Below are 72,089 nucleotides of genomic sequence, written 5' to 3'. Positions count from 1 at the left end.
AAGCAATTTCTGTGTTTCATCAAGACTATGAAGATCCACAGATTACAAAATGCCTCCAGATGTGCTTCGGAAATTACTACTGGTCTTGCAGGGAACGATCAAAGCGTAGACTCTTGAGACATTATTCCCATGGAGAAAAGTTCGTATGGTGCCTGTTGTATTCATTCCCGATATAATTTCTGTGTTTCATCAACACTCTGAATCTCCACAGATTACAGAATGCCTCCAGATGTGCTTCGCGAAATACTACTGGTCTTCCAGGGAACGGTCAAAGCGTAGACAGTTTAAGACATTACCCCCATGGAGAAAAGTTCGTATTGTACTTGTTGTATCAATCCCGATGCAACTCCTGTGTTTCATCAACAATCGGAAGTTTCAGAGAATACAGAATGCCTTCAGACGTGCTTCGGAAACTACTACTGGTCATCCAGGAATCGATCAATGCGTAGACAGTTCAAGAAATTACTCCAATGAAGAAAAGTCCGCATGATGCCTGTTGTATTCAATACCGATGCAATGTCTGTTTTTTATCAACACTCTGAAGGTCCACAGATTTCAGAATGCCTCCAGATGTGCTCGGAAATAACTACTGGTCTTCCAGAGAGCGATGAAATCGTAGACCGTTTGAGACATTACTCCCATGGAGAAAAGTCCGCATGGTGCCTGTTGTATTCAATCGCGATGCAATTTCTGTGTTTCATCACTACTCTGAAGGTCCATAGATTTAAGAGTGCCTCCAGATGTGCTTCGGCAACTTCTACTGGTTGCCCAGGAATCGATCAAAGCGTAGACGGTTTCAGACATTATTCCCTTTAAAAAAAGTCCGCACGATGCCTGTTGTATTCAATCCCGATGCAATATCTGTGTTTCATCAACACTCTGAAGGTCCACATATTACAGAATGCCTCCAGATGTGCATTGTAAATTACTACTTTTCTTCCAGGGAACGATCAAAGCGTAGACAGTTCGAGACATTACTCCCATGAAGAAAATTCCGCATGATGCCTGTTGCATTCAGTCCCGATGCAATGTCAGTCTTTCATCAACACTCTGAAGGTTCACAGATTGCAGAATGCCTCCAGATGTTCTTCGGAAACTACTACTGGTCATCCAGGAATCGGTCAAAGCGTAGACAGTTCGAGATTTTACTCCAATGAAGAAAAGTCCGCATGATGCCTGTTGTATTCAATCCCGATGCAATGTCTGTCTTTCATCAACACTCTAAAGGTCCACAGATTACAGAATGCCTATAGATGTGCTTCAGATACTACCACTGGTCGTCGAGGAATCGATCAAAGTGTAGACAGTTTGAGATATAACTCACATGGAGAAAAGTCCTCATAGTGCCTATTGTATTGTATCCCGATGCAATTTCTGCGTTTCATAAATACTCTGGAGGTCCACAGGTTACAGAATGACTCCAGATGTGATTCGGAAACTGCTACTGGTCTTCCAGGGAACGATCAAAGCGTAGACAGATTGAGACATTACTCCCACAGAGAAAAGTCCGCATGGTGAATTTTTGAATTCAATCCCGATGCAATTTCTGTGTTACATCAACACTCTGAAGGTCCACAGATTACTGAATCCCTCCATATGCGATTCAGAAACTACTACTGGTCTTCCAGGGAACGATCAAAGCGTGGACAGTTTGAGACATTACTCCCATGGAGAAAAGTCCGCTTGGTGCCTGTTGTATTCAATCCCGATGCAATATCTGTGTTTCATCAACACTCTGAATGTCCACAGATTACAGAATGCCTCCAGGTGTGCTTCAGAAACTACTACTTTTCTTCCAGGGAACGATCAAAGCGTATACAGTTTGAGACATTACACCCATGGAGAAAAGTCCGCTTGGTGCCTGTTGTATTCAATCCCGATGCAAGTTCTGTGTTTAATTAACAATCTGAAGGTCTACAGATGACAAATTGCTTCCAGATATGCATCGGAAACTATTACTGGTCGTCAAGGAATCGATCAAAACGTAGACAGTTTGACACATTTCTTCCATAGAGAAAAGTCCGCATGGTGCCTGTTGTACTCAATCCCGACGCAAATTTCTGTGTTTCATCAACACTCTAAAGGTCCACAGATTACAGAATGAATCCACATGTGCTTGGGAAACTACTTCTCGTCTTCCAGGGAACGATCAAAGCGTAGACAGTTTGAGACATTACCCCCATGGAGAAAAGTCCTCATAGTGCAGTTTTTATTCAATCCCGATGCAATTTCTGTGTTTAATCAACACTCTGAATGTCCACTAATTACAGAATGGCTTCAGATGTGCTTCGGAAACTACTACTGGATTTACAAAGATAGATTGAAGCGTAGAAAGTTTGTGACATTACTTCCATGGAGAAAAGTCCACATGGTGCCTGTTGTATTCAATCCCGATGCAATTTCTGTGTTTCATCATCACTCTGAATGTCCACAGATTACAGAATGCCTCCAGTTGTGCTTCAGAAACTACTACTTTTCTTCCAGGGAACGATCAAATCATAGAGAGAGTGAGACACTACTCCAGTGGAGAAAAGTCCGCCTGGTGACTGTTCTATTCAATCCCGATGTAATTTCTGTGTTTCATCAACACTCTGAAGGTCCACAGATTACAGAATGCCTCCAGATGTCTTTCGGAATCTACTACTGGTCTTCCAGGGAACGATCAAACCGTAGACCGTTTGAGTCATTACTCCCATGGAGAAAAATCCGCATGGTGCCTGTTGTATTCAATCCCGATTCACTTACTGTGTTTCATCAAAACTCCGAAGGTCCACGGTTTACAGAATGCCTCCAGGTGTGCTTCGGGAACTACTACTAATCTTCCAGGGAACAATCAAAGCCTAGACAGTTTGGGACATTACACACATGGAGAAAAATCTGCATAGTGCCTGTTGTATTCAATCCCGAAGCAATTTCTGTGTTTAATAAACAATCTAAAGGCCCACAGATTAGAAATTGCCTCCAGATGTGCTTCGGAAACTACTACTGATCTCCCAGGGAACGATCAAAGCGTAGACAGTTTGAGATATTACTTCTATGGAGAAAATTCCGCATGGTGCCTGTTGTATTGAATCGCGATGTAATTTCTGTGTTTCATCAACACTCTGATGTTCCACAGATTACAGTATGCCTCCAGATGTGCTTCGGAAACTACTACTGGTCTTCCAGGAATCGACCAAAGCGTAGACAGTTTGAGACACTACTCGCATGGAGAACTGTCCGCATGGTGCCATTTGTATTCAATCCCGATGCCATTCCTGTGCTTCATCAACACTCTAAAGGTCTACAGATTACAGAATGCCTCCAGATGTGCTTCGGAAACTACTACTGGTCTTCCAGTGAACGATCAAAGCGTAGACAGTTTGAGACATTACTCCCATGTAGAAAAGTCCGATTGGTTCGTGTTGTATTCAATTCCGATTCTATTTCTGTGTTTCATCAACAGTCTGAAGGTCCACAGATTACAGAATGCCTCTTGATGTGCTTCGGAAACTACTACTGTTCTTCCAGTTATCGATGAAACCGTTGACAGTTTGAGACATTACTCCCATGATGAAAATTCCGTATGGTGGCTATTGTATTCAATCCCCATGCAATATCTGTGTTTCATCAACACTCTGAAGGTCCATAGATTAGAGAGTGCCTCCAGATGTGCTTCGGAAACTACTACTGATCTTCCAGAGTACGATAAAACGGTAGCCAGTTTGAGAGATTACTACCATGGAGAAAAGTGCGCATGGTGCCTGTTGTATTTAATCCCGATGCAATTCCTGTGTCTCATTAACACTATGAAGGTCCACACATCACAGAATGCCTCCAGATGTGCTTCGGAAACTACTACTGGCTTCCAGGGAACGATCAAATCGTAGACAGTTGAGACATTACTCGTATGGAGAAAAGACTGCATGGTGCCTGTTGTATTCGATCCCGACGCAATTTCATTGTTTCATCAATTTTCTGAAGGTCAACAGATTACAGAATGAAGACAGATGGGCTTCGGAGACTACTACTGGTCTTCCAGGGAACGAACAAAGCGTAGATAATTTGAGACATTACTCCCATCTAGAAAAGTCCACATGGTGCCTGTTATATTCAATACCGATGCAATTTCTGTGTTTTATCAAAACTCAGAAGGTAAACAGATTACAGAATGCCTCCAGTTGTGCTTCGGAAACTACTACTGGTCTTCCAGGGAACGATCAAAGCATAGACAGTTTGAGTCATTACTCTCATGTAGAAAAATCCGCATGGTTCCAGTTGTATTCAATCCTGATGCAATTTCTGTGTTTCATCAACAGTCTAAATGTCCACAGATTACAGAACGCCTCCAGATGTGCTTCGGAAACTACTACTGTTTTTCCATTTAACGATCAATCCGTAGACAGTTTGAGACATTACTCCCATGGAGAAAATACCGCATGGTGGCTGTTGAATTCAATCCATATGTAATATCTGTGTTTCATCAGCACTCTGAAGGTCCATAGGTTACAGAATGCCTCCAAATGTGCTTCGGAAACTACTTCTGACCTTCCAGGGTCCGATCAAACCGTAAACAATTTGAGACATTACTCCCATAGAGAAAAGTGCGCATGGTGCCTGTTGTATTCAATCCCGATGCAATTCCTGTGTCTCATGAACACTCTGAAGGTCCACAGATTACAGAATGCCTCCAGATGTGCTTCGGAAGCTACTAGTGGTCTTCCAGGGAACATCAAAGCGTAGACAGTTTGAGACATTACTCCCATGAAGATAAGTCGTCGTGGTGTCTGTTCTATTCAATCGCGATGCAATTTCTGTGTTTTATCAACACTCTGAAGATCCACTGATTACGGAATGAATTCAGATGTGCTTCGAAAACTACTATAGGTGTTCCAGTAATCGATCAAAGCGTAGACAGTTTGAGACATTACTCCCAAGGAGAAAATTCCACATGGTGCCCGGTGTATTGAATCCCGACGGAATGTCTGTGTTTCATCAACACTCTGTTGGTCCACAGATTACAGAATGCCTCCAGATGTGCTTCGGGAACTAATACTGGTCTTCCAGGGAAAGATCAATTCGTAGACACTTTGAGACATTACTACCATGTAGAAAAGTCTGCATGGTGCCTGCTGTATTCAATCGCGATGCAATTTCTGTGTTTCATCACCACTCTGAAGGTCCACAGATTACAGGATGCCTCTAGATGTGCTTCCACAACTACTACTGGCCTTCCAGGGCACGAACAAAGCGTAGACCGTTTGAGTTATTACTCCCATGGAGAGAAATCCGCATGGTGCCTGTTGTATTCAATCCCGATGCAATTTCTGTGTCTCATCAACACTCTGAAGGTCCACAGATTACAGAATGCCTCCATACGTGCTTCGGAAACTACTACTGATGTTCTAGGGTACGATCAAACCGTAGACAGTTTGAGACATTACTCCCACGGAGAAAAGTGTGCATGGTGCCTGTTGTACTCAATCCCGATGCAATTTCATTGTTTCATCTATTTTCTGAAGGTCAACAGATTACAGAGTGCCTCCAGATTTGCTTCGGAGACTACTGTAAGTAGGCTGTTTAAGTTTTTTTATTGGTAACGCCGCCGCCACGTAGCGCTCTGTATAAAAATCACTGGCTGTGCCGTGTACAGTCTGTGGCTGGTTTGCATTGTTGTCTGTTATTGTAGTGTTGGGCAGCGGCAGCTGGATGCTAACAGCCCGTAGCGTTGCGCAGTTGGAGGTGAGCCGCCAGCAGTGGTGGACGTGGGGAGAGAGATGGAGGAGTTTTGAAATTTGTAAGAATTGGTGTCATGAACTGATATATATATTTTGACTATTAAGGTAAATACATTGTTTGTTCTCTATTAAAACCTTTCATTTACTAAATGTGCCACAGTAGTTAGTGACTTCCGTATTTTGAATCTTTTATTTAGTTGGCAGTAGTGGCGCTCGCTGTATTGCAGTAGCTTGAGTAACGAAGATTTTTGTGAGGTAAGTGATTTGTGAAACGTATAGGTTAATGTTAGTCAGGGGCATTCTATTTGTAGGGATTTTTGGAAGTCAGATTGCGTTGCGTTAAAAATACTGTGTGTCAGTTTATGCATAGTCTTGTATAATTGTTCAAAGGGGACGTTTCATATGTCGACCCTTAGCCAAGGATACCTCACTGGAATCTTCTGATTTTTTCTTGTAGTTTGTGTTGTTAGTGTAGCCTTTGTTTATTGCTAGCGCTTAATCATAGAGAGAATTTCCTTTGTAGTTTCAGTCTTTCATTGTTGTACAGTAAAACAGTTGTGGCACGCATATGCCAAGTATTTCGCAGCTGTGCTTGCAATTAACTAGATATTATTTTCAGTGCTATGTTAATGTGTTCTCTAATTTTTGCTCTTCAAATTGTGCTTTTCTGTGTTATCGTGTGAAATATTGTGACAATAATGGCGTGTGAAAAACGTAATACTAGGCTACAAAGTAAACTGAGAAATTACAGTGAAGACGAAAGCAATGTGTTAGCGCCACAATGTAATAAATTCACAAAGGTTCAAAGTAGTAATTTGGTAATAGTGCATAGGGAAATGGAGCGGGCTGCAAATAATGGTGTAGGAAGTGAAACCGTTTGTGAACAGGGAAGCATTATTGATCGATTGGTCGGCAACAGCTCGCGTCAGGAATCCGATATGACAGGACACAATCTTGCAAATACTGTACATTCATGTTTTGCGTCCTCACCGTTTTCTCAAATAAGTCGAGACACATTTTGTGCTTGTCAAACTGTGAATGTTGCCGGGGCAAATGCACTGCCGAAAAGCATAGATAATCAGATTCCAGACACTAATACATTATTATTGCAATTAATGCAACAAATGAAACAAAACCAGAGACAAACACAGCAACAGTTAGACACAATGGAACAAAATCTTCAAAAGTTAGACCCAATGGGACAAAATCAGAGACAAACACTGCAACAGTAGGACACAATGGAACATAATCTTAGGAAGTTAGACACAATGGAACAAAATCAGAGACAAACACAGCAAAAGTTAGACGCAATGGAGCAAAAGCTTCAAAAGTTAGACTCAGTGGAACATACGCTTGAACAAACACGTGAAGATTTAACTACTGAATTACATAAAATCGAATCGAAATGTCAAAAATTGTGAGCATTTCCAACCAATTTTTTCGCGGCATGAAAATGCATTACAGAATCACGAAGCAGCCATAAAGTAACTGCAAACAATTGTTCATGAAAAGCATGAGACCTTGCAAGCTAAAACTGAGTCAGTTGCATCTACTGATTCGGTTACGCAACTTGCAAAAACTCAAGAAAACATAAAGGACACAGTAGATACTCTGAAAATTGGTTCAGAAAGACACATGGAGGACATTAGTTCATTATCAGAGAAAGTAGTTGAACTTTTGGATCAGCTAAATAATTTATCTACGAAGGTAGATGATAATCTGAATGACACAAAACCGGTAGTCTTTAATGACACAGAAGAGTTCGAACCAATTAGGAAATTCAAACAAAATCAGAATAAAATTAATACGCAACACCAAAGAGAAATCCGGGAAGTACAAGATCAGTTGACACAGGTAATACAAGAATTACGTATTTCAGAGGACACTCGCACTCCAATACGGGAAGAGGGACATAAAAATACGGAACTGCCACAAAAAAACAACACAGGGCACTTTGGGGATTATGAAAGAAATTGGCAAAGTACACCGAATTTAGAGATGGAACGGCCGAAACGACGTAACAATGACCGATATGCGACCCGCCGACACGATGATTTTGACTATAAGCTGTTCATTACTACACGTAAATTCAAAACATTTAAGAATTCTGGCAACGACATTCATCCACAAGCGTGGCTCCATCAATTCTCTCATTGTTTTCCTCCCAACTGGTCACTCAGCGAGCGCCGCTACTGCCAGCTAACTAAAAGATTCAAACTATGGAAGTCACTAACTACTGATAGGCACAGTTACCAAATGAAAAATTGTAATTGGGAACAAACAATGTATTTACCTTTATTGTCATAATACATATAGTAGTTCATGACACCAATTATTGTTTAACATACCTGTTGACAGAAAGTTTTCACATTAGCAAATGCATTTAATTTTGTTTTAGAAAACCAATGCTGTAACACAGCTGGAAAACAGATATCAAATGAAACAAGCTACTATGAAAGGCAAAGCATAAAAATATCATTCAATAGTCATGTGACATTTCATAAGTTAGTAGAATTCTCTCAACTCTCGTAGAAGGACGTTCGTTATAATCAGATTTCAGATGTAAGAATCTTTCTCAGTAATGAGCGTGTCGTATTTGCGGTGCTTTCTACAAAGGAATGTCAATAGCGAGAATAACGGCCTCTTTTTTTTTCTCCACCTGTGCCTCTGACAGGCACACACTAATGGCTTTCTTTTGTCAGGTGGTTGTCGCGCAGCTGGGTGCCCACGACGCATTATGTGCAGGTGGTCACTTAACTGTCTTATCGAAATATTTACGACACCAGTTTCTGCTACAGTGGCACTCTCATATTAAAAAAATTCACAGGTCAAGAATTTGCGTTACAAATCTGTAGAAATAAAATCATTTAAATATAATTGTGTCCAAAAAATTTTCGCCAGCATAGTGATAGATTCACGCATATACACTCATTTCATAACTCTTAAAGTACGATTCTCTGTTTCCACCATCCTTTTTCACAAATCAGAGTCCCTAACCACTACTCATTATTCCTTACCTTATTACACATATATATATTCGTCGACACTTCTTCAATATTTCATCATAACAGATACGTAGCATAACCAAATAACTCATATAGCATCAGCTTAAACATACCTCAGCAGCATAATTCACATCGTCGTCGTAATAATAACATCATAACACCACAGTCAAATTCTAAAAATCACCGTAGCTTCCTCCAATAATTTCAAAACCTAGAAAAAAATTCTCTGCTCATGTCAAAAGTGTCATCTGCCTCAAACGTACTTTAAAAATCGTGATCCCATACCAAATATGTCATTCAAAGCTCTCATAGTATCACAATGGTTCCGAAAAAATATGAACTGTTCACAAAGTACAGACAAAATACAACTTCGTAAGTGTGAAGTTATCCAATGGTGTAATTACGTAAACATCTGTCACTGATGTAGTAAAGTAAATGTTTGTCTCTCTCAGTTAAATGATCAGATAGCTGTGTAATTTATGTGTTAGAGAAATATGGTACCGATGTGTAAAGTTGTATAAACAAATACCATATTAGCTAGGGCTCCTTGTGCTTGCCAAACACATGGTACACAAAGTAAGCGTGTACCCCCTGAGGAATAATGTAATTATATCCTCAGGTGTTACAGATTACAGCAATGGAATGAAATGTATCACGGAAAACTTTCTTTGTAATTCAAATATGTTGAAAAATAAATAGTTTAATGCGTGTCCTGTAGCGCTAAATGTGCGTCTTGCTGTAAGACAATCTCTGTTGAAGTGTCGTAGTTATTGTCCTCCGAAAGCTAAGTTCTTCAGAAGGCAATGTACTTACCTCATGATAAACGAAATTGAAATGCTTTGCGTATAGATATCTTAGTTATTAGGCTTATTGCCATGATGAGGTAAGTACTGTACTGTACGTATTGTTGTGCTACAGAAAAGGCTGTCTCATTGTAGCTATACCACAAAAGTTACCACTGAAACATGTTTTACTTTCCAGAATAATTCAGAAAAACTGTGCAGATATAAAACAGATACACTGCAAAAGCAGAATGTAAATTGTGTCACACATTAGTAGCGTCGTGATATAATCGCGTAGCTATCAAAGAAACCAAATGCTAACTCATCTTTAATCTCACAGAAAGTACTTCAAATAATGTCTTTTCAACTGAACCAAAATGTTGCATTAAAACCTCATTAACAGTATATGTTCTAAGTATGTAAGCCTTATAGTCGTTACGTAATCGTGCAACTAACAAGCAAGAATGTACAAATAACAACACTGTGTTGTCTGTTCACTATACAATGCATTCGTAATTTCACATAAACTAACCACTGTATCATCGGGTATCTCACAGAAAGTACTTTAAATCCAGAATTGTATTTTCAAGTAAACCAAAATGTTGCATTAAAATCCCATTAGCAGTACTGGTAAATGTTCTAAGTATGTGAGCCTTATGGTCGTTACGTAATCGTGCAACTAACAAGCAAGAATGTACACACGCAATAACACAGTGATGTCTGTTCACTATAACAATGCACTCGTAAATACTGTCTAAATATGTTCCCTAGGTTCTAGACTGGATAGTTAACTTCAAAACATTTTTGCATGTTAACAGTTTCTCAGTGTGACAAAGCATAATAGAAATGTGAAGTGAAATGTTTTATGGCAAAGACAAAGTTAAAAAGCAGATTATATTTCAATAAACGGTTTTACATGTGAAATGTGGTGTAAACATTTACTCTTCCTCAGTATGCAGCAAATCAACTTGAAGTCAATCATCATGTGGTGTACGGCAAAAAAGAACACTGGAATTTTGCTCAAGGTTAGCTTATGTTATTTTTCTCTGAGCCAGCCGCCGCACGCGGCTGCCTGCGGTGCGAGTCTGTTTCTTTGTTGGCTCGCGTCGTTAATGGGATTAGGAGACCTACAAATTCACCTTGCTGAGAGGGCCCTGTTCTGTTTGAATCCCGCCAGTTCTGATGCGATCCAGGCCTGTTGTTACGATCATATCGTCTGTTGTCATGTCGGTAATTTCTGTAATTAATTCGTTGTCGGTCACGTGGTGGAGAATTTCTCTCTGAATCGTAACTGCGCGCTGGACCGTTGCGTCTGAAGTTATTCCGTCTCCCTTGATAATAATTATTGTGGTTCCCGTATTGTCTGTTTCTCTGATTGTCTCTGTGATATTCATTACTACGGAAATGCGATCTTCCTCTGTAACTATTACTCTGCCAGCGGTTGTCATATGGGTGGTGTCTATTTTGGTCACGATTTGCGTTGTGAGAATGGCCTTGTCGTATCTGTCGTATCCAGTTATTGTTTCTTTCAACGCGGAATTGCGACGGATGTGACCTGTAATTGTTGTGTTCCTGTTTTCGCGTTCCGCGATTGTCAGTGTCAATTTCTAATTCTTGTAAGAGTCCCTGAAAAGCTTCAATGTCGTCTTTGCAACGGCGTGCCAAAATAACATTCCTTAAATGTTCAGGCAATTTCATTATGCAAATGCGGATGAGTTCTGAAGGGCTATATGGGTTTGAAAGATACTGATTCTTATGTAACATGTCTTCAAAATATTTGACGAGACTGGAAAAAACAGATTGTTCAAAGTGTTTCATCATTATGATGCTATGTTTTACTCGGTCTTGTGTAGCTTGAGACCAATATGCTGAGAGGAAGGCATGGTAAAATTCTCCTTCACCGTGGCAATCGTGATTGACCGATCGCATTCTTACAGCTGGTTCATTCTCTAAGTAGCCACACATAAATTCTAATCTGTGCTCTAGTGACCAGTTGGGAGGAAAACAATGAGAGAATTGATGGAGCCACGCTTGTGGATGAATGTCGTTGCCAGAATTCTTAAATGTTTTGAATTTACGTGTAGTAAAGAACGGCTTATAGTCAAAATAATCGTGTCGGCGGGTCGCATATCGGTCATTGTTACGTCGTTTCGGCGGTTCCATCTCAAAATTCGGTGCACTTTGCCAACTTCTTTCATAATCTCCAAAGTGCCCTGTGTTGTTATTTTGTGGCTGTTCCGTATTTTTATGTCCCTCTTCCCGTATTGGAGTGCGAATGTCCTCTGAAATACGTAATTCTTGTATTACCTGTGTCAACTGATCTTGTACTTCCCGGATTTCTCTTTGGTGTTGCGTATTAATTTGATTCTGATTTTGTTTGAATTTCCTAATTTGTTCGATCTCTTCTGTGTCATTAAAGACTACCGGTTTTGTGTCATTCAGATTATCATCTACCTTCGTAGATAAATTAGTGAACTGATCCGAAAGTTCGGCTACTTTCTCCGATAGTGAACACATTTCCTCAGTGTGTTTTTCTGAACCAAGTTTCAGAGTGTCCATTTGTGTTGAAATCGAATCTACTGTGTCCTTTAAGTTTTCCTGAGTTCTTGCAAGTTGCGTACCCGAATCGGTGGATGCAACTGAGTCCATTTTAGCTTGCAAGGTGTCGTGATTTTCACGAACAACAGTTTGTAAATCTTTTATGGCTGCTTCGTGATTCTGTAATGAGTTTTCATGCCGCGAAAAAATAGGTTGAAAATGCTCACAAATTTGTGTTTTTACGTCATTACAGATTTTTTGACATTTCGATTCAATGTTATGTAACTCAGTAGTTAAATCTTGACGTGTTTGTTCAAGTGTGGTGTCTAACTTCCGAAGATTATGTTCCATTGTGTCCAACTGTTGCAGTGTTTGTCTCTGATTTTGTTCCATTGTGTCTAACTTTTGAAGATTATGTTCCATTGTGTCCAACTGTTGCTGTGTTTGTCTCTGATTTTGTTCCATTGTGTCTAACTTTTGAAGGTTTTGTCCCATTTGTTTCTGATTTTGTTCCATTTGTTGCATTAATTGCAATAATAATGTATTAGTGTCTGGAATCTGTTTTCCTATGCTTTTCGGCAGTGCATTTTCACCGGCAACATCTACATTTTGACAGGCAGAAAATGTGTCTTGACTCATTTGAGGACCCATAACCTAAGTCTACAGTATTTGCAATATTGTGTTCTGTCATTTCGGATTCCTGAGGCGAGCTGTTGCCGACTGATCGATCGATAATTGTTCCATGTTCACTACTTGTTTCATTGTCTACACCATTATTTGCCGCCCGCTCTATTTCCCTATCCACAATTACCAAATTACTACTTCGAATGTCTGTTAATTCACCACACAGTGGTGCTGATAAGAGACGCTCGTCGTCACTATTATTTCTCAGTTTACGTTGGAGCCTAGTGTTACGTTTTTCATACGCCATTATTGTCACAATATTTCACATGATAACACATAAAAGCACAATTTGAAGAGCAATAATAAGAGAACACATTAACATAGCACTGAAAATAATATCTAGTTAATTGCAAGCACAGCTGCGAAATACTTGGTGCAAATCTACATGCATGCCACAACTGTTTTACTGTACAATAATGAAAGACTGCAACTAAAAAGGAAATTCTCTCTATGATTACGCGCTAGCAATAAACAAAGGCTACACTAACTACACAAACTACAAGAAAAAAATCAAAAGATTCCAGTGAGGTATCCTCGGCTAAAGGCCGCCATATGAAACGTCCCCAACAATTTTACACGACTGGTCTATGTGAAACGTCCCTGGAAGACCAGTAGTAGTGAAACGTCCCCTTTGAACAATTATACAAGACTGTGCTTAAACTGACACACAATATTTTTAGCGCAAGGCAATCTGACTTTCAAAAATCCCTACGACGAATGGCCCTGACTAACATTAACCTATACCTTTCACAAATCACTTACCTCACCAAAAATCTTCGTTACTCGAACTACTGCAATACAGAGAGCGCCGCTACTGCCAGCTAACTAAAAGATTCAAACAAACGGAAGTCACTAACTACTGATAGGCACAGTTAGCAAATGAAAGAATATATATAGCAGTTCATGACACCAATTCTTACAAATTTCAAAACTCCGCCATCTCTCTCCCCACGTCCACCACTGCTGGCGGCTCACCTCCAACTGCCCAACGCTATGCGCTGTTAGCATCCAGCTGCAGCTGCCCAACACTACAATGGCAGACAACAATGGAAACCAGCCACAGACTGCACAAGGCACAGCCAGTGATTTTCATACAGAGCGCTATGTGGCGGCGGCGTTACCAATAAAAAAACCTAAACAGCCTATTTACAATTACTACACGTAAATTCAAAACATTTAAGAATTCTGGCAACAACATTCATCCACAAGCGTGGCTCCATCAATTCTCTCATTGTTTTCCTCCCAACTGGTAACTAGAGCACAGATTAGAATTTATGTGTGGCTACTTAGAGAATGAACCAGCTGTAAGAATGCGATCGATCATTCACGATTGCCACAGTGAAGGAGAATTTTACCATGCCTTCCTCTCAGCATATTAGTCCCAAGCCACACAAGACCGAGTAAAACATGGCATAATGATGATGAAACATTTCGAACAATCTGAATTTTCCAGTCTTGTGAAATATTTTGAAGACATGTTGCACAATAATCAGTACCTGTCAAACCCATACAGCCCGTCAGAACTCATCCGCATTTGCTTAATCAAATTGCCTGAACATTTACTGCATATTATTTAGGCAGGCCTTTGCAAAGACGACATTGAAGCTTTTCAGGGACTCTTACAAGAATTAGAAATTGACACTGACAATCGCGGAATGCGAAAACAGGAACTCAACAATTACAGGTCACATCCGTCGCAATTCCGCGATGAAAGAAATAATAACTGGACACGACAAGGCTATTCTCACAATACAAATCGTGACCAAAACAGACACCACCCGTATGACAACCGTTGGCAGAGTAGTAATAATTACAGGGAAAGGTCACCTCTCCGCGGTACTGACTATCACAGAGACAATCAGAGAAACAGACAATATGGGAACCAAAATAATTACTATCAAGGGAGACAGAATAACTTTAGACGCAATGGTCCAGCGCAGTTACGATTCAGGGAGAAATTCTCCACCACGTGACCGACAAGAAATTAATTACAGAAATTACCGACATGACGACAGACGATATGATCGTAACGACAGACCTGAATTGCAGCAGAACTGGCGGGAATCAAACAGAGCAGGGCCCTCTCGACAAGGTGAATTTGTATAAGTTAGGTCTCCAAATCCCAATAACGACGCGCGCCAACAAAGACACAATAGGCAATGACTCATACCGCTGGCAGCCTCAAAACGTGCTTATGAAACTGACGACGCAGCTGCCGTAGCTAGTAATTACGTTAAAATGGAAGACATTAGGGACATATTACTCCAGGAACACAGCGTAAAACATAACAACATTACATATCCTGTGATTCACATTACTGTAAATGACGTAAAATTTACGGCAGTACTTGACTCAGGCAGTCCCATTTCAGTAATAAGTGAAACAGCTTTTAGCAAATGCAACAAATCGAACGATTGACCCACACTTCCGTTACGCAAGATTAAATTACAAGGTGCAGTCTTTGGAAAAAGTGTAGATGTACGCCAACAAACGAACTTAGAATTCTTTTGTCAGAGCCACAGCTTCTCTATGAACTTTCTTATTGTTCCATTGTTGTCGACGGAAATTATACTGGGAGTAGACTTTTTGAATGAATACAAAGCAATCTTAAACTTTCACGATGCTGAAATAAGTTTAGAGAAATAAGGTAAGTCAATAGCTTTGAAATTTGAAGATTGGCTCTCAAACCATGACGAGGAAATTTATTGACTTTACCTTGTGTTAGACAACAGTTCGGAATTTTCTACGGAACTAGACACTAACAGTCGCTCTGCAAGTACTGACAGGGATGATATCGAAGGCACATTTGAAACTAATGAGTTAATTCAGAATAAAATTCAAACAATTGAAAATTGTAATGACACTGATAGGCAGGACCTTTTTCAGATTTTACAAGCACATTCCACAGTTTTGAACCACAAAACAGGAACAATCAAGGGATTTCAATACCAATTCCGTGTTCGTGAGCATACTAACTTTTGTGTTAGAACATACGTAATTCCAGCACATTATAGGGACCGTGTTAGAACAGAAATACAATCTATGCTTGACGAGGGCATTATTGAGCCTGCAGTATGCAAATACAACAATCCATTACATGTTGTTGAGAAGAAAAATGGATCGATCAGGCTTGTCTTAGATTCGAGACAAATCAATACTACCATTATTCCTGAAACAGACAGGCCGCAAACGTAGGACGAACTTCTTCAAAATTTTAATGGTGTAGAAGTGTTGTCTTCCATTGATCTCAGATCCAGCTTTTATCAGATCGAACTTCATCCAGAATGTAGGAAATACACAGCTTTCCTTTGTTTCGGCGTTTGTTATCAGTTTCGGAAACTTCCTTTTGGTTTGAACATTTCCTCGGCAGCATTCATTCGCGGGCTAAATTCCATATTACCTGAGCTCTTAAAACGTCACATCACCTTCAGTGTGGACGATATTCTGATAGCAGAAGCCTCATGGGAACAACATAATCGCATCCTCAACAGCGTGTTACTTATTTTTGCAGAATCTGGAATTACAGTTAACTTGGAAAAGTCTGAATTCGGTAGGACAAAAGTGAAGTTTTTGGGACATATTATTTCTTCTGAAGGCATCCAGCCGGATCCTGAAAAGTTAGAAGCAATCAGAGCCATTCCAGTTCCATCCACAAAAAAACAAGTCCGCAGTTTTCTAGGTCTCGTAAATTTGTACCGCCGTTTTCTGAATATGCAAATTCTAGTTACACCAAAACTTTGTTCTCTCACTGGAAAAAATACTATTTGGAACTGGGACGAACAAGCACAGTTGGAATTCAATTCTTTGAAAGAATCGTTACTTAACGCGCCAATACTAGCTTATCCAGATCTCTCACAAGATTTTTGCCTTAGCACGGATTCTTCTAAAGTCGGTCTTGGTGCCCATTTATTTCAAGAAGCCACAGAAAATGACATTACTGTTCAGAAAACCATTGCTTTTGCTAGCCTAGTGCTAACAAAATCTGAAAAAATTATTCCGTTACTGAATTAGAAGCTTTAGCTATCGTTTGGGCATTTAACAAATTCCGTTTCTTTCTTTATGGTAAGCACGTAAAAGTATACAGTGACCATCGTGCATTACAATTTCTTATGTCTTCAAAATTAAATCATGACAGGTTAAAACGTTGGGCATTGTTTCTGCAAGAATTCCACTTCACAATAGTCTACATTCCCGGCAAGCAGAATATTGTTGCTGACACACTGTCACGCGCACCGGCTGGGCTTGAGAAAAGTAACACAGAAAGCAACCTCGAGAGAAATTTCAGTATTCTTTACATTCAGGAAGTCGCCTTTGAAAACTTCATCACCGCATCTTTAAAGGACATTGGTCATGAACAAGATAAAGACCCCATTTGGAAAGACATCAAAAGTAAATGGCATGAAAAGACACACACACAGATTCGGCATTATTATCTGGTCAGAAACAACATACTGTTCAAACGATGCACTGTTGATGACAAGCTATGGGTACTTTGCATTCCAGACGATTTTGTTAATAAGCTCATTTGGTACATTCATTTCAGCTATGCACATTTTGGTCCACGAAAATGTTATCATATTCTTCGACCGACTTGTTATTTTAACAATATGGAAAAGAGAATTCGAATAGTCTTGTATATTTGTAAACTTTGTCAAAAGGCGAAACCATCTACTGTCTCTCATCGTGCTCCATTGTTTCCTATCATTCCTTCTAAACGAAAAGAGTTTGCTGCTGTTGATCTCTTGGGACCGCTTGTCAGAACATCTAATGGATTTTCGTACGTTCTAGTCGCTGTTGAACTTAGTTCAGAATTTGTTTCTTTCCCTCCGTTACGTAAAGCCACTGGACGGTCTGTATCCAACGCCTTTGTTAGAAATTTCTTACGTGAAGTTGGACACGTTAGTAAAGTAATTTCAGATAACGGACCGCAATTCAGATCTGCTGTTTGGTCACGCATGCTTCGTAATCATAAAATCACATCTGTTTTTATTTCAGTGTACTCACCACATTGTAACCCGTCTGAACGGATTATGAAAGAAATCGATAAGCTTTGCAGACTTTATTGTCACAGAAAGCATCAGCATTGGGACAGATATTTACACTTATTTCAAAACGTGCTGAATGAAATGACTCATGACTCCACTGCTTTACCACCTGTCTTGTACTAAAGAATAAAGAACCATCAAACAGAATCAGAGAGCTTGTACCTTTTCGGAATACACAAAGACATAATTGATTTGGCTATTAAAAATATAAATTCTGCTGCAGACAAAAGGAGAAAATTACACGGTAAAGCAAATGCAAAGAAATTATACATTGGTCAGAAAGTTCTCATTAAAGCTCATCCATTGTCACATAAGAAGAAACACTTGAGTCACAAATTCTTTCTAGTTTACAATGGACCTTACAGAATCCGACGTATACCACATGATAATTGCGTTGAAGTTGAAACTCTGCGTACTAGGAAGAGAAAAGGTTTACACCACATTTCACATGTAAAACCGTTTATTGAAAGATAATCTGCTTTTAAACTTTGTCTTTGCCATAAAACATTTCACTTCACATTTCTAGTATGCTTTCTCACACTGAGAAACTGTTAACATGCAACAATGTTTGAAGTTTACTATCCAGTCTAGAACCTACGGAACATATTTAGACAGTATTTAGGAGTGCATTGTTATAGTGAACAGACATCACTGTGTTATTGCGTGTGTACATTCTTGCTTGTTAGTTGCACGATTACGTAACGACCATAAGGCTCACATACTTAGAACATTTACCAGTATTGCTAATGGGATTTTAATGCAACATTTTGGTTTACTTGAAAATACATTCTGGATTTAAAGTACTTTCTGTGAGATACCAGATGATACAGTGGTTAGTTTATGTGACAGCTACACGATTTTATCACGACGCTACTAATGAGTGACAATTTACAATGTTGCTTTTGCAGTTTATCTGTTTTATATCTGCACAGTTTTTCTGAATTTTTCTGGAAAGTAAAACATGTTTTAGTAGTAACGTTTCTGGTATAGCTACAATGAGACAGCCTTTTCTGTAGCGCAACAATACGTACAGTACAGTACTTACTTCATCATGGCAATAAGCGTAATAACTAAGATATCTATACGCAAAGCATTTCAATTTCGTTAATCATGAGGTAAGTACATTGACTTCTGCAGAACTTAGTTTTCGGAGGACAATAACTACGACACTTCAACAGAGATTGTCTTGCAGCAAGACGCACATTTAGCGCTACAGGACACGCATTAAACTATTTATTTTTGAGCATATTTGAATTACAAAGAAAGTTTTCCGTGATACATTTCATTCCATTGCTGTAATCTGTAACATCTGAGGATATAATTACATTATCCTCAGGGGGGTACATGTCTACTTTGTGTACCATGTGTTTGGCAAGCACAAGGAGCCCTAGCTAATATGGTATTTGCTTATACAACTTTACACATCGGTACCATATTTCTCTAATACATAAATTACACAGCTATCTGGTTATTTAACTGAGAGAGACAAACATTTATTTTTCTACGTCAGTGGCAGATGTTTACGTAATTGCACCATTGGATAACTTCACACTTATGAAATTGTATTTTGTATGTACTTTGTGAACAGTTCATATTTTTTCGGAACCATTGTGATATTACGAGAGCTTTGAATGATGTAGTTGGTATGGGATCATGAGTTTTAAAGTACGTTTGAGGTAGATGACACTTTTGACATGCGCAGAGAATTTTTTAGGTGTTCAAATTAGTGGAGGAAGCTACGACGATTTTGAGCATTTGACTAAGGTGTTATGATGTTGTTATTACGATGACTATACGTATTATGCTGTTGCGGTATGTTTATGAACAATAAACTGATGCTATATGAGTTATTTGATTATGCTACGTATCTGTTATGATATATTGAAGAAGTGTCGGCGAATAAGGTAAGGAATAATGAGTAGTGGTTAGGGACTCTGGTTTGTGAAAAAGGTTATTGAAAACCAAGAATCGTACTTTAAGAGTTATGAAATGTGTGTAAATGCTTGAATGTATTACAATGCCGACGAATATTTTTTGGACACTGTTATATCAATTGGATTTTGTTTCTACAGATTTGTAAGACTGTCACTGTAGCGGAAACTGGTGTCGTAAGTATTTCGGTAAGGAAGTTAAATGACCACCTGCAAGTAATGCGTCATGGGCGCCCAGCTGGGCGACTGCCACCAGGAAACAAGCCATTAGTGTGTGCCTTTCAGAGGCACAAGAAAAAAAAGGGAGGCCATTATCCTCGCTATTGACATTCCTTTGTAGAAAGCATCGCAAAAACGACACACTCATTACTTGGAAAAGATAGTTATTTACTTCTGCACATCTGATAATGACAATCGTCTTTCTACGAGAGTTGAGAGAATTTGTACTAACTTATGAAATGTCACATAACTATTGAATCATATTTTTATGCTTTGCCTTTCATAGTTGCTTATTTCATTTGATATCTGGTTTCCAGCTGTGTTGCAGCATTGATTTTATAAAATAAAATTAAATGCATTTGCTATTGTGTACACTTTCTGTCAACAGATCTATTAAATAAGTATTTCATGATCCACATTCTTCGAAAAAGGAGCTCTTGGAATGGAAAGAGCAATAAGACGCGACTAATAACAATAACTGTATATATAATTTTCTTTTCAAGTACTTGGTAATTTGTTGTAGCATTAGTTTTTGTGGTGCACCACTTTAATTGCATAGACATTAAGATGTGAATAGACATTGTCCTTATCTGCATTGTTGTCTTTAGTGTAACATTTTTTCTGCTTGAGCTTTATAATGTTTAGGTATAAGTTGTAGCATTTGCTGCGGCTGTTTGCCATTCATAGTGCTACTGAATGTCACTTTGTATTACTAGGTTAAGCCAATTTTATTACTGATTTATTTTTCTTGTTTGCTGCGCATTGCTTTATATTAGTTGTAATATTGCTGCCTTTTTTTGTCAATTTAAATTTTTTTATCATTGCTGTTTGTGTAAATTGTTTTGTGCTGCTGCATTGCCTCGTCCCTTAGTTAAGCATCTGAGCTCAGTAGATTTAAGTTAGCTTAAGAGGGGGTAGCCTACATAAGAGAATAAGTTGCGATGGATTTGAAGAAATGCACTGAGAGGTTATATGAGAAAAGTACAAAAGCAGGTATAGATGGGACTTTTTGGAAATAATGAAGAACGAAGGGAGATCTCCGAGAAGTAAAGAAAGTTTTTTTTGCAAAATACTGCATTAAAACTATCCCTGCCCTTTCCTTGTGTTATCCCATTATGTGTTTGTATACCCTTGGTCATTTGTGTCCTTCCTGTCTTTATGTGTTTATCTTATGAGAGTTACATTGTAGAATTGTTCTGATAATATGTTATTTACTTTGTAAAGATGTTAAGACATTATTTATCTGTTCTGTTTTAATGCTCATGTGTGAAGTTGATGTTTCGAAAATTTATTCTGATTGTTTATGTATGTGCTCCTGTCACAATCCCTGTAACACTGATGTATATGTTATTTCGATTATTTTGTAAAGCCTGTATTACTGCAAATGTTATCTGTACTATTATGTTCCTTAATGATATATTTTGTAACTTTGTTATTGTATTCTCATGTTATAAAATTGTAATTGACACCAGTTCATCAAATTAAGTAACTTGTAAATTACATTTCGCTCCACACATTTCTGTTGGTCATAGTATATGGACAATATGTGAGAAGTAGGGACTGATAATGTTTGCATATGTGTTAATAATTCAGTAAAGGACTGGATAACAGCATTGCTGGTTGTAAGGACAATTTCAAAAACTTTGTGAGTGCACAAGTGGTGGTTATGGACTTGCTATAGTATCCGCAAGACTCTTCAATGGTGATTGTGCGCCTGCACAGTCAAACAGATGGCTGCCGGCCATCTCTACAAGGACTACGTCTACACCTTTGATGACCCACCAATACCATTATTTCTTCAAGGTCTACAGTTGGTCTGCATCTCTGGTGGCCCACCAATACCGTAATCTCTACCAGGACTACAAGGGGTCTACTCTGTGATGACCTACCTACCAATATTCTTCAAAACTTCGACGGACTCTGGTGTGGGTTTGCTCTGTTGTGGCCCATTACCTGTCTGCATGTCAAGAGTCAGCACTGTCTTTCCATTGGAAGGACAACACTACTTCTTCAAGACTGTATGGAAATCCGCTACTTCCGTGTGCATTTTCTTTTACTACTCAGACTTTGAGAAAAACACTGCAATTTTACTTTGATGAATGATCAGGACTGTCTTTATGGACCGTGACAAAATATTAGCTTTTGACCAACATTGTATCGATAAGTATGTACATTTCATTTCTTTGTCATTGTAATTATGAAAAATTTTTTCAAATCTGCATTGGCCACTGCCCAAAACAATTTGTAAATTTTTTTGTGGGGGGCAAGGAAGCTATGTAAGTAGGTTGTTTAGGTTTTTTTATTGGTAACGCCGCCGCCACGTAGCACTCTGTATTAAAATCACTGGCTGTGCCGTGTGCAGTCTGTGGCTGGTTAGCATTGTTGTCTGCCATTGTAGTGTTGGGCAGAGGCACCTGGATGCTAACAGCCCGTAGCGTTGCGCAGTTGGAGGTGAGCAGCCAGCAGTGGTGGACGTGGGGAGAGAGATGGATGAGTATTGAAATTTGTAAGAATTGGTGTCATGAACTGATATATATATATATTTTGACTATTAAGATAAATACAATGTTTGTTCTCTATTAAAACCTTTCATTTGCTCACTGTGCCTCAGTAGTTAGTGACTTCCGTAATTTGAATCTTTTATTTAGTTGGCAGTAGTGGCGCTCGCTGTATTGCAGTAGCGTGAGTAACGAAGATTTTTGTGAGGTAAGTGATTTGTGAAACGTATAGGTTAATGTTAGTCAGGGCCATTCTTTCGTAGGGATTTTTGGAAGTCAGATTGCGTTGCGCTAAAAATATTGTGTGTCAGTTTAAGCACAGTCTTGTATAATTGTTCAAAGGGGACGTTTCACTATTACTGATCTTCCAGGGAACGATCAAAGCGTAGACAATTTGAGACATTACACCCATGGAGAAAAGTCCGCATGGTGCCTGTTGTATACAATCCCGATGCAATTTCTGTGTTTTATCAACACTCTGAAGGTCCACAGATTACAGAATGCCTCCAGATGTGCTTCGGAAACTACTACTGGTCATGCAGGGAACGATCAAAGCGTAGACAGTTTGAGACATAAACCCATGTAGAAAAGTCCGTATGGTTCCAGTTGTATTCAATCCCGATGCAATTTCTGTGTTTCATCAACATTCTGAAGGTCCACAGATTACAGAATGCCTCCAGATGTGCTTCAGAAACTACTGTTCTTCCAGTTAACAATAAAACCGTAGACAGTTTGAGACATAGACCCATGTAGAAAAGTCCGCATGGTTCCTGTTGTATTCAATCGCGACGCAATTACTGTGTTTCATCAACACTCTGAAGATCCACTAATTACAGAATGCCTTCAGATGTGATTCGAAAACTACTACTGGTCTTCCAGTAATCGATCAAAACGTAGACAGTTTGAGACATTACTTCTATGGAGAAAAGTCCGCATGGTGCCTGTTGTATTCAATCCCAATGCAATTTCTGTATTTCATCAACACTCGAAAGGTCCACGGATTACAGAATGCCTAGAGATGTGCTTCGGAAATACTACTGGTCTTCCAGGGAACGATCAAAGCGTAGACAGTTTGAGACATTACTCCCATGGAGAAAAGACGGCATGTTGCCTGTTGTATTCAATCCCAATGGAATTTCATTGTTTCATCAATCCTTTGAAAGTCAACAGATTACAGAATGCCTCCAGATGTGCTTTCACAACTACTACTGGTCTTCCAGGGAACGATCAAGGCGTAGACAGTTTGAGACATTACTCCCATGGAGAAAAATCCGCATGGTGAATGTTGTATTCAATCCCGATGCAATTTCTGTGTCTCATCAACACTCTGTAGGTCCACAGATTACCGAACGCCTCCAGATGTGCTTCGGAAACTACTACTGATCTTCCAGGGAACGATCAAAGCGTAGACAGTTTGAGACATTACTCCCATGGAGAAAAATCCGCATGGTGCCTGTTGTATTCAATCCCGTTGCAATTTCTGTGTCTCATCAACACTCTGTAGGTCCACAGACTACCGAATGCCTCCAGATGTGATTCGGAAACTACTACTGATCTTCCAGAGAACGATCAAAGCGTAGACAGTTTGAGACATTACTCCCATGGAGAAAATACCACATGGTGCCCGTTGTATTCAATCACGATGCAATTTCTGTGTTTGATCAACACTGTGAAGGTCCACAGATTTCAGAATGACTCCAGATGTGCTTCGTTAACTACTACTGGTTTTCCAGGTAAAGATCAAATCGTAGACACTATGAGAAATTACGCCCATGTAGAAAAGTCCGCATGGTGCCTGTTGTATTCAATCGCGATTCAGTTTCTGTGTTTCATCAACACTTTGAAGGTCCACAGATTACAGAATGCCTCCAGACGTGCTTCCACAACTACTACTGGTCTTCCAGGGAACGATCAAAGCGTAGACAGTTTGAGACATTACTCCCATGGAGAAAATCCGCATGGTGCCTGTTGTATTCAATCCCGATGCAATTTTTGTGTTTTTTCAACACACTGAAGGTCCACAGATTACAGAATGCCTCCAGATGTGCTTCGGAAACTACTCCTGGTCTTCCAGGGAACGAGCAAAGCGTATAAAATTTGAGACATTACTCCCATTTAGAAAAGTCGGCATGGTGCTTGTTGTATTCAATCCCGATGCAATTTCTGTGTTTCATCAACACTCTGAAGGTAAATAGATTACAGAATGACTCCAGATGTGCTTCGGAAACTACTACGGGTCTTCCAGGGAACGATCAAAGTGTAGACAGTTTGAGACATTACTCCCATGGAGAAAATTCCGCATGGTGCCTGTTGTATTCAATCCCGATGCAATTTCATTGTTTCATAAATTTTCTGAAGGTCAACAGTTTACAGAATGCCTCCAGATGTGCTTCGGAGACTATTATTGGTCTTCCAGTCAACTATCAAAGCGTAGACACTTTGAGACATTACTCCCATGTAGAAAAGTCCGCACTGTTCGTGTTGTAATCAATCCCGGTGCAATTTCTGTGTTTCATCTTTAGTCTGAAGGTCCACAGATTACAGAATGCCTCCAGATATGCTTCGGAAACTACTACTGTTATCCCAGTTAACGATCAAACCGTAGACAGTTTGAGACATTACACCCATGGAGAAAATTCTGCACGGTGCCTATTGTATTCAATCCCGATGCAATTTCTGTGTTTCATCAACACTCTGAAGGTCATAGATTACAGATTGCCTTCAGATGTGCTTTGGAAACTACTACTGGTCGTCCAGGGAACGATGAAAGCGTAGACATTTTTAAACATTACTCCCGTGGAGAAAAGTCCGCATGGTGCCTGTTGTATTCAATCCCGATGCAATTTCTGTGTTTTATCAACACTCTGAAGGTCCACAGATTAGAGAATGCTTCCGGATGTGCTTCGAAAACTACTACTGGTCGTCCAGGGAACGATCAAAGCGTTGACAGTTTGAGACATTACTCCCATGTAAAAAAGTCCGCATATTTCCTGTTGTATTCAACCCCGAAGCTATTTCTGTGTTTCATGAACATTCTGAAGGTCCACAGATTACAGATTGCCTCCAGATGTGCCTCGGAAACAACTACTGTTCTTCCAGTGAACGATCAAAGCGTGACAGTTTGAGACATTATTCCCATGGAAAAAATTTCGCATGGTGGCTGTTGTATTCAATCCCCATGCAATATCTGTGTTTCATCAACACTCTGAATGACCATAGATTACAGAATGCTTCCAGATGTGCTTCGGAAACTACTACTGGTCGTCAAGGGAACGATCAAAGCGTAGACAGTTTGAGACATTACTCCCATGTAGAAAAGTCCGCATGGTGCCTGTTGTATTCAATCCCGATGCAATTTCTGTGTTTTATCAACACTCTGTAGGTCCACAGATTACAGAATGCCTCCAGATGTGCTTCGGAAACTACTACTGGTCTTCCAGGGAACGATCAAAGCGTAGACAGTTTGAGACATTAACCGATGTAGAAAAGTCTGCATGGTTCCTGTTGTATTCAATCCCGATGCCATTTCTGTGCTTCATCAACAGTCTGAAGGTCCACAGATTACAGAATGCCTCCAGATGTGCTTAAGAAACTACTGTTCTTCCAGTTAACAATCAAACCGTAGACAGTTTGAGACATAAACCCATGTAGAAAAGTCCGCATGGTTCCTGTTGTATTAAATCGCGATGCAATTTCTGTGTTTCATCAACACTCTGAAGATCCACCGATTACAGAATGACTTCAGATGTGCTTCGAAAACTACTACTGGTGTTCCAGTAATCGATAAAAACGTAGACAGTCTGAAACATTTCTTCTACGGTCTAAAGTCCGCATGGCTCCTGTTGTTTTGAATCCCGATGCAATATCTGTGTTTCATCAACACTCAAAATGTCCACAGATTACAGAATGCCTAGAGATGTGGTTCTAAAATACTACTGGCCTTCCAGGGAACCATCAAAGCGTATACAATTTGAGACATTACTCACATTAAGAAAAGTCGGCATGGGGCTTGTTGTATTCAATCCCGATGCTATATCTGTGTTTTATCAACACTCTGAAGGTCCACAGATTACAGAATGCCCCCGGATATGCTTCGGAAACTACTACTGATATTCCAGGGTACGATCAAAGCGTAGACAGTTTGAGACATAAACCCATGTAGAAAAGTCCGCATGGTTCCTGTTGTATTCAATCCCGATGCAATTTCTGTGTTTCATCGACAGTCTGAAGGTCCACAGATTACAGAATGCCTCCAGATGTGCTTAAGAAACTACTGTTCTTCCAGTTAACAATCAAACCGTAGACAGTTTGAGACATAAACCCATGTAGAAAAGTCCGCATGGTTCCTGTTGTATTAAATCGCGATGCAATTTCTGTGTTTCATCAACACTCTGAAGATCCAGTGACTACAGAATGCCTTCAGATGTGTTTCGAAAACTACTACTCTTCTTCCAGTAATCGATCAAAATGTAGACAGTTTGAGACATTACTTCTATGGAGAAAAGTCCGCATGGTGCCTGTTGTATTCAATCCCAATGCAATTTCTGTGTTTCATCAACACTCGAAAGGTCCACGGATTACAGAATGCCTAGAGATGTGCTTCGGAAATACTACTGGTCTTCCAGGGAACGATCAAAGCGTATACAATTTGAGTCATTACTACCATTGAGAAAAGTCGGCATGGTGGTTGTTGTATTCAATCCCGATGCAATTTCTGTGTTTCATCAACACGCTGAAGGTCAATAGATTACAGAATGCCTCCAAATGTGCTTCGGAAACTACTACTGGTCTTCAGGGAACGATCAAAGTGTTGACAGTTTGAGACATTACTCCCTTGGAGAAAATTCGGAATGGTGCCTGTTGTATTCAATCACGATGCAATTCCTGTGTCTCATCAACACTCTGAAGGTCCACAGATTACAGAATGCCTCCAGAAGTGCTTCCACAACTACTACTGGTATTCCAGGGAACGATCAAAGCGTAGACAGTTTGAGACATTACTCGCATGGAGAAAATTCCACATGGTGCCAGTTATATTCAATACCGATGCAATTTCTTGATTCCATCAACACTCTGAAGGTCCACAGATTACAGAATGCCTCCACATGTGCTTCGGGAACTACGACTTGTCTTCCAGGGAAAGATTAAATCGTAGACACTTTCAGACATTACTCCCATGGAGAAAGGTCCGCATGGTGCCTGTTATATTCAATCTCGATACAATTTTGCGATTCATCAACACTCTGAAGGTCCACAGATTACAGAATGCCTCCAGATGTGCTTCCACAACTACTACTGGTCTTCATGGGAACGATCAAAGCGTAGACAGTTTGAGACATTAATCCCATGGAGAAAAGAGCGCATGTTGCCTGTTGTATACAATCCCAATGGAATTTCATTGTTTCCTCAATCTTCTGAACGTCAACAGATTACAGAATGCCTCCAGATGTGCTTCCACAACTACTACTGGTCTTCCAGGGAACGATCAAGACGTAGACAGTTTGAGACATTACTGCCATGGAGAAAAATCCGCATGGTGAATGTTGTATTCAATCCCGATGCAATTTCTGTGTCTCATCAACACTCTGTAGGTCCACAGACTACCGAATGCCTCCAGATGTGATTCGGAAACTACTACTGTTCTTCCAGGGAACGATGAAAGCGTAGACAGTTTGAGACATTACTCCCATGGAGAAAAATCCGTATGGTGCCTGTTGCATTCAATCCCGATGCAATTTCTGTGTCTCATCAACACTCTGTAGGTCCACAGACTACCGAATGCCTCCAGATGTGATTCGGAAACTACTACTGATCTTCCAGGGAACGATAAAAGCGTAGACAGTTTGAGACATTTCTCCCATGGAGAAAATACCACATGGTGCCCGTTGTATTCAATCACGATGCAATTTCTGTGTTTCATCAACACTTTGAAGGTCCACAGATTACAGAATGCCTCCATACGTTCTTCCACAATTACTACTGGTCTTCCAGGGAACGATCAAAGCGTAGACAGTTTGAGACATTACTCCCATGGAGAAAATCCGCATGGTGCCTGTTGTATTCAATCCGGATGCAATTTCTGTGTTTTATCAGCACTCTGAAGGTTCATAGATTACAGAATGCCTCCAGACGTGCTTCGGAAAAAACTACTGTTCTTCCAGTGAACGATGAAAGCATAGACAGTTTGAGACGTTACTCCCATGGAGAAAATTCTGCATGGTGGCTGTTGTATTCAGTCATCATGCAATATGTGTTTCATCAACACTCTGAAGGTCCATAGATTACAGATTGCCTCCAGATGTGCTTCGGAAACTACTACTGGTCGTCCAGGGAACGATGAAAGCGTAAACATTTTGAGACATTACTCCCATGGAGAAAATTCCGCATGGTGCCTGTTGTATTCAATCCCGATGCAATTTCTGTGTTTTATCAACACTCTGAAGGTCCACAGATTACAGAATGCTTCCAGATGTGTTTCGGAAACTACTACTGCTCGTGCAGGGAACGATCAAAGCGTTGACAGTTTGAGACATTACTCCCATGTAAAAAAGTCCGCATATTTCCTGTTGTATTCAACCCCGAAGCGATTTCTGTGTTTCATCAACATTCCGAAGGTCCACAGATTACAGATTGCCTCCACATGTGCCTCGGAAACAACTACTGTTCTTCCAGTGAACAATCAAAGCGCGACAGTTTGAGACATTACTCCCATGGAGAAAATTCCGCATGGTGGCTGTTGTAATTAATCCCCATGCAATATCTGCGTTTCATCAACACTCTGAAAGTCCATAGATTACAGAATGCCTCCAGATGTGCTTCGGAAACTACTACTGGTCGTCAAGGGAACGATCAAAGCGTAGACAGTTTGAGACATTACTCCCATGTAGAGAAATCCGCATGGTGCCTGTTGTATTCAATCCCGATGCAATTTCTGTGTTTTATCAACACTCTGAAGGTCCACAGATTACAGAATGCCTCCAGATTTGCTTCGGAAAGTACTACTGGTCTTCTAGGGAACGATCAAACTTAGACAGTTTGTGACTTTACTACCACGGAGAAAAGTCGGCATGATGGTTGTTGTATTCAATCGCGATGCAATTTCTGTGTTTGATCAACACTCTGAAGATCCACTGAGTACAGAATGACTTCAGATGTGCTTCGAAAACTACTACTGGTCTTCCAGTAATCGATAAAAACGTAGACAGTTTGAAACATTTCTTCTACGGTCTAAAGTCCAAATGGTTCCTGTTGTTTTGAATCCCGATGCAATATCTGTGTTTCATCAACACTCAAAATGTCCACAGATTACAGAATGCCTAGAGATGTGGTTCTAAAATACTACTGGTCTTCCAGGGAACCATCAAAGCGTATACAATTTGAGACTTTACTCCCATTGAGAAAAGTCGGCATGGGGCTTGTTGTATTCAATCCCGATGCAATTTCTGTGTTTTATCAACACTCTGAAGGTCCACAGATTACAGAATGCCTCCACATGTGCTTCGGGAACTATTACTTGTCTTCCAGGGAAAGATTAAATCGTAGACTCTTTCAGACATTACTCCCATGGAGAAAAGTTCGCATGGTGCCTGTTGTATTCAATCGCGATACAATTTTGCGATTCATCAACACTCTGAAGGTCCACAGATTACAGAATGCCTCCAGATGTGCTTCCACAAGTACTACTGGTCTTCATGGGAACGATCAAAGCGTAGACAGTTTGAGACATTACTCCCATGGAGAAAAGACCGCATGTTGCCTGTTGTATACAATCCCAATGGAATTTCATTGTTTCCTCAATCTTCTGAACGTCAACAGATTACAGAATGCCTCCAGATGTGCTTCCACAACTACTACTGGTCTTCCAGGGAACGATCAAGACTTAGACAGTTTGAGACATTACTGCCATGGAGAAAAATCCGCATGGTGAATGTTGTATTCAATCCCGATGCAATTTCTGTGTCTCATCAACACTCTGTAGGTCCACAGACTACCGAATGCCTCCAGATGTGATTCGGAAACTACTACTTATCTTCCAGGGAACGATCAAAGTGTAGACAGTTTGAGACATTACTCCCATGGAGAAAAATCCGTATGGTGCCTGTTGCATTCAATCCCGATGCAATTTCTGTGTCTCATCAACACTCTGTAGGTCCACAGACTACCGAATGCCTCCAGATGTGATTCGGAAACTACTACTGATCTTCCAGGGAACGATCAAAGCGTAGACAGTTTGAGACATTTCTCCCATGGAGAAAATACCACATGGTGCCCGTTGTATTCAATCACGATGCAATTTCTGTGTTTCATCAACACTTTGAAGGTCCACAGATTACAGAATGCCTCCATACGTGCTTCCACAATTACTACTGGTCTTCCAGGGAACGATCAAAGCGTAGACAGTTTGAGACATTACTCCCATGTAGAAAAGTCCGCATGGTGCCTGTTGTATTCAATCCCGATGCAATTTCTGTGTTTTATCAACACTCTGTAGGTCCACAGATTACAGAATGCCTCCAGATGTGCTTCGGAAACTACTACTGGTCTTCCAGGGAACGATCAAAGCGTAGACAGTTTGAGACATTATCCCATGTAGAAAAGTCCGCATGGTTCCTGTTGTATTCAATCCCGATGCCATTTCTGTGTTTCATCAACAGTCTGAAAGTCCACAGATTACAGAATGCCTCCAGATGTGCTTAAGAAACTACTGTTTCTCCAGTTAACAATCAAACCGTAGACAGTTTGAGACATAAACCCATGTAGAAAAGTCCGCATGGTTCCTGTTGTATTAAATCGCGATGCAATTTCTGTGTTTCATCAACACTCTGAAGATCCACCGATTACAGAATGACTTCAGATGTGCTTCGAAAACTACTACTGGTCTTCCAGTAATCGATAAAAACGTAGACAGTTTGAAACATTTCTTCTACTGTCTAAAGTCCGCATGGTTCCTGTTGTTTTGAATCCCGATGCAATATCTGTGTTTCATCAACACTCAAAATGTCCACAGATTACAGAATGCCTAGAGATGTGGTTCTAAAATACTACTGGCCTTCCAGGGAACCATCAAAGCGTATACAATTTGAGACATTACTCCCATTAAGAAAAGTCGGCATGGGGCTTGTTGTATTCAATCCCGATGCAATTTCTGTGTTTTATCAACACTCTGAAGGTCCACAGATTACAGAATGCCCCCAGATATGCTTCGGAAACTACTACTGATATTCCAGGGTACGATCAAAGCGTAGACAGTTTGAGACATAAACCCATGTAGAAAAGTCCGCATGGTTCCTGTTGTATTAAATCGCGATGCAATTTCTGTGTTTCATCAACACTCTGAAGATCCAATGATTACAGAATGCCTTCAGATGTGTTTCGGAAACTACTACTGGTCTTCCAGTAATCGATCAAAACGTAGACAGTTTGAGACATTACTTCTATGCAGAAAAGTCCGCATGGTGCCTGTTGTATTCAATCCCAATGGAATTTCTGTGTTTCATCAACACTCGAAAGGTCCACGGATTACAGAATGCCTAGAGATGTGCTTCGGAAATACTACTGGTCTTCCAGGGAACGATCAAAGCGTATACAATTTGAGTCATTACTACCATTGAGAAAAGTCGGCATGGGGCTTGTTGTATTCAATCCCGATGCAATTTCTGTGTTTCATCAACACGCTGAAGGTCAATAGATTACAGAATGCCTCCAAATGTGCTTCGGAAACTACTACTGGTCTTCAGGGAACGATCAAAGTGTTGACAGTTTGAGACATTACTCCCTTGGAGAAAATTCGGAATGGTGCCTGTTGTATTCAATCACGATGCAATTCCTGTGTCTCATCAACACTCTGAAGGTCCACAGATTACAGAATGCCTCCAGAAGTGCTTCCACAACTACTACTGGTATTCCAGCGGACGATCAAAGCGTAGACAGTTTGAGACATTACTCGCATGGAGAAAATTCCACATGGTGCCAGTTGTATTCAATACCGATGCAATTTCTTGATTCCATCAACACTCTGAAGGTCCACAGATTACAGAATGCCTCCACATGTGCTTCGGGAACTATGACTTGTCTTCCAGGGAAAGATTAAATCGTAGACACTTTCAGACAATACTCCCATGGAGAAAAGTCCGCATGGTGCCTGTTATATTCAATCGCGATACAATTTTGCGATTCATCAACATTCTGAAGGTCCACAGATTACAGAATGCCTCCAGATGCGCTTCCACAACTACTACTGGTCTTCATGAGAACGATCAAAGCGTAGACAGTTTGAGACATTACTCCCATGGAGAAAAGACCGCATGTTGCCTGTTGTATACAATCCCAATGGAATTTCATTGTTTCCTCAATCTTCTGAACGTCAACAGATTACAGAATGCCTCCAGATGTGCTTCCACAACTACTACTGGTCTTCCAGGGAACGATCAAGACGTAGACAGTTTGAGACATTACTGCCATGGAAAAAAATCCGCATGGTGAATGTTGTATTCAATCCCGATGCAATTTCTGTGTCTCATCAACACTCTGTAGGTCCACAGACTACCGAATGCCTCCAGATGTGATTCGGAAACTACTACTGTTCTTCCAGGGAACGATGAAAGCGTAGACAGTTTGAGACATTACTCCCATGGAGAAAAATCCGTATGGTGCCTGTTGCATTCAATCCCGATGCAATTTCTGTGTCTCATCAACACTCTGTAGGTCCACAGACTACCGAATGCCTCCAGATGTGATTCGGAAACTACTACTGATCTTCCAGGGAACGATAAAAGCGTAGACAGTTTGAGACATTTCTCCCATGGAGAAAATACCACATGGTGCCCGTTGTATTTAATCACGATGCAATTTCTGTGATTCATCAACACTTTGAAGGTCCACAGATTACAGAATGCCTCCATACGTGCTTCCACAATTACTACTGGTCTTCCAGGGAACGATCAAAGCGTAGACAGTTTGAGACATTACTCCCATGGAGAAAATCCGCATGGTGCCTGTTGTATTCAATCCGGATGCAATTTCTGTGTTTTATCAGCACTCTGAAGGTTCATAGATTACAGAATGCCTCCAGACGTGCTTCGGAAAAAACTACTGTTCTTCCAGTGAACGATGAAAGCATAGACAGTTTGAGACGTTACTCCCATGGAGAAAATTCCGCATGGTGGCTGTTGTATTCAGTCATCATGCAATATGTGTTTCATCAACACTCTGATGGTCCATAGATTACAGATTGCCTCCAGATGTGCTTCGGAAACTACTACTGGTCGTCCAGGGAACGATGAAAGCGTAGACATTTTGAGACATTACTCCCATGGAGAAAATTCCGCATGGTGCCTGTTGTATTCAATCCCGATGCAATTTCTGTGTTTTATCAACACTCTGAAGGTCCACAGATTACAGAATGCTTCCAGATGTGTTTCGGAAACTACTACTGCTCGTGCAGGGAACGATCAAAGCGTTGACAGTTTGAGACATTACTCCCATGTAAAAAAGTCCGCATATTTCCTGTTGTATTCAACCCCGAAGCTATTTCTGTGTTTCATCAACATTCCGAAGGTCCACAGATTACAGATTGCCTCCAGATGTGCCTCGGAAACAACTACTGTTCTTCCAGTGAACGATCAAAGCGCGACAGTTTGAGACATTACTCCCATGGAGAAAATTCCGCATGGTGGCTGTTGTAATTAATCCCCATGCAATATCTGTGTTTCATCAACACTCTGAATGTCCATAGATTACAGAATGCCTCCAGATGTGCTTCGGAAACTACTACTGGTCGTCAAGGGAACGATCAAAGCGTAGACAGTTTGAGACATTACTCCCATGTAGAGAAATCCGCATGGTGCCTGTTGTATTCAATCCCGATGCAATTTCTGTGTTTTATCAACACTCTGAAGGTCCACAGATTACAGAATGCCTCCAGATTTGCTTCGGAAAGTACTACTGGTCTTCTAGGGAACGATCAATCTTAGACAGTTTGTGACTTTACTGCCACGGAGAAACGTCGGCATGATGGTTGTTGTATTCAATCGCTATGCAATTTCTGTGTTTGATCAACACTCTGAAGATCCACTGATTACAGAATGACTTCAGATGTGCTTCGAAAACTACTACTGGTCTTCCAGTAATCGATAAAAACGTAGACAGTTTGAAACATTTCTTCTACGGTCTAAAGTCCGCATGGTTCCTGTTGTTTTGAATCCCGATGCAATATCTGTGTTTCATCAACACTCAAAATGTCCACAGATTACAGAATGCCTAGGGATGTGGTTCTAAAATACTACTGGCCTTCCAGGGAACCATCAAAGCGTATACAATTTGAGACATTACTCCCATTAAGAAAAGTCGGCATGGGGCTTGTTGTATTCAATCCCGATGCAATTTCTGTGTTTTATCAACACTCTGAAGGTCCACAGATTACAGAATGCCCCCAGATATGCTTCGGAAACTACTACTGATATTCCAGGGTACGATCAAAGCGTAGACAGTTTGAGACATAAACCCATGTAGAAAAGTCCGCATGGTTCCTGTTGTATTCAATCCCGATGCAATTTCTGTGTTTCATCAACAGTCTGAAGGTCCACAGATTACAGAATGCCTCCAGATGTGCTTAAGAAACTACTGTTCTTCCAGTTAACAATCAAACCGTAGACAGTTTGAGACATAAACCCATGTAGAAAAGTCCGCATGGTTCCTGTTGTATTAAATCGCGATGCAATTTCTGTGTTTCATCAACACTCTGAAGATCCCCTGATTACAGAATGCCTTCAGATGTGTTTCGAAAACTACTACTGGTCTTCCAGTAACCGATCAAAACGTAGACAGTTTGAGACATTACTTCTATGGAGAAAAGTCCGCATGGTGCCTGTTGTATTCAATCCGAATGCAATTTCTGTGTTTCATCAACACTCGAAAGGTCCACGGATTACAGAATGCCTAGAGATGTGCTTCGGAAATACTACTGGTCTTCCAGGGAACGATCAAAGCGTATACAATTTGAGTCATTACTACCATTAAGGAACGTCGGCATGGTGGTTGTTGTATTCAATCCCGATGCAATTTCTGTGTTTCATCAACACGCTGAAGGTCAATAGATTACAGAATGCCTCCAAATGTGCTTCGGAAACTACTACTGGTCTTCAGGGAACGATCAAAGTGTTGACAGTTTGAGACATTACTCCCTTGGAGAAAATTCGGAATGGTGCCTGTTGTATTCAATCACGATGCAATTCCTGTGTCTCATCAACACTCTGAAGGTCCACAGATTACAGAATGCCTCCAGAAGTGCTTCCACAACTACTACTGGTATTCCAGGGAACGATCAAAGCGTAGACAGTTTGAGACATTACTCGCATGGAGAAAATTCCACATGGTGCCAGGTGTATTCAATACCGATGCAATTTCTTGATTCCATCAACACTCTGAAGGTCCACAGATTACAGAATGCCTCCACAGGTGCTTCGGGAACTATGACTTGTCTTCCAGGGAAAGATTAAATCGTAGACACTTTCAGACATTACTCCCATGGAGAAAAGTCCGCATGGTGCCTGTTATATTCAATCGCGATACAATTTTGCGATTCATCAACACTCTGAAGGTCCACAGATTACAGAATGCCTCCACAAGTGCTTCCACAACTACCACTGGTCTTCATGGGAACGATCAAAGCGTAGACAGTTTGAGACATTACTCCCACGGAGAAAAGACCGCATGTTGCCTGTTGTATTCAATCCCAATGGAATTGCATTGTTTCCTCAATCTTCTGAACGTCAACAGATTACAGAATGCCTCCAGATGTGCTTCCACAACTACTACTGGTCTTCCAGGGAACGATCAAGACGTAGACAGTTTGAGACATTACTGCCATGGAGAAAAATCGGCATGGTGAATGTTGTATTCAATCCCGATGCAATTTCTGTGTCTCATCAACACTCTGTAGGTCCACAGACTACCGAATGCCTCCAGATGTGATTCGGAAACTACTACTGATCTTCCAGGGAACGATCAAAGCGTAGACAGTTTGAGACATTACTCCCATGGAGAAAAATCCGTATGGTGCCTGTTGCATTCAATCCCGATGCAATTTCTGTGTCTCATCAACACTCTGTAGGTCCACAGACTACCGAACGCCTCCAGATGTGTTCGGAAACTTCTACTGATCTTCCAGGGAACGATCAAAGCGTAGACAGTTTGAGACATTTCTCCCATGGAGAAAATACCACATGGTGCCCGTTGTATTCAATCACGATGCAATTTCTGTGTTTCATCAACACTTTGAAGGTCCACAGATTACAGAATGCCTCCATACGTGCTTCCACAACTACTACTGGTCTTCCAGGGAACGATCAAAGCGTAGACAGTTTGAGACATTACTCCCATGGGGATAATCCGCATGGTGCCTGTTGTATTCAATCCCGATGCAATTTCTGTGTTTTATCAGCACACTGAAGGTCCACAGATTACAGAATGCCTCCAGATGTGCTTCGGAAACTACTCCTGGTCTTCCAGGGAACGAGCAAAGCGTATAAAATTTGAGACATTACTCCCATTTAGAAAAGTCGGCATGGTGCCTGTTGTATTCAATCCAGATGCAATTTCATTGTTTCGTAAATTTTCTGAATGTCAACAGTTTACAGAATGCCTCCAGATGTGCTTCGGAGACTACTATTGGTCTTCCAGTGAACTATCAAAGCGTAGACAATTTGAGACATTACTCCCATGTAGAAAAGTCCGCATTGTTCGTGTTGTAATCAATCCCGGTGCAATTTCTGTGTTTCATCTTTAGTCTGAAGGTCCACAGATTACAGAATGCCTCCAGATATGCTTCGGAAACTACTACTGTTATCCCAGTTAACGATCAAACCGTAGACAGTTTGAGACATTACACCCATGGAGATAATACTGCATGGTGCCTGTTGTATTCAATACCGATGCAATTTCTGTGTTTCATCAACACTCTGAAGGTTCACAGATTACAGAATGCCTCCAGACGTGCTTCGGAAACAACTACTGTTCTTCCAGTGAACGATGAAAGCATAGACAGTTTGAGACATTACTCCCATAGAGAAAATTCCGCATGGTGGCTGTTGTATTCAATCATCATGCAATATCTGTGTTTCATCAACACTCGGAAGGTCCATAGATTACAGATTGCCTCCAGATGTGCTTTGGAAACTACTACTGGTCGTCCAGGGATCGATGAAAGCGTAGACATTTTGAGACATTACTCCCATGGAGAAAAGTCCGCATGGTGCCTGTTGTATTCAATCCCGATGCAATTTCTGTGTTTTATCAACACTCTGAAGGTCCACAGATTACAGAATGCTTCCAGATGTGCTTCGAAAACTACTACTGGTCGTCCAGGGAACGATCAAAGCGTTGACAATTTGAGACATTACTCCCATGTAAAAAAGTCCGCATATTTCCTGTTGTATTCAACCCCGAAGCTATTTCTGTGCTTCGTCAACATTCTGAAGGTCCACAGATTACAGATTGCCTCCAGATGTGCCTCGGAAACAACTACTGTTCTTCCAGTGAACGATCAAACCGTAGACAGTTTGAGACATAAACCCATGTAGAAAAGTCCGCATGGTTCCTGTTGTATTAAATCGCGATGCCATTTCTGTGTTTCATCAACACTCTGAAGATCCACTGATTACAGATTGCCTTCAGATGTGATTCGAAAACTACTACTGGTCTTCCAGTAATCGATCAAAACGTAGACAGTTTGAGACATTACTTCTATGGAGAAAAGTGCGCATGGTGCCTGTTGTATTCAATCCGAATGCAATTTCTGTGTTTCATCAACACTCGAAAGGTCCACGGATTACAGAATGCCTAGAGATGTGCTTCGGAAATACTACTGGTCTTCCATGGAACGATCAAAGCGTATACAATTTGAGTCATTACTACCATTGAGAAAAGTCGGCATGGTGGTTGTTGTATTCAATCCCGATGCAATTTCTGTGTTTCATCAACACGCTGAAGGTCAATAGATTACAGAATGCCTCAAGATGTGCTTCGGAAACTACTACTGGTCTTCAGGGAACGATCAAAGTGTTGACCGTTTGAGACATTACTCCCTTGGAGAAAATTCGGAAGGGTGCCTGTTGTATTCAATCAAGATGCAATTCCTGTGTCTCATCAACACTCTGAAGGTCCACAGATTACAGATTGCCTCCAGATGTGCCTCGGAAACAACTACTGTTCTTCCAGTGAACGATCAAAGCGCGACAGTTTGAGACATTACTCCCATGGAGAAAATTCCGCATGGTGGCTGTTGTAATTAATCCCCATGCAATATCTGTGTTTCATCAACACTCTGAATGTCCATAGATTACAGAATGCCTCCAGATGTGCTTCGGAAACTACTACTGGTCGTCAAGGGAACGATCAAAGCGTAGACAGTTTGAGACATTACTCCCATGTAGAGAAATCCGCATGGTGCCTGTTGTATTCAATCCCGATGCAATTTCTGTGTTTTATCAACACTCTGAAGGTCCACAGATTACAGAATGCCTCCAGATTTGCTTCGGAAAGTACTACTGGTCTTCTAGGGAACGATCAATCTTAGACAGTTTGTGACTTTACTACCACGGAGAAACGTCGGCATGATGGTTGTTGTATTCAATCGCTATGCAATTTCTGTGTTTGATCAACACTCTGAAGATCCACTGATTACAGAATGACTTCAGATGTGCTTCGAAAACTACTACTGGTCTTCCAGTAATCGATAAAAACGTAGACAGTTTGAAACATTTATTCTACGGTCTAAAGTCCAAATGGTTCCTGTTGTTTTGAATCCCGATGCAATATCTGTGTTTCATCAACACTCAAAATGTCCACAGATTACAGAATGCCTAGAGATGTGGTTCTAAAATACTACTGGTCTTCCAGGGAACCATCAAAGCGTATACAATTTGAGACATTACTCCCATTGAGAAAAGTCGGCATGGGGCTTGTTGTATTCAATCCCGATGCAATTTCTGTGTTTTGTCAACACTCTGAAGGTCCACAGATTACAGAATGCCTCCACATGTGCTTCGGGAACTATAACTTGTCTTCCAGGGAAAGATTAAATCGTAGACACTTTCAGACATTACTCCCATGGAGAAAAGTTCGCATGGTGCCTGTTGTATTCAATCGCGATACAATTTTGCGATTCATCAACACTCTGAAGGTCCACAGATTACAGAATGCCTCCAGATGTGCTTCCACAAGTACTACTGGTGTTCCAGGGAACGATCAAGACGTAGACAGTTTGAGACATTACTCCCATGGAGAAAAATCCGTATGGTGCCTGTTGCATTCAATCCCGATGCAATTTCTGTGTCTCATCAACACTCTGTAGGTCCACAGACTACCGAATGCCTCCAGAAGTGAGTCTGAAACTACTACTGATCTTCCAGGGAACGATCAAAGCGTAGACAGTTTGAGACATTTCTCCCATGGAGAAATTACCACATGGTGCCCGTTGTATTCAATCACGATGCAATTTCTGTGTTTCATCAACAGGCTGAAAGTCCACAGATTACAGAATGCCTCCAGATGTGCTTAAGAAACTACTGTTCTTTCAGTTAACAATCAAACCGTAGACAGTTTGAGAGATAAACCCATGTAGAAAAGTCCGCATTGTTCCTGTTGTATTAAATCGCGATGCAATTTCTGTGTTTCATCAACACTCTGAAGATCCACTGATTACAGAATGCCTTCAGATGTGTTTCGAAAACTACTACTGGTCTTCCAGTAACCGATCAAAACGTAGACAGTTTGAGACATTACTTCTATGGAGAAAAGTCCGCATGGTGCCTGTTGTATTCAATCCGAATGCAATTTCTGTGTTTCATCAACACTCGAAAGGTCCACGGATTACAGAATGCCTAGAGATGTGCTTCGGAAATACTACTGGTCTTCCAGGGAACGATCAAAGCGTATACAATTTGAGTCATTACTACCATTAAGGAACGTCGACATGGTGGTTGTTGTATTCAATCCCGATGCAATTTCTGTGTTTCATTAACACGCTGAAGGTCAATAGATTACAGAATGCCTCCAAATGTGCTTCGGAAACTACTACTGGTCTTCAGGGAACGATCAAAGTGTTGACAGTTTGAGACATTACTCCCTTGGAGAAAATTCGGAATGGTGCCTGTTGTATTCAATCACGATGCAATTCCTGTGTCTCATCAACACTCTGAAGGTCCACAGATTACAGAATGCCTCCAGAAGTGCTTCCACAACTACTACTGGTATTCCAGGGAACGATCAAAGCGTAGACAGTTTGAGACATTACTCGCATGGAGAAAATTCCACATGGTGCCAGTTGTATTCAATACCGATGCAATTTCTTGATTCCATCAAAACTCTGAAGGTCCACAGATTACAGAATGCCTCCACAGGTGCTTCGGGAACTATGACTTGTCTTCCAGGGAAAGATTAAATCGTAGACACTTTCAGACATTACTCCCATGGAGAAAAGTCCGCATGGTGCCTGTTATATTCAATCGCGATACAATTTTGCGATTCATCAACACTCTGAAGGTCCACAGATTACAGAATGCCTCCACAAGTGCTTCCACAACTACCACTGGTCTTCATGGGAACGATCAAAGCGTAGACAGTTTGAGACATTACTCCCACGGAGAAAAGACCGCATGTTGCCTGTTGTATTCAATCCCAATGGAATTGCATTGTTTCCTCAATCTTCTGAACGTCAACAGATTACAGAATGCCTCCAGATGTGCTTCCACAACTACTACTGGTCTTCCAGGGAACGATCAAGACGTAGACAGTTTGAGACATTACTGCCATGGAGAAAAATCGGCATGGTGAATGTTGTATTCAATCCCGATGCAATTTCTGTGTCTCATCAACACTCTGTAGGTCCACAGACTACCGAATGCCTCCAGATGTGATTCGGAAACTACTACTGATCTTCCAGGGAACGATCAAAGCGTAGACAGTTTGAGACATTTCTCCCATGGAGAAAATACCACATGGTGCCCGTTGTATTCAATCACGATGCAATTTCTGTGTTTCATCAACACTTTGAAGGTCCACAGATTACAGAATGCCTCCATACGTGCTTCCACAACTACTACTGGTCTTCCAGGGAACGATCAAAGCGTAGACAGTTTGAGACATTACTCCCATGGAGATAATCCGCATGGTGCCTGTTGTATTCAATCCCGATGCAATTTCTGTGTTTTATCAGCACACTGAAGGTCCACAGATTACAGAATGCCTCCAGATGTGCTTCGGAAACTACTCCTGGTCTTCCAGGGAACGAGCAAAGCGTATAAAATTTGAGACATTACTCCCATTTAGAAAAGTCGGCATGGTGCCTGTTGTATTCAATCCAGATGCAATTTCATTGTTTCATAAATTTTCTGAATGTCAACAGTTTACAGAATGCCTCCAGATGTGCTTCGGAGACTACTATTGGTCTTCCAGTGAACTATCAAAGCGTAGACAATTTGAGACATTACTCCCATGTAGAAAAGTCCGCATTGTTCGTGTTGTAATCAATCCCGGTGCAATTTCTGTGTTTCATCTTTAGTCTGAAGGTCCACAGATTACAGAATGCCTCCAGATATGCTTCGGAAACTACTACTGTTATCCCAGTTAACGATCAAACCGTAGACAGTTTGAGACATTACACCCATGGAGATAATACTGCATGGTGCCTGTTGTATTCAATACCGATGCAATTTCTGTGTTTCATCAACACTCTGAAGGTTCACAGATTACAGAATGCCTCCAGACGTGCTTCGGAAACAACTACTGTTCTTCCAGTGAACGATGAAAGCATAGACAGTTTGAGACATTACTCCCATAGAGAAAATTCCGCATGGTGGCTGTTGTATTCAATCATCATGCAATATCTGTGTTTCATCAACACTCGGAAGGTCCATAGATTACAGATTGCCTCCAGATGTGCCTCGGAAACAACTACTGTTCTTCCAGTGAACGATCAAACCGTAGACAGTTTGAGACATAAACCCATGTAGAAAAGTCCGCATGGTTCCTGTTGTATTAAATCGCGATGCCATTTCTGTGTTTCATCAACACTCTGAAGATCCACTGATTACAGATTGCCTTCAGATGTGATTCGAAAACTACTACTGGTCTTCCAGTAATCGATCAAAACGTAGACAGTTTGAGACATTACTTCTATGGAGAAAAGTGCGCATGGTGCCTGTTGTATTCAATCCGAATGCAATTTCTGTGTTTCATCAACACTCGAAAGGTCCACGGATTACAGAATGCCTAGAGATGTGCTTCGGAAATACTACTGGTCTTCCATGGAACGATCAAAGCGTATACAATTTGAGTCATTACTACCATTGAGAAAAGTCGGCATGGTGGTTGTTGTATTCAATCCCGATGCAATTTCTGTGTTTCATCAACACGCTGAAGGTCAATAGATTACAGAATGCCTCAAGATGTGCTTCGGAAACTACTACTGGTCTTCAGGGAACGATCAAAGTGTTGACCGTTTGAGACATTACTCCCTTGGAGAAAATTCGGAAGGGTGCCTGTTGTATTCAATCAAGATGCAATTCCTGTGTCTCATCAACACTCTGAAGGTCCACAGATTACAGAATGCCTCCAGAAGTGCTTCCACAACTACTACTGGTATTCCAGGGAACGATCAAAGCGTAAACAGTTTGAGACATTACTCGCATGGAGAAAATTCCACATGGTGCCAGTTGTATTCAATACCGATGCAATTTCTTGATTCCATCAACACTCTGAAGGTCCACAGATTACAGAATGCCTCCACATGTGCTTCGGGATCTATTACTTGTCTTCCAGGGAAAGATTAAATCGTAGACACTTTCAGACATTACTCCCATGGAGAAAAGTTCGCATGGTGCCTGTTGTATTCAATCGCGATACAATTTTGCGATTCATCAACACTCTGAAGGTCCACAGATTACAGAATGCCTCCAGATGTGCTTCCACAAGTACTACTGGTCTTCATGGGAACGATCAAAGCGTAGACAGTTTGAGACATTACTCCCATGGAGAAAAGACCGCATGTTGCCTGTTGTATACAATCCCAATGGAATTTCATTGTTTCCTCAATCTTCTGAACGTCAACAGATTACAGAATGCCTCCAGATGTGCTTCCACAGCTACTACTGGTCTTCCAGGGAACGATCAAGACTTAGACAGTTTGAGACATTACTGCCATGGAGAAAAATCCGCATGGTGAATGTTGTATTCAATCCCGATGCAATTTCTGTGTCTCATCAACACTCTGTAGGTCCACAGACTACCGAATGCCTCCAGATGTGATTGGGAAACTACTACTGTTCTCCCAGGGAACGATGAAAGCGTAGACAGTTTGAGACATTACTCCCATGGAGAAAAATCCGTATGGTGCCTGTTGCATTCAATCCCGATGCAATTTCTGTGTCTCATCAACACTCTGTAGGTCCACAGACTACCGAATGCCTCCAGATGTGATTCGGAAACTACTACTGATCTTCCAGGGAACGATAAAAGCGTAGACAGTTTGAGACATTTCTCCCATGGAGAAAATACCACATGGTGCCCGTTGTATTCAATCACGATGCAATTTCTGTGTTTGATCAACACTTTGAAGGTCCACAGATTACAGAATGCCTCCATACGTGCTTCCACAATTACTACTGGTCTTCCAGGGAACGATCAAAGCGTAGACAGATTGAGACATTACTCCCATGGAGAAAATCCGTATGGTGCCTGTTGTATTCAATCCGGATGCAATTTCTGTGTTTTATCAGCACTCTGAAGGTCCACAGATTACAGAATGCCTCCAGATGTGCTTCGGAAACTACTCCTGGTCTTCCAGGGAACGAGCAAAGCGTATAAAATTTGAGACATTACTCCCATTTAGAAAAGTCGGCATGGTGCCTGTTGTATTCAATCCCGATGCAATTTCATTGTTTCATAAATTTTCTGAAGGTCAACCTTTTTACAGAATGCCTCCAGATGTGCTTCGGAGACGACTATTGGTCACCCAGTGATCTATCAAAGCGTAGACAGTTTGAGACATTACTCCCATGTTGAAAAGTCCGCATTGTTCGGGTTGTAATCAATCCCGGTGCAATTTCTGTGTTTCATCTTTATTCTGAAGGTCCACAGACTACACAATGCCTCCAGATGTGCTTCGGAAGCTACTACTGGTCTTCCTGGGAACGAGCAAAGCGTAGACAGTTTGAGACATTACTCCCATGGAGAAAAGTCCGCATGGTGCCTGTTGTATTCAATCCCGATGCAATTTCTGTGTTTCATCAACACTCTGAAGATTCATAGATTACAGAATGCCTCCAGACGTGCTTCGGAAAAAACTACTGTTCTTCCAGTGAACGATGAAAGCATAGACAGTTTGAGACGTTACTCCCATGGAGAAAATTCCGCATGGTGGCTGTTGTATTCAGTCATCATGCAATATGTGTTTCATCAACACTCTGAAGGTCCATAGATTACAGATTGCCTCCAGATGTGCTTCGGAAACTACTACTGGTCGTCCAGGGAACGATGAAAGCGTAGACATTTTGAGACATTACTCCCATGGAGAAAATTCCGCATGGTGCCTGTTGTATTCAATCCCGATGCAATTTCTGTGTTTTATCAACACTCTGAAGGTCCACAGATTACAGAATGCCTCCAGATTTGCTTCGGAAAGTACTACTGGTCTTCTAGGGAACGATCAAACTTTGACAGTTTGTGACTTTACTACCACGGAGAAAAGTCGGCATGATGGTTGTTGTATTCAATCGCGATGCAATTTCTGTGTTCGATCAACACTCTGAAGATCCACTGATTACAGAATGACTTCAGATGTGCTTCGAAAACTACTACTGGTCTTCCAGTAATCGATAAAAACGTAGACGGTTTGAAACATTTCTTCTACGGTCTAAAGTCCAAATGGTTCCTGTTGTTTTGAATCCCGATGCAATATCTGTGTTTCATCAACACTCAAAATGTCCACAGATTACAGAATGCCTAGAGATGTGGTTCTAAAATACTACTGGTCTTCCAGGGAACCATCAAAGCGTATACAATTTGAGACATTACTCCTATTGAGAAAAGTCGGCATGGGGCTTGTTGTATTCAATCCCGATGCAATTTCTGTGTTTTATCAACACTCTGAAGGTCCACAGATTACAGAATGCCTCCACATGTGCTTCGGGAACTATTACTTGTCTTCCAGGGAAAGATTAAATCGTAGACACTTTCAGACATTACTCCCATGGAGAAAAGTTCGCATGGTGCCTGTTGTATTCAATCGCGATACAATTTTGCGATACATCAACACTCTGAAGGTCCACAGATTACAGAATGCCTCCAGATGTGCTTCCACAAGTACTACTGGTCTTCATGGGAACGATCAAAGCGTAGACAGTTTGAGACATTACTGCCATGGAGAAAAATCCGCATGGTGAATGTTGTGTTCAATCCCGATGCAATTTCTGTGTCTCATCAACACTCTGTAGGTCCACAGACTACCGAATGCCTCCAGATGTGATTCGGAAACTACTACTGATCTTCCAGGGAACGATCAAAGCGTAGACAGTTTGAGACATTACTCCCATGGAGAAAAATCCGTATGGTGCCTGTTGCATTCAATCCCGATGCAATTTCTGTGTCTCATCAACACTCTGTAAGTCCACAGACTACCGAATGCCTCCAGATGTGATTCGGAAACTACTACTGATCTTCCAGGGAACGATGAAAGCGTAGACAGTTTGAGACATTACTCCCATGGAGAAAAATCCGTATGGTGCCTGTTGCATTCAATCCCGATGCAATTTCTGTGTCTCATCAACACTCTGTAGGTCCACAGACTACCGAATGCCTCCAGATGTGATTCGGAAACTACTACTGATCTTCCAGGGAACGATAAAAGCGTAGACAGTTTCAGACATTTCTCCCATGGAGAAAATACCACATGGTGCCCGTTGTATTCAATCACGATGCAATTTCTGTGTTTGATCAACACTTTGAAGGTCCACAGATTACAGAATGCCTCCATACGTGCTTCCACAATTACTACTGGTCTTCCAGGGAACGATCAAAGCTTAGACAGTTTGAGACATTACTCCCATGGAGAAAATCCGTATGGTGCCTGTTGTATTCAATCCGGATGCAATTTCTGTGTTTTATCAGCACTCTGAAGGTCCACAGATTACAGAATGCCTCCAGATGTGCTTCGGAAACTACTCCTGGTCTTCCAGGGAACGAGCAAAGCGTATAAAATTTGAGACATTACTCCCATTTAGAAAAGTCGGCATGGTGCCTGTTGTATTCAATCCCGATGCAATTTCATTGTTTCATAAATTTTCTGAAGGTCAACAGTTTACAGAATGCCTCCAGATGTGCTTCGGAGACGACTATTGGTCTTCCAGTGATCTATCAAAGCGTAGACAGTTTGAGACATTACTCCCATGTTGAAAAGTCCGCATTGTTCGGGTTGTAATCAATCCCGGTGCAATTTCTGTGTTTCATCTTTATTCTGAAGGTCCACAGACTACACAATGCCTCCAGATGTGCTTCGGAAGCTACTACTGGTCTTCCTGGGAACGAGCAAAGCGTAGACAGTTTGAGACATTACTCCCATGGAGAAAAGTCCGCATGGTGCCTGTTGTATTCAATCCCGATGCAATTTCTGTGTTTCATCAACACTCTGAAGGTTCATAGATTACAGAATGCCTCCAGACGTGCTTCGGAAAAAACTACTGTTCTTCCAGTGAACGATGAAAGCATAGACAGTTTGAGACGTTACTCCCATGGAGAAAATTCCCCATGGTGGCTGTTGTATTCAGTCATCATGCAATATGTGTTTCATCAACACTCTGAAGGTCCATAGATTACAGATTGCCTCCAGATGTGCTTCGGAAACTACTACTGGTCGTCCAGGGAACGAGCAAAGCGTATAAAATTTGAGACATTACTCCCATTTAGAAAAGTCTGCATGGTGCCTGTTGTATTCAATCCCGATGCAATTTCATTGTTTCATAAATTTTCTGAAGGTCAACAGTTTACAGAATGCCTCCAGATGTGCTTCGGAAACTACTACTGATCTTCCAGGGAACGATCAAAGCGTAGACAGTTTGAGACATTACTCCCATGGAGAAAAATCCGTATGGTGCCTGTTGCATTCAATCCCGATGCAGTTTCTGTGTCTCATCAACACTCTGTAGGTCCACAGACTACCGAATGCCTCCAGATGTGATTCGGAAACTACTACTGATCTTCCAGGGAACGATCAAAGCGTAGACAGTTTCAGACATTTCTCCCATGGAGAAAATACCACATGGTGCCCGTTGTATTCAATCACGAGGCAATTTCTGTGTTTCATCAACACTTTGAAGGTCCACAGATTACAGAATGCCTCCATACGTGCTTCCACAATTACTACTGGTCTTCCAGGGAACGATCAAAGCGTAGACAGTTTGAGACATTACTCCCATGGAGAAAATCCGCATGGTGCCTGTTGTATTCAATCCGGATGCAATTTCTGTGTTTTATCAGCACTCTGAAGGTCCACAGATTACAGAATGCCTCCAGATGTGCTTCGGAAACTACTCCTGGTCTTCCAGGGAACGAGCAAAGCGTATAAAATTTGAGACATTACTCCCATTTAGAAAAGTCGGCATGGTGCCTGTTGTATTCAATCCCGATGCAATTTCATTGTTTCATAAATTTTCTGAAGGTCAACAGTTTACAGAATGCCTCCAGATGTGCTTCGGAGACGACTATTGGTCTTCCAGTGAACTATCAAAGCGTAGACAGTTTGAGACATTACTCGCATGTTGAAAAGTCCGCATTGTTCGGGTTGTAATCAATCCCGGTGCAATTTCTGTGTTTCATCTTTATTCTGAAGGTCCACAGATTACAGAATGCCTCCAGATATGCTTCGGAAACTACTACTGTTATCCCAGTTAACGATCAAACCGTAGACAGTTTGAGACATTACACCCATGGAGAAAATACTGCATGGTGCCTGTTGTATTCAATCCCGATGCAATTCCTTTGTCTTATGAAGATTCTGAAGGTCCACAGACTACACAATGCCTCCAGATGTGCTTCGGAAGCTACTACTGGTCTTCCTGGGAACGAGCAAAGCGTAGACAGTTTGAGACATTACTCCCATGGAGAAAAGTCCGCATGGTGCCTGTTGTATTCAATCCCGATGCAATTTCTGTGTTTCATCAACACTCTGAAGGTTCATAGATTACAGAATGCCTCCAGACGTGCTTCGGAAAAAACTACTGTTCTTCCAGTGAACGATGAAATCATAGACAGTTTGAGACGTTACTCCCATGGAGAAAATTCCGCATGGTGGCTGTTGTATTCAGTCATCATGCAATATGTGTTTCATCAACACTCTGAAGGTCCATAGATTACAGATTGCCTCCAGATGTGCTTCGGAAACTACTACTGGTCTTCCAGGGAACGATGAAAGCGTAGACATTTTGAGACATTACTCCCATGGAGAAAATTCCGCATGGTGCCTGTTGTATTCAATCCCGATGCAACTTCTGTGTTTTATCAACACTCTGAAGGTCCACAGATTACAGAATGCTTCCAGATGTGTTTCGGAAACTACTACTGCTCGTGCAGGGAACGATCAAAGCGTTGACAGTTTGAGACATTACTCCCATGGAGAAAATTCCGCATGGTGGCTGTCGTAATTAATCCCCATGCAATATCTGTGTTTCATCAACACTCTGAATGTCCATAGATTACAGAATGCCTCCAGATGTGCTTCCACAAGTACTACTGGTCTTCATGGGAACGATCAGAGCGTAGACAATTTGAGACATTACTCCCATGGAGAAAAGACCGCATGTTGCCTGTTGTATACAATCCCAATGGAATTTCATTGTTTCCTCAATCTTCTGAACGTCAACAGATTACAGAATGCCTCCAGATGTGCTTCCACAACTACTACTGGTCTTCCAGGGAACGATCAAGACGTAGACAGTTTGAGACATTACTGCCATGTAGAAAAATCCGCATGGTGAATGTTGTATTCAATCCCGATGCAATTTCTGTGTCTCATCAACACTCTGTAGGTCCACAGACTACCGAATGCCTCCAGATGTGATTCGGAAACTACTACTGATCTTCCAGGGAACGATCAAAGCGTAGACAGTTTGAGACATTACTCCCATGGAGAAAAATCCGTATGGTGCCTGTTGCATTCAATCCCGATGCAATGTCTGTGTCTCATCAACACTCTGTAGGTCCACAGACTACCGAATGCCTCCAGATGTGATTCGGAAACTACTACTGATCTTCCAGGGAACGATCAAAGCGTAGACAGTTTGAGACATTTCTCCCATGGAGAAAATACCACATGGTGCCCGTTGTATTCAATCACGATGCAATTTCTGTGTTTCATCAACACTTTGAAGGTCCACAGATTACAGAATGCCTCCATACGTGCTTCCACAATTACTACTGGTCTTCCAGGGAACGATCAAAGCGTAGACAGTTTGAGACATTACTCCCATGGAGAAAATCCGCATGGTGCCTGTTGTATTCAATCCGGATGCAATTTCTGTATTTTATCAGCACTCTGAAGGTCCACAGATTACAGAATGCCTCCAGATGTGCTTCGGAAACTACTCCTGGTCTTCCAGGTAACGAGCAAAGCGTATAAAATTTGAGACATTACTCCCATTTAGAAAAGTCGGCATGGTGCTTGTTGTATTCAATCCCGATGCAATTTCGTTGTTTCATAAATTTTCTGAAGGTCAACAGTTTACAGAAAGCCTCCAGATGTGCTTCGGAGACGACTATTGGTCTTCCAGTGAACTATCAAATCGTAGACAGTTTGAGACATTACTCCCATGTTGAAAAGTCCGCATGGTTCGGGTTGTAATCAATCCCGGTGCAATTTCTGTGTTTCATCTTTAGTCTGAAGGTCCACAGATTACAGAATGCCTCCAGATATGCTTCGGAAACTACTACTGTTATCCCAGTTAACGATCAAACCGTAGACAGTTTGAGACATGACACCCATGGAGAAAATACTGCATGGTGCCTGTTGTATTTAATCCCGATGCAATTCCTTTGTCTTATGAAGATTTTGAAGGTCCACAGACTACACAATGCCTCCAGATGTGCTTCAGAAGCTACTACTGATCTCCCAGTTAACGATCAAACCGGAGACAGTTTGAGACATTACTCCCATGTAGAGAAGTCCGCATGGTGCCTGTTGTATTCAATCCCGATGCAATTTCTGTGTTTTATCAACACTCTGAAGGTCCACAGATTACAGAATGCCTCCAGATTTGCTTCGGAAACTACTACTGGTCTTCCAGGGAACGATCAAACTTAGACAGTTTGTGACTTTACTACCACGGAGAAAAGTCGGCATGATGGTTGTTGTATTCAATCGCGATGCAATTTCTGTGTTTGATCAACACTCTGAAGATCCACTGATTACAGAATGACTTCAGATGTGCTTCGAAAACTACTACTGGTCTTCCAGTAATCGATTAAAACGTAGACAGTTTGAAACATTTCTTCTACGGTCTAAAGTCCGCATGGTTCCTGTTGTTTTGAATCCCGATGCAATATCTGAGTTTCATCAACACTCAAAATGTCCACAGATTACAGAATGCCTAGAGATGTGGTTCTAAAATACTACTGGCCTTCCAGGGAACCATCAAAGCGTATACAATTTGAGACATTACTCCCATTGAGAATAGTCGGCATGGGGCTTGTTGTATTCAATCCCGGTGGAATTTCTGTGTTTTATCAACACTCTGAAGGTCCACAGATTACAGAATGCCTCCAGATGTGCTTCGGAAACTACTACTGGTCATGCAGGGAACGATCAAAGCGTAGACAGTTTGAGACATTAACCCATGTAAAAAAGGCCGCATGGTTCCTGTTGTATTCAATCCCGATGCAATTTCTGTGTTTCATCAACAGTCTGAAGGTCCACAGATTACAGAATGCCTCCAGATGTGCTTCAGAAACTACTGTTCTTCCAGTTAACAATCAAACCGTAGACAGTTTGAGACATACACCCATGTAGAAAAGTCCGCATTGTTTCTGATGTATGCAATCGCGATGCAATTTCTGTGTTTCATCAACACTCTGAAGATCCACTGATTACAGAATGCCTTCAGATGTGCTTCCAAAACTACTACTGGTCTTCCAGTAATCGATCAAAACGTAGACAGTTTGAGACATTACTTCTATGGAGAAAAGTCTGCATGGTGCCTGTTGTATTCAATCCCAATGCAATTTCTGTGTTTCATCAACACTCGAAAGGTCCACGGATTACAGAATTCCTAGAGATGTGCATCGGAAGTACTACTGGTCTTCCAGGGAACGATCAAAGCGTAGACAGTTTGAGACATTACTCCCATGGAGAGAATTCCACATGGTGCGAGTTGTATTCAATACCGATGCAATTTCTTGATTTCATCAACACTCTGAAGGTCCACAGATTACAGAATGCCTTCACATGTGCTTCGGGAACTATTACTTGTCTTCCAGGGAAAGATTAAATCGTAGACACTTTCAGACATTACTCCCATGGAGAAAAGTCGGCATGGTGCCTGTTGTATTCAATCGAAATACAATTTTGCGGTTCATCAACACTCTGAAGGTCCACAGATTACAGAATGCCTCCAGATGTGCTTCCAAAACTACTACTGGTCTTCCAGGGAACGATCAAGGCGTAGACAGTTTGAGACATTACTCCCATGGAGAAAAATCCGCGTGGTGAATGTTGTATTCAATCCCGATGCAATTTCTGTGTCTCAACAACACTCTGTAGGTCCACAGACTACCGAATGCCTCCAGATGTGATTCGGAAACTACTACTGATCTTCCAGGGAACGGTCAAAGCGTAGACAGTTTGAGACATTACTCCCATGAAGAAAAATCCGCATGGTGCCTGGTTTATTCAATCCCGATGCAATTTCTGTGTCTCATCAACACTCTGTAGGTCCACAGACTACCGAATGCCTCCAGATGTGATTCGGAAACTACCACCGATCTTCCAGGGAACGATCAAAGCGTAGACAGTTTGAGACATTACTCCCATGGAGAAAATACCACATGGTGCCTGTTGTATTCAATCGCTATGCAATTTCTGTGTTTCATCAACACTTTGAAGGTCCACAGATTACAGAATGCCTCCAGACGAGCTTCCACAACTACTACTGGTCTTCCAGGGAACGATCCAGTCGTAGACAGTTTGAGACATTACTCCCATGGAGAAAAATCCGCATGGTGAATGTTGTATTCAATCCCGATGCAATTTCTGTGTCTCAACAACACTCTGTAGGTCCACAGACTACCGAATGCCTCCAGATGTGATTCGGAAACTACTACTGATCATCCAGGGAACGGTCAAAGCGTAGACAGTTTGAGACATTACTCCCATGGAGAAAATCCGCATGGTGCCTGTTGCATTCAATCCCGATGCAATTTCTGTGTTTTATCAACACACTGAAAGTCCACAGATTACAGAATGACTCCAGATGTGCTTCGGAAACTACTGAGGGTCTTCCAGGGAACGATCAATGTGGAGACAGTTTGAGACATTACTCCCATGGAGAAAATTCCGCATGGTGCCTGTTGTATTCAATCCCGATGCAATTTCATTGTTTCATAAATTTTCTGAAGGTGAACAGTTTACAGAATGCCTCCAGATGTGCTTCGGAGACTACTATTGGTCTTCCAGTGAACTATCAAAGCGTAGACAGTTTGAGACATTACTCCCATGTAGAAAAGTCCGCATTGTTCGTGTTGTAATCAATCCCGGTGCTATTTCTGTGTTTCATCTTTAGTCTGAAGGTCCACAGATTACAGAATGCCTCCAGATATGCTTCGGAAACTACTACTGTTATCCCAGTTAACGATCAAACCGTAGACAATTTGAGACATTACACCCATGGAGAAAATACTGCATGGTGCCTGTTGTATTCAATCCCGATGCAATTCCTGTGTCTCATGAAGATTCTGAAGGTCCACAGACTGCACAATGCCTCCAAATGTGCTTCGGAAGCTACTACTGGTCTTCCAGGGAACGAGAAAATCGTAGACAGTTTGAGACATTACTCCCATGGAGAAAAGTCCACATGGTGCCTGTTGTATTCTATCCCGATGCAATTTCTGTGTTTCATCAACACTCGGATCGTACTTAGATTACAGAATGCCTCCAGATGTGCTTTGGAAGCTACCACTGGTCTTCCAGAAAACGATTAAAACGTAGACAGTTTGAGACATTACTCCTATGAAGAAAATTCCGCATGATTCCTGTTGTATTCAATCCCGATGCAATGTCTGTCTTTCATCAACACTCTGAATGTCCGCAGATCAGAGAATGCCTAAATATGTGCTTCGGAAACTACTACTGGTCTTCCAGGGAACGATCAAAGCGTAGACAGTCTGAGACATTACTCCCATGAAGAAAAATCCGCATGGTGCCTGGTTTATTCAATCCCGATGCAATTTCTGTGTCTCATCAACACTCTGTAGGTCCACAGACTACCGAATGCCTCCAGATGTGATTCGGAAACTACCACCGATCTTCCAGGGAACGATCAAAGCGCAGACAGTTTGAGACATTACTCCCATGGAGAAAAATCCGCATGGTGCCTGTTGTATTCAATCCCGATGCAATTTCTGTGTTTCATCATCACTCTGAAAGTAAACGGATTAAGGAATGCCTCCAGATTTGCTTCGGAAACTATTACTGGTCTTCCAGGGAACAATTAAAGCGTAGAGATTATTAGACATTACTCCCATGGAGAAAAGTCCGCATGGTGCGTTTAGTATTCAGTCCCGGTGCGATTTCTGTGTTTCATCAACACTCTGAAGGTCCACAGGTTACAGAATGATTCCGGATGTGATCCGGAAACTACTACTGGTCGTCCAGGAATAGATCAAAACGTAGACAGTTTGAGACATTACTCCCATGGTGAAAAGTCCGCATGGTGCCTGTTGTATTCTATCCCGATGCAATTTCTGTGTTTCATCAACACTCTGAATTCCCACAGATTACAGAAAGCCTCGAGATGTGCTTCGGTAACTACTACTGGTCTTCCAGTCAACGATGAAAGCGTAGACAGTTTGAGACGTTACTCACATGGAGAAAAGTCCGCAGGGAGCCTGTTGTATTCAATCCTGATGCAATTTCTGTGTTTCATCAACACTCTGAAGGTCCACAGAAAACATAATGCCTCCAGATGTGCTTCGAAAACTACTACTGGTGTTCCAGGGAGCGATCAAAACGAACACAGTTTCAGACATTACCAACATGGAGAATAGTCCGCATAGTGCATGTTGTATTCAATCCCGAAGAGATTTCTGTGTTTTATCAACACTCTAAAGGCCACAGATTACAAAATGCCAACATATGTGCTTTGGAAACTACCACTGGTCTTCCAGAAAACGATTAAAACGTAGACAGTTTGAGACATTACTCCCATGGAGAAAAGTCCGCTTGGTTTCTGTTGTATTCAATCCCGATGCAAGTTCTGTGTTTAATTAACAATCTGAAGGTCTATAGATGACAAATTGCTTCCAGATATGCATCGGAAACTATTACTGGTCGTCAAGGAATCGATCAAAACGTAGACAGTTTGACACATTACTTCCATAGAGAAAAGTCCGCATGGTGCCTGTTGTACTCAATCCCGACGCAAATTTCTGTGTTTCATCAACACTCTAAAGGTCCACAGATTACAGAATGACTCCACATGTGCTTGGGAAACTACTTCTCGTCTTCCAGGGAACGATCAAAGCGTAGACAGTTTGAGACATTACCCCCATGGAGAAAAGTCCTCATAGTGCAGTTTTTATTCAATCCCGATGCAATTTCTGTGTTTAATCAACACTCTGAATGTCCACTAATTACAGAATGGCTTCAGATGTGCTTCGGAAACTACTACTGGATTTACAAAGATAGATTGAAGCGTAGAAAGTTTGTGACATTACTTCCATGGAGAAAAGTCCACATGGTGCCTGTTGTATTCAATCCCGATGCAATTTCTGTGTTTCATCATCACTCTGAATGTCCACAGATCACAGAATGCCTCCAGTTGTGCTTCAGAAACTACTACTTTTCTTCCAGGGAACGATCAAATCATAGAGAGAGTGAGACACTACTCCAGTGGAGAAAAGTCCGCCTGGTGACTGTTCTATTCAATCCCGATGTAATTTCTGTGTTTCATCAACACTCTGAAGGTCCACAGATTACAGAATGCCTCCAGATGTCTTTCGGAATCTACTACTGGTCTTCCAGGGAACGATCAAACCGTAGACCGTTTGAGTCATTACTCCCATGGAGAAAAATCCGCATGGTGCCTGTTGTATTCAATCCCGATTCACTTACTGTGTTTCATCAAAACTCCGAAGGTCCACGGTTTACAGAATGCCTCCAGGTGTGCTTCGGGAACTACTACTAATCTTCCAGGGAACAATCAAAGCCTAGACAGTTTGGGACATTACACACATGGAGAAAAATCTGCATAGTGCCTGTTGTATTCAATCCCGAAGCAATTTCTGTGTTTAATAAACAATCTAAAGGCCCACATATTAGAAATTGCCTCCAGATGTGCTTCGGAAACTACCACTGGTCGTCAAGGAATCGATCAAAGCGTAGACAGTTAGAGACATTACTTCCATGGAGAAAAGTCCGTATGGTGCATGTTGTATTCAATCCCGACGCAATTTCTGTGTTTCATCAACGCTCTGATGTTCCACAGATTACAGAATGCCTCCAGATGTGCTTCGGAAACTACTACTGGTCTTCCAGGGAACGATCAAAGCGTAGACAGTTTGAGACATTATTCCCATGGGAAAAATCCGCATGGTGCCTGTTGTATTGAATCCCGATGCAATTTCTGTGTTTGATCAACAATCTGAAGGTCCAAAGATTGCAGAATGCCTCCAGATGTGCTTCGGGAACTACTACTGGTCTTCCAGGAAACAATAAAAGCGTAGACAGTTTTAGACATTACCCCCATGGAGAAAAGTCCGCATAGTGCCTGTTGTATTAATTCCCGATGCAATTACTGTGTTTAATCAAAAATCTGAAGGTCCACAGATTACAAATTGCCTCCAGATATGCTTCGGAAACTACTTCTGGTCCTCCAGGGACCGATAAAACCGTAGACAGTTTGAGACATTACTCCCATGGAGAAAAGTCCGCAAGGTGCTTGTTGTGTTCAATCCCGAAGCAACTTCTGTGTTTCATCAACACTCTGAGGGTCAACAGGTTATAGAATGCCTCCAGATGTGCTTCGGAAACTACTACTGGTCTTCCAGGGTACGATCAAAGCGTACTCAGTTTGAGAGATTACTCCCATGGAGAAAAGTCCGCAAGGTGCTTGTTGTATTCAATCCCGATGCAACTTCTGTGTTTCATCAACACTCTGAAGGTCCACAGGTTAGAGAATGCCTCCAAATGTAACTCGGAAACTACTACTTGTCGTCCAGGATCGATCAAAGCGTAGACAGTTAGAGACATTACTCCAATGGAGAAAAGTTGGCGTGGTGCCTCTTGTATTGAATCGCGCTGCAATTTCTGTTTTTCATCAACACTCTGAAGGACCACAAATTACAGAATGATTTCTGATGTGCTTCGGAAACTACTACTGGTTTTCCAGAGATAGATTAAAGCGTAGACAGTTTGAGACATTACTCCCATGGGGAAAAGTCCGTATGGTGCCTGTTGTATTCAATCCCGACGTAATTTCTGTGTTTCATCAACACTCTGAACGTCCACAGCTTACAGAATGCCACCAGATGTGCTTCGGAAACTACTGCTGGTCCTCCAGGGAACGATCAAAGCGTAGACAGTTTGAGACATATCTCCCACATAGAAAAGTCCGCATGGTGCCTTTCGTATTCAGTCCCGATGCAATTCTGTGGTTCATCAACACTTTGAAGGTCCACAGGATACAGAATGCCTCCAGATGAGATTCGGAAACTACTACAGGTCTTCCAGGGAACCATCAGAGAGTAGACAGTTTGAGACATTACCCCCATGGAGAAAAGCCCGCATAGTGCCTTTTGTATTCAATTCCTATGCAATTTCTGTGTTTCATCTATACTCTGATGGTCCACAGATTAGAGAATGCCTCCATATGTGCTTCGGAAGCTACTACTGGTCTTCCAGGCAACGACCAAAGCGTAGACAGTTTGAGACATTACTCCCATGGAGAAAAATTCGCATGGCGCCTTTTTTATTCAATCCAGATGCAATTCTGTGTTTCATCAACACTCTGAAGGTCCACAGGTTACAGAATGCCTCCAGATGTGTTTCGGAAACTACTACTGGTCTTCCAGGGAACGATCAAAGCGTAGACAGTTTGAGACATTACTCTCATTGACAAAAGTCCCCATGGTGCCTCTTGTATTCAATCCCGAAGAGATTTCTGTGTTTCATTAAGGTCCACAGATTACAGGATGCCTCCAGATGTGCTTCGGAAACTACTACTGGTTTTCCAGGGATAGATTAAAGCGTAGAAAGTTTGAGACATTACTTCCTGTTGTATTCAATCGCGATGCCAAAATCTGTGTTTCATTAACACTCTGAATGTCCACAGATTACAGAATGCCTCCAGGTGTGCTTCGGAAACTACTACTTTTCTTCCAGGGCACGATCAAAACATAGACAGATTGATACACAACTCCTATGGAGAAAAGTTCGCCTGGTGCCTGTTATATTCAATACCGATGCAATTACTGTGTTTCATTAACAGTCTGAAAGTCCACAGATTACAGAATACCTCCAGGTGTGCTTTGGAAACTACTACTTTTCTTCCAGGAATCGATCAAAGCGTAGACAGTTTGAGACATTACTTCCATGGAGAAAAGTCCGTATGGTGCCTGTTGTATTCAATCCCGACGCAATTTCTGTGTTTCATTAACACTCTGATGTTCCACAGATTACAGAATGCATCCAGATGTGTTTCGGAAACTACTACTGGTCTTCCAGGAAAAGATCAAAGCGTGGACAGTTTGAGACATTACTCACTTGGAGAAAAGTCCGCAAGGTGCCTGTTGTATTGAATCCCGATGCAACGTCTGTATTTCATCAACACTCTGAAGGTCCACAGGTTACAGAATGCCTCCAGATGTGCTTTGGAAACTACTACTGGTCTTCCAGGAAACCATCATAGTGTAGACCGTTTGAGACATTACCCCCATGGAGAAAAGTCCGCATAGTGCCTGTTGTATTCAATCACGATGCAATTTCTGTGTTTCATCAACACTCTGAAGGTCCACGGATTAGAGAATGCATCCATATGTGCTTCGGAAGCTACTACTGGTCTTCCAGGCAGCGATCAAAGCGTAGACAGTTTGAGACATTACTCCCATGGACAAAAGTCCTCATGGTGCCTCTTGTATGCAATCCCGAAGAGATTTCTGTGTATCATTAACTCTCTAAAGGTCCACAGATTACAGAATGTCTCCAGATGTGCTTCGGAAACTACTACTGGTCCTCCAGGGAACGATCAAAACGTAGACAGTTTGAGACATTACTCCTATGGACAAAAGTCCCCATGGTGCCTCTTGTATTCAATCCCGAAGAGATTTCTGTGTTTCATTAAATCTCTAAAGGTCCACAGATTACAGAATGCCACCAGACGTGCTTCGGAATATACCACTCGTCTTCCAGGGAAGGATTAAATCGTAGACACTTTGACACATTACTCCCATGGTGAAAAGTTCGCATGGTGCCTTTCTTATTCAATCCAGATGCAATTCTGTGTTTCATCAACACTTTGAAAGTCCACAGATTACAGAATGCCTCTAGATGTGCTTCGTTAACTATTACTGGTCTTCCACTGAAAGATCAAAGCGTAGACTGTTTGAGGAATTACTCCCATGGAGAAAAGTCCGCATGATGCCTTTTGTACTCAATCCCGATGCAATACCTGTGTTTTATCAACACTCTGAAGGTCCACAGATTACAGAATGCCTCCAGATGTGCTTCGGAAACTACTACTGGTCGTCCGGTAATCGATCAAATCGTAGGCAGTTTGAGACATTACTCCCATGGGGAAATGTCCGCATGATGCCTATTGTATTCAATACCGATGAAATTTCTGGGTTACATCAACACTCTGAAAGTCCACAGATTGCAGAATGCCTCCAAATGTGAATCGGAAACTATTACTGGTAGTCCTTGTATCGATAAAAACATAGACAGTTCGAGCCATTACTCACTTGGAGAAAAGTCCGCATGATGCCTGTTGTATTCAATCCCGATGCAATTTCTGTGTTTCATCAACACTCTGAAGTTCCACCGATTACAGAGTGCCTCCAGATGTGCTTCGGGAACTACTACTGGTCTTCCAGGGAACGATCAAAAGCGTAGACAGTTTGAGACATTACCCCCATGGGGAAAAGTCCGCATAGTGCCTGTTGTATTCAATCACGATGCAATTTCTGTGTTTAATCAAAAATCTGAAGGTCCACAGATTACAAATTGCCTCCAGATGTGCTTCGGAAACTACTACTGATTTTCCATGGATAGATTAAAGCGTAGAAAGTTTGAGACATTACTTTCATGGAGAAAAGTCAGCATGGTGCTGTTGTATTCATCGCGATGCAAAAATCTGTGTTTCATCACCACACTGAATGCCCACAGATTACAGAATGCCTCCAGGTGTGCTTCGGAAACTACTACTTTTCTTCCAGGGCACGATCAAAACATAGACAGATTGAGACACAACTCCTATGGAGAAAAGTCCGCAAGGTGCTTGTTGTATTCCATCCCGATGCAACTTCTGTGTTTCATCAACACTCTGAAGGTCCACAGGTTACAGAATGCCTCCACATGTGCTTCGGATACTACTCCTGGTATTCCAGGGAACGATTAAATCGTAGACAGTTTGAGACATTACTCCCACATAGAAAAGTCCGCATGGTGCCTTTTGTATTCAATCAAGCTGCAGTTCTGTGGTTCATCATAACTTTGAATGTCCACAGATTACAGAATGCCTACAGATGTGCTTCGGAAACTACTACTGGTTTTCCAGGGATAGATTAAAGCGTAGAAAGTTTGTGACATTACATCCATGGAGAAAAGTCAGCATGGTGCTGTTGTATTCAATCGCGATGCAAAAATCTGTGTTTCATCAACACTCTGAATGTCCACAGATTACAGAATGCCTCCAGTTGTGCTGCGGAAATTACAACTTGTCTTCCAGGGCACGATCAAAACATATACATATTGAGACACAACTCCTATGGAGAAAAGTTCGCCTGGTGCCTGTTGTATTCAATCCCGATGCGATTTCTGTGTTTCATTAACACTCTGATGTTCCACAGATTACAGAATGCATCCAGATGTGTTTCGGAAACTACTACTGGTCTTCCAGCGAACGATCAAAGCGTGGACAGTTTGAGACAATACTCACTTGGAGAAAAGTCCGCAAGGTGCCAGTTGAATTGAATCCCGATGCAACGTCTGTGTTTCATCAACACTCTGAAGGTCCACAGGTTACAGAATGCCTCCAGATGTTCTTCGGAAACTACTACTGGTCTTCCAGGGAACCATCAGAGTGTAGACTGTTTGAGACATTACCCCCATGGAGAAAAGTCCGCATAGTGCCTGTTGTATTCAATACCTACGCAATTTCTGTGTTTCATCAACACTCTCAAGGTCCGCGGATTAGAGATTGCATCCATATGTGCTTCGGAAGCTACTACTAGTCCTCCAGGCAGCGATCAAAGCGTAGACAGTTTGAGACATTACTCCCATGGACATAAGTCCCCATGGTGCCTATTGTATTCAATCCCGAAGAGATTTCTGTGTTTCATTAACTCTCTAAAGGTCCACAGATTACAGAATGCCTCCAGATGTGCTTCGGAAACTACTACTGGTCTTCCAGGGAACTATCAAAGCGTAGCCAGTTTGAGACATTACCCCCATGGAGAAAAGTCCGCATAGTGCCTGTTGTATTCAATCACGATGGAATTTCTGTGTTTAATCAAAAATCTGAAGGTCCACAGGTTACAAATTGCCTCCAGATGTGCTTCGGAAACTACTACTGGTCGTCCACTAATGGATCAAAGCGTAGACAGTTTGAGACATTACTTCCATGGAGAAAAGTCCCCATGGTGCCTCTTGTATTCAATCCCGAAGAGATTTCTGTATTTCATTAAATCTCTAAAGGTCCACAGATTACAGAATGCCTCCAGATGTGCTTCTTGAACAACTACTGGTCTTCCAGGGAACCACCAAAGCGTAGACAGTTTGAGACATTACCCCCATGGAGAAAAGTCCGCATAGTGAATGTTGTATTCAATCCCGATGCAATTTCTGTGTTTAATCAAAAATCTGAAGGTCCACAGATTACAAATTGCCTCCAGATGTGCTTCGGAAACTACTACTGGTCGTCCAGTAATCGATCAAAGCATAGACCGTTTGAGACATTACTTCCATGGAGAAAAGTCCGTTCGGTGTCTGTTGTATTCGATCCCGACGCAATTTCTGTGTTTCATCAACACTCTGAACGTCCACAGATTACAGAATGCCTCCAGATGTGCTTCGGAAACTACTAATGGTCCTCCAGGGAACAATCAAAGCGTAGACAGTTTGAGACATTACTCCCATGGAGAAAAGTCCGCAAGGAGCCTCTTGTATTCAATGCCGATGCAACTTCTGTGTTTCATCAACACTCTGAAGATCCACAGGTTACAGAATGCCTCCAGATGTGCTTCGGTGCTACTACTACTGGTCTTCCAGGGAACGATCAGAGCGTAGACAGTTTGAGACATAACCCCCATGGAGAAAAGTCCGCATAGTGCCTGTTATATTCAATCCCGGTGCAATTTCTGTGTTTCATCAACACTCTGAAGTTTCATAGATTACAGAATGCCTCCAGATGTGCTTCGGGAACTACTACTGGTCTTCCAGGGAACGATCAAAGCATAGACAGTTTGAGACATTACCTCCATGGAGAACAGTCCGCATATTGCCTGTTGTATTCAATCCCCATGCAATTTCTGTGTTTAATCAAAAATCTGAAGGTCCACAGATTACAAATTGCCTCCAGATGTGCATCGGAAACTACTACTGGTCGTCCATGAATCGATCAAAGCGTAGACAGTTTGAGACATTACTTCCATGGAGAAAAGTCCGTATGGTGCCTGTTGTATTTGATAACGACGCAATTTCTGTGTTTCATCGACACTCTGAAGGTCCACTGATTTGAAAATGCCTCCAGATGTGCTTCGGAAGATACTACTGGTCTTCCAGGCAACGATCAAAGCGTAGACAGTTTGAGACATTACTCCCATGGAGAAAAGTCCCCACGGTGCCTGTTGTAATCAATCCCGAAGAGATATCTGAGTTTCATCAACTCTCTAAAGGTTTACAGATTACAGAATGCCACTAGATGTGTTCTGGAATCTACTACTGGTATTCCAGGGAACGATTATATCGTAGACAGTTTGAGACATTACCCCATGGAGAAAAGACCGCATGGTGCCTTTTGTATTCAATCCCGATGCAATTCTGTGTTTCATCAACACTCTGAAGGTCCACAGGTTACAGACTGCCTCCAGATGTGCTTCAGAAACTACTACTGATCTTCCAGGGAACCATCAGAGTGTAGACAGTTTGAGACATTACTCCCATGGACAAAAGTCCCCATGGTGCCTCTTGTATTCAATCTCGAAAAGATTTCTGTGTTTCATTAACTCTCTAGAGGTCCACAGATTACAGAATGCCTCCCGATGTGCTTCGGAAACTACTACTTGTGCTCCAGGGAACGATCAAAGCGTAGACAGTTTGAGACATTACTCCCGTTGACAAAAGTCCCCATGGTGCCTGTTGTATTCAATACCTATGCAATTTCGGTATTTCATCAACGCTCTGAAGGTCCACAGATTAGACAATGCCTCCAGATGTGCTTCGAAAACTACTACTGGTCGTACAGGTGTCGATCAAAGCGTAGACAGTTAGAGACATTACTCCCATGGAGAAAAGTCCGCATGGTGCCTCTTTTATTGAATCTCGATGCAATTTCTGTTCTTCATCAACACTCTGAAGGTCCTCACATTACAGAACGATTTCAGATGTGCTTCGGAAAGTACTACTGTTTTTCCAGGGATAGATTAAAGCGAAGAAAGTTTGAGACATTAGTCCCATGGAGAAAAGTTCGCATGGTGTATGTTGTATTCTATCCCGATACAATTTCTGTGTTTCATCAACATTCTGAATGTCCAAAGACTACAGAATGTCTCCAGGTGTGCTTGGGAAACTACTACTTTTCTTCCAGAGAACAATAAAAACTTAGACAGATTGAGCCACTACTCCTATGGAGAAATGTCCGCCTGGTGCCTGTTGTATTCAATCCCGGTACAATTTCTTTGTTTCATCAACAGTCTGAAGGCCCACACATAACAGAATGATTTCAGATGTGATTCGGAAACTACTACTGGTCTTCCAGGGAAAGATTAAAGCGTTGAAAGTTTGTGACATTACTACCATGGAGAAAAGAATGCATGGTGCCTTTAGTATTCAATCAATATGCAATTTCTGTGTTTCATCAACACTCTATAGGCCCACGGATTTTAGAATTCCTCCAGATGTGCTTCGGGAACTGCTATTGGTCTTCCAGGGAACGATCAAAGCGTAGACAGTTTGAGACATTACTCGCATTGAGAAAGGAACGCATTGTGCCTGTTGTATTCAATCCCGATGCAATTTCTACGTTTCATCAACACTCTGAAGGTCCACAGATTACAGTATGCCTCCAGGTGTGCTTCGGAAACTACTTCTTTTCTTCCGGGGAACGATCAAAGCATAGACAGATTGAGACACTACTCCCATGGCGAAAAGTCCGCATGGTGAATGTCGTATTCCATCCCGATGCAATTTCTGTGTTTCATCGACACTCTGAAGGTCAACAGATTACAGAATGCCTCCAGGTGTGCTTCGGAAACTACTACTTTTCTTCTAGGGAACGATCAAAGCGTAGACAGATTGAGACATTATTCCCATGGAGAAATGTCCGCATGGTGCCAGTTGTATTCAATCCCGATGCAATTTCTGTTTTTCATCAACACTCTGAAGGTCCACACATTACAGAACGATTTCAGATGTGCTTCGGAAAGTACTACTGTTTTTCCAGGGATAGATTAAAACGAAGAAAGTTTGAGACATTACTCCTGTGGAGAAAAGTCCGCATGGTGCTTGTTGTATTCAATCCCGATGGAATTTCTGTGTTTCATCAACATTCTGAATTTCCAAAGATTATAGAATGCCTCCAGGTGTGCTTCGGAAACTAGTACTTTTCTTCCAGGGAACTATCAAATCTTAGACAGATTGAGACACTACTCCTATGGAGAGAAGTCCGCCTGGTGCCTGTTGTATTCAATCCCGATACAATTTCTGTGTTTTATCAACACTCTTTAGGTCCACACATCACAGAAAGATTTCAGATGTGATTCGGAAACTACTACTGGTCTTCCAGGGAAAGATTAAATCGTTGAAAATTTGTGACATTACTCCCATGGAGAAAAGCCCGCATGGTGCCTTTAGTATTCAATCCCGATGTAATTTCTGAGTTTCATCAACACTCTGAAGGTCCACAGATTACAGAATGCCTCCTGACGTGCTTCGGAAATTACTAGTGGTCTTCAATGGAACGATCAAAGCGTAGACCATTTGAGACATTACTCCCATGGAGATAAGTCCGCATGGTGCCTGTTGTATTCAATGCTGTTGGAATTTCTGTGTTTCATCAATACTCTGAAGGTCCACAGATTACAGAATTCCTCGAGATGTGATTCGGAAACTACTACTGGTTCTAATGCATCGATCAAAGTGTAGACAGTTTGAGACATTACCCGCATGGAGAAAAATCCGCATAGGGCCTGTTGTATTCAATCCCGATGCAATTTCTACGTTTCATCAACACCCTGAAGATCCACATATTACAGTATGCTTCGAGGTGTGCTTCGGAAACTACTACTTTTCATCCAGGGAACGATCAAAGCATAGACAGATTGAGACACTGCTCCCATGGAGAAAAATCCGCATAGGGCCCGTCGTATTCCATCCCGATGCAATTTCTGTGTTTCATCGACACTCTGAAGGTCAACAGATTACAGAATGCCTCCAGGTGTGCTTCGGACACTACTACTTTTCTTCTAGGGAACGATCAAAGCGTAGACAGTTTGAGACATTCTTCCCATGGAGAAATGTCCGCATGGTGCCTGTTGAATTCAATCCCGATGCAATTTCCCTGTTTCATCACCCCTTTGAAAGTCAGCAGATTACAGAATGCCCCCAGATGTGCCTCGTAAATTGCCACTGGTCGTCCAGGAATATATGAAAGCGTATACAGTGTGTGACATTACTTGCATGGTGAAAAGTCCGTATGGTGCCTATTGTATTCAATCCCGACGCAATTTCTGTGTTTCATCAACACTCTCAAGGTCCACTGATTACAGAATGCCTCCAGATGTGCTTCGGAATATACTACTGGTCTTTCAGGTAACGATTAAATCGGAGACAGTTTGAGACATTACTCGCATTGAGAAAAGAACGCATTGTTCCTGTTGTATTCAATCCCGATGCAATTTCTGTGTTTCATCAACACTCTGATGGTCCACAGATTACAGAATGCCTCCTGACGTGCTTGGGAAATACTAGTGGTTTTCGAGGGAACGATCAAAGCGTAGACCGTTTGAGACATAACTCCCATGGAGAAAAGTCTGCATGATGCCTGTTGTATTCAATCCTGTTACAATTTAATGTTTCATCAACACTCTGAATATCCACCGATTAAAGAAGACCTCGAGATGTGATTCGGAAACTACTAATGGTTTTACATGTAACGATCAAAGCGTACACAGTTTGAGACATTACCTGCATGGAGAAAAATCCGCATAATGGCTGTTGTATTCAATCCCGATGCAATTTCTATGTTTCATAAACACTCTGAAGGTCCACAGATTACAGTATGCCTCCAGGTGTGCTTCGGAAACTATTACTTTTCTTCCAGGGAACGATCAAAGCATAGACAGATTGAGACACTACTCCCATGGAGAAAAGTCCGCATGGTGCCTGTTGTATTCAATCCCGATGCTAATTTCTGTGTTTGGTCAATACTCTGAAGGTCAACAGATTACAGAATGCCTAAAGTTGTGCTTCGGAAACTAAAACTTTTCTTCCAGGGAACGATCAAAACATAGACAATTTGAGACATTATTCCCATGGAGAAAAGTCCGCATGGTGCCTGTTGTATTCAATCGAGATGCAATTCCTGTGTTTCATCAACACTCTGAAGATCCACAGATTACAGTATGCCTCCAGATGTGCTTCCGAAATTACTACTGGTCTTCCAGGGAAGGATCAAAGCGTAGACCGCTTGAGACATTACTCCCACGGAGAAAAGTCCGCATGGTGCCTGTTGTATTCAATCCTGATGCAATTTCCGTGTTTCATAAACACTCTGAACGTCCACGAATTACAGAATGCCCCCAGGTGTGCTTTGGAAATTACTACTTTTCTTCAAGGGAACGATCAAAGCGTAGACAGATTTAGACACTACTCCCATGGAGAAAAGTCCGCATGGTGCCTGTTGAATTAAATCCCGATGCAATTTCTGTGTTTCATCAACACTCTGAACATCCACAGATTACAGAATGCCTCCAGGTGTGCTTCGAAATCTACTACTTTTCTTCCATGGAACGATCAATGCGTAGACAGATTAAGACACTACTCAAATGAAAGACAGTCCGCCTGGTGCCAGTTGTAGTCAATTCCGATGAAATTTATGTGTTTCATCAACACTCTGAAGGTCCACAGTTTACAGAACGCCTGCAGATGTGTTTCAGAAAACTACTACCTCTTATTCTAAAGAACGATAAAAACGTAGACAATTAGAGACGTTACTCCCATGGAGATAAGTTCACATGGTGGGTGTTGTATTCAATCCCGATGCAATTTCTGTGTTTCATCAACACTCTGAAGGTCAACAGATTACACAATGCCTACAGGTGTGCTTCGGAAGCTATTACTTTTCTTCTAGGGAACGATCAAAGCGTAGACAGTTTGAGACATTATTCCCATGGAGATATGTTCGCATGGTGCCTGTAGTATTCAATCCCGATGCAATTACTGTGTTTCCTCAACACTCGGAAGGTCAACAGATTACAGAATGAATCGAGGTGTGCTTCAGAAACTACTAATTTTTATCTAGGGAACGATCAAAGCGTAGACAGTTTGAGACATTATTCCCGTGGAGAAATGTCCGCATAGTGCCTGTTGTATTCACTCCCGATGCAATTTCTGTGTTTCATCAACACTCTGAAGGTCCGCAGATTACAGAATGCCTCCAGATGTGCCTCGGAAATTGCCACAGGTCGTCCAGGAATCTATCAAAGCGTAGACAGTTTGAGACATTACTTCCATGGAGAAAAGTCCGTATGGTGCCTGTTGTATTCAATCCCGACGCAATTTCTGTGTTTCATCAACACTCCCAAGGTCCACTGATTACAGAATGCCTGCAGAGGTGCTTCGGAAACTACTACTGGTCTTTCAGGGAACGATCAAAGCGTAGACAGTTTGAGACTTTACTCGCATTAAGAAAAGGACGCATTGTGTCTGTTGTATTCAATCCCGATGCAATTTCTGTGTTTCATCAACACTCTGAAGGTCCACAGATTACAGAATGCCTCCTGATGTGCTTCGGAAATACTAGTGGTCTTCGAGGGAACGATCAAAGCGTAGACAATTTGAGACATTACTCCCATGGAGAAAAGTCGGCGTGGTGTCTGTTGTATTCAATCCCGATGCAAATATCTGTATTTCACCAACACTCTGAAGGACAACAGATTACAGAATGCCCCCAGGTGTGCTTTTGAAACTACTACTTTTCTTCCAGGGAACGATCAAAGCGTAGACAGATTGAGACACTACTCCCATGGAGATAAGTCCTCATGATGCCTGTTGTATTCAATCCCGATGCAATTTCTGTGTTTCATCAACACTCTGAACGTCCGCAGATTACAGAATGCCTCCAGATGTGCCTCGGAAACATCTCCTGGTCGTCAAGGAATTGATCATAGAGTAGACAGTTTGAGACATAACTCCCATGGTTAAAAGTCCGCATGGTGCCTGTTGTAATCAATCCCGATGCAATTTCTGTGTTTCATCAACACTCTGAAGGTCCACAGTTTACAGAACGCCTGCAGATGTGTTTCAGAAAACTACTACCTCTTCTTAAAAAGAACGGTCAAGTCGTAGACAATTAGAGACTTTACTCCCATGGAGATAAGTTCGTATGGTGGCTGTTGTATTCAATCCCGATGCAATTTCTGTGTTTCATCAACACTCAGAATGTCCACAGATTACAGAATGCCTCCAGATGTGCTTCGGAAACATCTCCTGGTCGTCAAGGAATTGATCATAGAGTAGACAGTTTGAGACATAACTCCCATGGTTAAAAGTCCGCATGGTGCCTGTTGTATTCAATCACTATGCAATTTCTGTGTTTCATCAACACTCTGAAGGTCCACAGATTGGAGAATGCCTCCAGATGTGCTTCAGAAACTAGTACTGGTCTTCCAGAGAACGATCAAAGCGTAGACCGTTTGAGACATTACTCCCATGGAGAAAAGTCCGCATGGTGAAAATTGTATTCAATACCGATGAAATTTCTGGGTTTCATCAACACTCTGAAGTTCCACAGATTTGTGAATGACACCACATGTGCTTCGGAAACTACTTCTGGACTTCCAGGGATCGATCAAAGCGTAGACAGTTTGAGACATTACCCCCATGGAGAAAAGACCTCATAGTGTCGGTTGTATTCAATCCCGATGCAATTTCTGTGTTTCATCAACACTCTGAAGGTCCACAGATTAGAGAATGCCTCCATATGTACTTCGGAAACTACTACTTGTCTTCCACTGAACGATCAATTCGAGGACAGTTTGAGACATAACTCCCATGGAGAAAAGTCCGCTTGGTGCCTGTTGTATTCAATCCCGATGCAATTTCTGTGTTTCATCAACACTCTGAAGGTCCACAGATTAGAGAATGCCTCCAGATTTGATTCGGAAACTACTACTGGTCTTCCAGGGAACGATCAAAGCGTAGACCGTTTGAGTCATTACTCCCATGGAGAAAAGTTCGCATGGTGCCTCTTCTATTCTATTACGATGCAATGTCTGTGTTTCATCGACACTCTGAGGGTCCACAGATTACAGAATGCCTCCAGATGTGCTTCGGAAACTACTACTGGTCGTAATTAATCCATTAAAGTGTAGACAGTTTGACACATTACTCCATTGGAGAAAAGACCGCATGGTGCCTGTTGTATTCCATCCAGATGCAATTTCTGTGTTTCATCAACAATCTGAAGGTCCACAGGTAAGAGAATGCCTCCAGATGTGCTTCGAAAACTACTACTGGTCGTCCAGGAATCGATTAAATTGTAGACAGTTTGACACATTACTCCATTGGAGAAAGGACCGCATGGTGCCTGTTGTACTCAATCCGGATGCAATTTCATGGTTTCATCAACACTCTGAAGGTCCACATATTAGAGAATGCCTCCAGATGTGCTTCAGAAACTACTACTGGTCTTCCAGGGAATGATTAAATCGTAGACAGTTTGAGTCACTACTCCCATGGAGAGACGTCCGCATGGTGCCTGTTGTATTTAATCCCGATGCAATTCCTGTGTTTCATCAACGCTCTAAAGGTCCACGGATTACAGAATGCTTCCAGATGTGCTTCGGGAGCTACTACTGGTCTTCCAGGGAACGATCAAAGCGTAGACAGTTTGCGACATTACCCGCATTGAGAAAAGTATGAATAGTGCCTGTTGTATTCAATCCCGATGTAATTTCTGTGTTTCATCAACGCTCTGAAGGTCCACGGATTACAGAAGGCTTCCAGTTGTGCTTCGGGAGCTACTACTGGTCTTCTAGGGAACAATCAAAGCGTAGACTGTCTGAGACATTACTCCCATGGAGAAAAGTCCGAATGGTGCCTGTTGCATTCAATCGCGATACAATTTCTGTGTTTCGTCAACACTCCGAACGTCCACAGATTACAGGAAGCCTCCAGCTGTGCATCGGAAACTACTACTGGTCGTCCAGGTATCGATCCAATCGTATACAGTTTGAGACATTACTCACATGGAGAAAAGTCCGCATGGTGCCTCTTGTATTCAATCCCGATGCAATTTCTGTGTTTCATCAATAATCAGAAGGTTCACAGATTACAGAATGCCTCCAGATGTGCTTCGGAAACTACTACTGTTCTGCCAGTCAACGATCAAAGCGTAGACAGTTTGAGACATTACTCGCAGTGAGAGCAGAACGCATTGTGCCTGTTGTATTGAATCCCGATGCAATTTCTGTGTTTGATCAACACTCTAAAGGTCCACAGATTACAGAATGCCTCCTGACGTGCTTCGTAAATTACTAGTGGTCTCCAAGGGAACGATCAAAGCGTAGACCGTTTGAGACATTACACCCATGCAGAAAAGTCCGCATGGTGCCTGTTGTATTCAATCCTGTTGGAATTTGTTGTTTCATCAACACTTTGAAGGTCCACAGATTGCAGAGGGCCTCGAGATGTGATTCGGAAACTACTACTGGTTTTCCATGCAACGATCAAAGCGTAGAAAGTTTGAGACATTACCAGCATTGGAGAAAAATTCGCATAGTGCCTGTTGTATTCAATCCTGTTGGAATTTCCGTGTTTCATCAACACTCTGTAGGTCAACAGATTACAGAATGCCTCCAGATGTGCTTCGGAAACTACTACTTGTCTTCTAGGGAAAGATTGAAGCGTAAACAGTTTGAGACATTACTCCCATGGAGAAAAGTCCACATGTAGCCTGTTGTATTTAATCCCGATGCAATTTCTGTGTTTCATCAACACTCTGTATGTCCATGGATTACAGAATGCCCCCAGGTGTGCTTTGGAAACTACTACTTTTCTTCCAGTGTACGATCAATGCGTAGACAGATTGAGACACTACTCCAATGAAGAAAAGCCCACCGGGTGCCTGTTGTAGTCAATCCCTATGAAATTTCTGTGTTTCATCAACACTCTGAAGGGCATCAGTTTACATAACACCTGCAGATGTGTTTCAGAAAACTACTACCTCTTATTCCAAAGAACGATAAAAACGTAGACTATTACAGACGTTACTCAAATGGAGATAAGTTCGCATGGTGGCTGTTGTATTCAATCCTAATGCAATTTCTGTGTTTCATCAATACTCTAAAGGTCAACAGATTACAGAATGCCTCCAGGTGTGCTTCGGAATCTAGTACTTTTCTTCTAGGGAACGATGAAAGCGTAGACAGTTTGAGACATTATTCCCACGGAGAAATGTCCGCATCGTGCCTGTTGTATTCAATCCTGTTGGAATTTCTGTGTTTCATCAACACTTTGAAGGTCCACAGATTGCAGAGGACCTCGAGATGTGATTCGTACACTACTACTGGTTTTCCATGAAACGATCAAAGCGTAGAAAGTTTGACAAATTACCCACATGGAGAAAAATCCGCATTGTGCCTGTTGTATTCAATCCCGATGCAATTTCTATGTTTCATTAACACTTTGAAGGTCCACAGATTACAGTATGCCCCCAGGTGTGCTTCGGAAACTACTACTTTTCTTCCAGGGAACGATCAAA

Source organism: Schistocerca gregaria, chromosome 5 (genome assembly GCF_023897955.1).
Source record: "Schistocerca gregaria isolate iqSchGreg1 chromosome 5, iqSchGreg1.2, whole genome shotgun sequence".
Classification (NCBI taxonomy): Eukaryota; Metazoa; Arthropoda; class Insecta; order Orthoptera; family Acrididae; genus Schistocerca; species Schistocerca gregaria.
This window is presented reverse-complemented; position numbering follows the sequence as displayed.